The 72,089-nt window shown below is 39.0% G+C and overlaps 1 long non-coding RNA gene across 1 annotated transcript; it reads left to right on the forward strand.

Moving 5' to 3' along the window:
• Positions 1-32,662: 32,662 nt before the first annotated feature.
• On the forward strand, positions 32,663-51,517 carry LOC119083455. The gene is made up of 3 exons (XR_005088867.1): positions 32,663-32,676; positions 35,507-35,511; positions 51,133-51,517. It is a non-coding gene; the product is annotated as an uncharacterized LOC119083455 (long non-coding RNA).
• The last annotated feature ends 20,572 nt before the right edge of the window (positions 51,518-72,089 follow it).

A 72,089-nucleotide genomic window follows, 5' to 3' on the forward strand; every position in this document is an offset into this window, starting at 1 on the left:
CTCTGTGGACCTAGATCCATCAGTACGGGCGTTTTCGGCTCTTCGTTTTTTGATTCCGGTTCTTGATTGGCAGACTCTTGATTGCCGGGTTCACGATTGACGGGTCCTTGATTCCATTGAAATTTCGGTACAGCTGACGTTTTCAAATCCAAATCGAATTCACGTATTCGACTGGTTTCAGGCCAATATATCGGGTCCACTAGTTTAGCGAAATTGGATGTCGAACATTTGATGCAGAACGAAACGAAAGAGTAAGTCGATAAGTCCCTCTCTTTCTTTACCAATTTACGGACCTCTATGTCTGGGGACGTTATTCCAATCGAATTTTTGATGTAATCCGCTATCTCGTCCGAAGTTGTTTCCCGATGAACACGTGACAGCCAAATAGCTTTTTCTGGTTTAGTTTTGAATCGGTTGTCTAGATGTCTTCCAATCACATTTTTCGATTTACCAGGCATAACTGGCTTGTCTGATTTGGGCGTTTGTTTAGACCTCGCCGTTGTCGGCGTTCCCTTGTATGAGACAATACCTTGTTTGGCTGCTTCGGCATAAGATTTTTTGCTATTGACATTCGGCACCTGATCAAGCGTCTTTTTAATCGACGAGATGTTTTCATTATTGACTTTAATTGACTCTCCAACAGCTACTTTTTGCAGCGATACAGTTTCATTCATCGTGTCGACTGATGCTTTCAATCCTTCAATCGTTGATGTTTGAGTTTCGATCTTTTGGACTAAAGTCTCAATAACGGTTTGTAGTTGTTGACTATTTTTGGCGGTATTAGATTTTGACGGTGTCCAAGCTGGTGTAACGGTTACGGTTTTAGATAACGATAATACGGGATTCTGAACATCGATGGTACTTTGAACCAAATTGACGGAAGCGGTGGATTGTTTACGTTTCGGTGATGGCATTTCATTTGGTTCTCCTAGACATTTATTGCAGACCATCACAATGTTGTCGATGAAGAAAATCTCCTCCACTGTCTTATCAACTCCATAGCATGGGTATTTTTCTTTTTAATTCAATAAAAAAGAAAAATCCCAAAAAGAAAAAGATTCGTTCCAAAATTTCAAAAATTTGCGACAAAAAATATTCGAACCGAGTGCTTGACAATTCGAAAACTGTCAGCACTGCTGACGTTTGACAATATCAGCAGAGTTAAACGAAAACAAACGGATTTAATTGAAAACTACGATTATTGCACACTGTAAATCACTGTAATCTTTAACATTCATGAGAAGCAGAAGTTTCACTGATCAAAATGACAACAATTATAACATTTGAATAGCAAAACATCAATTAAAAACTCGAATTTAAAATTCAAACACAAAGAAAAACAACCGTCTTCTTCTTCTTCACTGAACTTGAATTGAGGTAACAACTGAGTTGAGTTAAATCATTTAGAAAAATGTTAGTAGTTTGAGTCCACGAATCTTGATAATAAATTTTCGAACGATTATATACTTTCACAAACATTTTATGACTATGACTGATCCTCGAATTAGTCAACATAAGCTGTCAGAAGTTCAAAGCGAAAATTTCTTACTCCTGAAATATAAGAAATCGCGTGAATAGCTCGTATAATGTAATCACTGAATCTATTACTTCAATTGTTCGATGCATCGATTAATTTTTTATACGAAATCTTTTACTTTATTTCTTATGGCATGCTGTTTGCTATATAAGACCAAATCTATTGAAGGAATTCGCTAATTATTTTTGGTTGAGGTTGTCTATAACAGATGTCTAGTCGATTCTAAAAATATGAAAACTTCTATTACATGCTTTGCGTGGTTGCTGGTCATATCGAATGAATTCCATGTCGAAATTTATTTCAGCTTACTTTCATCCCATCATTTGCACCTTCAGACCAAACAAAATAAGATTCTAGTTATGAATGAATTTTATTTTCACCGCCAAAGGCTGGCTGAATATTAAAATTACAATTAGAATACAAAATACAAAATCAATTTCACATTATCACACATATATCACAGTTCATCATAATTCATGTCAAGTTCCTTCATAATTGCAGGTTTAAAAACCGTCCTGCTAATAGATTCGTTCACTGTTGCTTTGTGTTTATTTATCAGTTTGATTAGTTTAACGATAGGTTGATTCGACAAATACACGCTTGAGTATCTTGGTTCAAGTAACAGCTGTAGCGTAGAATCTCGAAGATTATAGACACTCTCGTTGCGTATGAATTTCGGTGAGATTATATCGTCAATAATGTTGCCCTTGAATATGTCGAAAGCGAACGTGGCATCCGCTACTGTCCGTCGCTTTTCCAAACTTTGCAGTCCAAGTTGTTTACATCGATCTTCGTACGGTGCTAGTCTGTATGTCGTCGCGTTGCTTCGGCTTTCCAAAAAGTGAATCACGAATTGTTTCTGAATGGATTCGATGTCATCAATGTGACCCCGACGAACACAGAAAGTTAAATTAAATTCATTGAGTGAAATTGATATTGAAAAAGTGAAACAAAAGTAATTTTTTGCTGACGCCGACCGGAGACATTTTCTTTGCAATTTGGCCGTTAACTTCAATGAAACGTTAACGTGAACTTTGGCTGATCGAACGCTGCGTTCATCATTTGGCCGTTAGTTTTGGCAGAAAGGATTATCCGTTCTGATTTAAAGCTAACGTGAGCTAAATCCTGGTTGATCGCGAAATAAAATCATCGTTTGGAGCTATCACGGGAGAAAACAACGTGGTCGAGGTCATTCAGAGCAAAGTGGATGTGACAAGACATAGTATTTGGCTGGCCGTCGATTTTAAGCATTGTGGCGTGTGCTAGCGGAACATTATCACGTCCGTAAAACTGGTCTGCAAGAAGGACGAAATTCATTGGTACAAAAAACTTCTACGGTCAAGGTCGTTGGTAGCAGACCATTGGAAATACCAGGCTTTGTTGCTTGGAAATCTCCACAGGTACAAATCCTGTGGGGATAAAAGGTACGTGACTTAGTCATAAATTCATTGCCACACCGAAATTATATCGTTTGCGTTGAATTGTCGATCGAAAAATCTGGATCTTGGCGCGTAATCTACATTGTTCGAGAAAAGACATAATTCCCGTTGGTTTTGGCGCGTCGATTCCTTTGTTCGGTATCCACACTGGTATTCAACAATCAACAGTTACTCAACGTACCCAAGACAATCAACTGATAAAATCATTTCATCAGATTGTTCCCATTTCATTTGCATTATATAGCGAAACCCATCAATTTCTAAACTAGCTCAAGGTTAGGCAGCGTTTCGGAATTTAGCTTTTGTTTGATCATCATTTAACGTAGAACATTTTGCTTTCATTTTCGATATCATTTAATTGATTTTTCTTGGAATTTTAATTTGAGAATATTCCGAAACGACTGAAAGTTTCCAGTCGAGTTTTTCATGTTTGAGTTGATCATTAGTCTTGTTGAACGGACTGGGTGAGTGCGATTTATTTTTTCGATAAAATTTTTCGACACTTCGCGGTGTAATTATTAAATATGGTTGACGAAAAGGAGTTACAAGTTGAAAATGGTCCAGAACCACAGCTTGATCAAGGGTTAAAAACTCCAATCGACATTAACGCTCTTATAGTGAAATTGCCAACGTTTTGGGCAAGTAATCCGCGTACTTGGTTTATACAGGCAGAAGCACAATTTTCGTTAGGTAAAACCACATCTGATGTTAGTAAGTACATACAATTACGTCGTAGCTACGTTGCCTCAAGACATAGCTGAATCGGTATCGGATATTTTAGAGAATCCCCCAGTGAGCGATTTGTATAAGAATTTGAAAGACGAGCTTATTGGTCGTCATTCATTGAGTTTGGAAAGCCGGATAAGGAAGTTAACATCCGATGAAGAGATCGGCGATAAAAAGCCGTCTGAGTTTTTTAGGACCCTTAAGCGTTTAGCAGGCAACTGCGGTACGGTTGGTGATGAGTTGTTGAAAAAACTGTGGATGGGTTGACTTCTTCAGGCGATCAGTGTAGCTCTTATTCCTCAAAAGGACGATGAGATTGGTAACTTGATGAAATTGGCTGACCAAGTGTGGGAAGCAATAAAAACAGCTAACATCTCTGCTGTGAGTAATCATCCGGCCGGTCCATCTTCAATCTATGATGAGCTAAAAAGCGAAATTAATTCTCTAAAAATGATGATCGAAAAGATTTCGTTTGATAGGTCTCGCAATAGGAACAGAAGTCGTTCTCGAAATTGCTCTAATGAAAGCTCGAACAATCACACTCGTTCAAACAGCAATTATCGCAGAAATCGTTCACGAAGTTCACGGTTCAACCCAAATGGTAGATTCTGCTTTGATCATTTTAAGTTCGGAAAGAGAGCAACGAAGTGTACTAAGCCTTGCGCATTCGTGGATAAATCTTAAGACCCGAGTGTTTCGAGAGACCGAGCGAGTAACCCAAACTAAAGAGTCCTGCTGTAGACTCGGGATGTTGTTTAAATCTTGCCGCCTTTTTGTTAGGGATAATAAGAATAAATTGCTGTTTTTAATTGATACCGGAGCTGACGTAAGTGTCATTCCGAAAAGTTTTGTTAAGTTTTTCAAATTAAACAAAGATTTTCAGCTAACGGCTGCGAACGGTTCGGTGATTAATACGTACGGAAGCAAGGTAGTTGAAGTTGAGTTAGGTTTAAGGAGGAATTATCCTCACGAGTTTGCTCCGGGTGATTGCCCTCTTGAAGACGATCAACCAGCTACTTGCGTGAATTGCAACAACAACCACCCAGCCAACTACAAAAAGTGTCCTGTTTACGTCTAATACGCAGAAAAATTAAAAAAATCGCCAGAAAAATCAGGTAAAAATCAATTGAATACAATCAAAAGTAACACTGCTCATTCCAGTAAAAGTACATTCGTCAAAAGCAATGTGTCATACAAAAATGCTACTTCATGTATAAAACTTCATAAGAGCACGGAGAAATTCAGAATTGGCCGAGGTGTAAGGCAGGGTGACACCATTTCACCGAAATTATTCACGGCGATTCTGCAGAGTGTTTTTAGGAAGTTAAACTGGAGTAAAATGGGAATAAATATAAATGGAGAGTACCTGAGCAATCTCCGCTTCGCTGATGACATAGTACCGATAGCAGCGAATCTAGGTCAGGCTCAGCTTATGCTACAACAGTTAAGTGAAGAGGCAAACAAAGTTGGCCTCAAGATGAACTTATCGAAAACAAAAGTCATGACCAACATCGGGGACGATAGAGAAATCAAAATTGGTGACACTGTCATTGAACGAGTCGACAGCTACGTATATCTAGGACATAAGCTGAAGTTAGGTCTGGACAACCAAACTGCAGAAATAAGACGTAGGATTGGTCTTGCATGGGCAGCGTTCGGAAAACTCAGACTAATTTTCAAAAGCAAAATGAATAATAGTCTGAAACGCAAAGTTTTCGACACTTGTGTCCTTCCAGTGCTCACTTATGGAGCGGAAACGTTAACTTTAACGAAAGCATCCGAAGAAAAATTGAGAGTGACACAAAGAGCCATGGAACGGAGTATGCTTGGAATAACACTCAGAGACAGAATGACGAATCAATGGATTCGACAACAAACCAGGGTCGTTGATGTCATGGAAAGAATAGCATCTCTGAAATGGAGCTGGGCGGGACATATTGCAAGAAGGACAGACGAACGTTGGACCAAAAAGATCATGAACTGGCGACCATATAAAAGACGAGCTATAGGTAGACCACCAGAGAGATGGACAAACGGAATTAAGAATATTGCAGGTACAAACTGGCAGCAAATGGCAATTGATCGTACGAAATGGAAAGAAGTTGGAGAGGCCTACATCCAGCAGTGGATAGAAACAGGCTGAAAAAGAAGAAGAAGAATGTGTCATATAGCCAGGTTTTGAAGTCTAACGATGGAACTGGAGAAGAAGGAACAAGTTTTAATTTTATAATTAATGAAATTAACAGCCTTTTTGACTGTTCTTTGACTGTACTCATGCAGAAAATCAAGTCTTTCGTGCCAGAATACAAAAAGGTGAACGATCCAATGATGAAAAAAATAATGATCATAGACTTTCTATCCCAATTCACATAGGTATGTTGCGAGATGTTTTGAAGATAATAGCTTGGAACGTGAACTCCATCAGGAGTAAAGCGAAACAGGAAGAGGTTAGGTACCTTTTGATAGAGCAACAACCTCATTTGTTGTTGTTAAGCGAGACTAAGCTGAATAATAGTAACTTTGTACAATTTCCAAATTATAAGATCTACAGGAACGATCGTCTATCGGATTCTGGTTTGGGGACCGCGATTCTGATTAGAGATAATATCAAACATGAAATACTGAATACGCCACTGCTAGAGGCCTCTGAAGCAACATGCATTAGCCTAGCTCTGAGTAACTCTAAATCTCTGGTTGTCAATTCTTTCTATTGTCCAAAAAATCTTTTGAAAAAGGACCTTTTGAAACTCATGAATTTACACTCCAACGTTTTTATGGGAGGCGATTATAATGCTAAACATTGCTATTGGCATAATTCTGAAAACAATAGCAACGGCAATGCCCTATTCAAATTTCTTGTTGATGAAGACTTAGCTCAATTAATCCATCCTAATGCATACACTTGCTATAGAAGCAAACTCAATCCTAGCACTATAGATCTAGCCCTGGCTAAGGGTGTTCATGTCGATAGTAGTAGTGTTACCGAACTCAACCCAGACCATTGTCCCGTTCAGTACCTCTTGAAGATCAATGACTCAATCTCTTACGATGCCCCTGTTGAACAGTTCATGTTCAAGGGAGCTAACTGGGCGAGATTCAAAGAACTAGTGAATGATGCACTGTATCCTACACCTGTAGTAGATTGCGATGACATAAATTCGAGTGTTAAGCACTTGACCAAGGCAATTAGTTCTGCAATGGATGAATGTATCCCTAAGAAGTGTTTCACGAGCAAGAACCATTTTTCGCAACATCTGATGGACCTAATTGCCAAAAAGAAGAGATTGAGAAGGGCACATTTTCGCCGTAAACTCAACGATCCTGATATAAAGAGGGAAATCAAAAGCCTAGCCATGACAATTAAGAATAGTATTGATGAAAGAAACTCCGAAACTCTGATGAATAAGTTGAAACAGATTAGACCAAATACAAAGATGTACAAGAATATAAGCAAGCTCCTAGGTGATGGTAGAAAAGTAGTGCCTGAGCTGAAGGCAAGTGATGGTTCCCTTATCAGTAATCCATTTGATAAGGCAAATGCTATTGCAAAAGTGTACGACGAGATCCACAAACAAAATAGAGTTATGGAAGATCCAGATTTTGATGCGCTTGTGCTATCTGAAGTAATCTCCTTCTCTCAGAAGTCATCGTTAGAGATGAGCGGGCCGCCCGAAATACATCGGCCCGACCCGACCCGACCCGGCCCGATCGGGTTCGGGTCCGGGTTTTGAAAATTCATTCGGGTCGGGTCGGGTCGGGCTTTGAAAACAAAAATTCGGGCCGGCCCGACTTAGAAATACAAATTTAAATTAAGCCAATAAAAGCCTATAAAGCATGAAACAATAACTTATTTTATTATTTTACTTCGCGTATAAGATTATTGCAAAGCTTTTATGCGTAGAAAATGATTTTTCATTAAATTTCTTATAGTAAAAAAAAGTCGGGTCACGTCGGGCCGATGATTTTTTCGGGTCGGGTTGGGTCGGGCCGCGAAGAGAAAAGTCTCGGGTCGGGTCGGGCTCGGGTTCAAAAAATTGGATCGGGCCGGGTCGGGTTGGGTATTGAAAAAACGTCGGCCCGCTCATCTCTAGTCATCGTCAAATTTGTTTGAGCTACGTTTGACGGATCCTGAGGAAATTAGAATAATTCTTAAAAATTTGAAAAATAAAAAGTCGTATGGACCGGATGCTATCCCAAATATTGTCTTGAAAAAGCTTCCCAGGTCTGCACTCGAATTCCTCGCTAAATTGATTAATTGTATTCTGAGCATAGGATACCACCCTGATTCATGGAAGGAAGCCCATGTTATACCGATACCCAAACCAGGCAAGCCCGCTAACGAGGCAAAAAATTTTAGACCCATTAGTCTATTGAACAGTTTGAGTAAAGTACTCGAAAAAGTCCTGCATGTAAGAATATTACAATACTGCGACACAAATGCCTTATTGCCAAACAGCCAATTCGGCTTTAGGAGCAAGCACTCTACCGTTCATGCTCTCATAAGGTTATTTGAAGAAGCAATAATGGGTTTTAACGATGGGAAGTTTACAATAGCCGCTTTTCTAGACATTGAAAAAGCTTTCGACACTATGTGGGTTGAAGGACTCATATATAAACTGATAAACTTGAAGTTTCCTGATTATCTCATCAGAATTATTTTCTCCTACCTCAAAGGACGTAGTTACAGAGTTAAGTTGGGACACCAGCTCTCCGACCCAATAACAGTGAATGATGGGGTACCGCAAGGATCCATACAAGGACCTTTACTCTTTATCATTTTCATGATTGATTTGCCGACGCATATGAACACTACTCTGACCGTCTTTGCAGATGATACAAGTACTTTTTCTACGAGATTATCCCTGAGCAGAGCTAAGTCAAATGTACAAAGCCACCTTCACAAGTTGCACAGATACTATCAGATTTGGAAAATTAGAGTAAATGTGGAAAAATCTGAAGCTCTTTTCATTCAGAGGTCCAACCGCGGGCGTCCCAAAAATGAAAAAGCTTGTGGCATTGAAATGAATGGCACAAAAATCCCTTTCAAGGATAGCGTTCGTTTCTTGGGTTACTACGTTCAACCAAACCTTAAACACAACGAACATGTGAACAGGATGCTTCTGAAAGCTAACACCGGTTTACATAAACTGTATCCCATCATGAAAGTCAATAATGGCATTTCGCAAGAAGTTAAAGTTAAAACCTATGTAACCATATTGAGGCCGGTTCTAACTTATGCCGTCGCGGTTTGGCATAGTTTGCCAAAGTACTTGATTAGGAGGTTAAAAGTCTTTGAAAATAGATGCCTACGTATGGCAATCAATTTTAGAAGATCGAGACGTACACCTGTACGATTTGGCTTTGAATATGCTTAGCAAGAAGTATTCACATGATAACAACGTTATTAGTGAATTTGGCAGCTTTTCAGCAGAAAGAATTGCTAACTGTACCTATAAACCTCCCCACTCGCTGTTAGGAGGCCATAATTCCAAGCTATTGTCATTATAGACACAACCGCATCCCTATTTGTAATTTCGTATCACCAAAATGACCACTGTATACGAACTGAGTATGAGGATTACGATTTCTTTCAAATTTGATTTGATCACAACAAACTTTGTTGTAACCCTAGGTTAAGTATTTACTCAAAAAATTTAGAATATTGATTGTTTTTCGTGCTGTTGAAGGTGATGAAGGTGATGAACCTATTGCAATTTCATTTATTCCAATTAAATTTCAATTTTTTTTAAATTTTTAAGTCTAGTATTACTTAAAATGATGAAATTTCATATGTGAACGATGTGAACGAACCGATAATAGGACTTGAGGAACAAGAAATTGGTCGATCCAGCAACCTCTTTGGTAATAAACGCGATGAGGGCTGATAATTGCTATGAGCCAACTCCTAGGTTGTATTCAATTGCCACAGAATTCGGCGAAATTCTCAAGAAGTATCCGTCATTAATTTCAATCTGCCAGTCAAGCACAATGTTGTCCACCATATACACACGAAAGGTCCGTTGCCGTATTCCAAGGCACGCAGGCTAAGCCCCGATAAGTTTAAAGTGGCTCAAGTCGAATTCAACTATATGAATGAAGTTGGAATTTGTCGACCTTCGTCGTCACAAGCAGCTTCGGCATTAACTATGCCGCCTAAACCTCGAAGTCCGGACTTCCGTCCATGTGGTGACTATCGAAGGTTAAATGCTATAACGATTCCGGACAGGTATCCTCTGCCACACATTCAAGATTTCAATGCTAAAGTGGCAGGGAGTAAGATTTTTTCCAAAATTGATTTAGTGAGATCTTTTCACAATATTCCAGTGGCACCAGAGGATGTGCATAAGACTGCCATAATCACTCCTTTCGGATTGTTTGAATTCCCTAGGATGCCATTTGGATTGCGTAACGCAGCCCAGACTTTCCAGAGATTTATGAATGAAGTTTGCAAAGGACTAGACTTTGTGTTCGTTTATATTGACGACATTTTGATTTTCAGTAAATCGCCCGAAGAGCATAAAGCTCATTTGGACACACTTTTCGAACGTTTGGCCGAATACGGCTTGTGTATTAAGCCTTCCAAATGTGTACTTGGTGTGAAAGCACTCGAATTTCTTGGTCATTATGTTGACGAAAATGGCATTTTGCCTGCGGCAGAAAGAGTTGAAGCGATTACTAGTTTCCCGGCGCCCGATTCTCTTAAGAAAGCCCAACGTTTCGTTGGAATGATTAATTATTACTTCAGATTTGTGCCAAAATTGGCTGAGATTTTGATTCCACTGCATTCTCATATAGCAGAAATGGAAGGAATGAAGAAAAAGAATCGGAATCGGAAATTAGAGTTCCATTGGCCTGATAGTTGTAATGACGCGTTTAATCAAGCCAAAGAAGCTTTAGCCAATGCGACGATGCTAGTGCACCCGAAGAAGAAAGGGTTAATTATCAGTTTGTTCACAGACGCTTCGGGTAAAGCTGTAGGGTCAGTCTTGCAGCAGTATCACAAAGGTATCTGGCAACCGTTAGGTTTTTTCTCAAAAAAGCTTAGTTCGGCGGAAGTGAAATATAGTACTCTAGACCGTGAGCCTTTGGCGATATATTTATCGGTTAAGTACTTCCGCTATTTTTTAGAAGGGAGAGAGTTTATCGTTTACACCGATCATAAGCCACTGACCACGGCTATGACATCGACGGCTGAACGCAGTCCGCGACAGTGTCTTACTTACTTACTTAGGCGGGCACTACAACCTACTATTGGTTTTGGTCTCTTCCAGCAATCTTCTCCAATCGGACCTATTCCGCGCCAACGTTCTCCAGTCGCTCACTCCTAGTACTTGCATCTTTCCATCTCGCTCTCGGTCTTCCTGGCCTGCGGCTTCCGTCAGGATTTGTATTTAGCAGTTTCAGTGGTACACGTTCCTCGTTCATTCTTTGTACATGACCGAGCCATCTTAATCGATTGATTTTGATGAATTTGACTATATCGGGCTCCTTGTAAAGCTGATACAGCTCATGGTTGTATCTTCTTCTCCAGTTGTCGTTCACATTGACACCTCCAAAAATTGATCGAAGAATTCTCCTTTCAAAAACCAAAAGTGTCTGTTCGTCACTTTGTGTTAGAGATGAGCGGGCCGACGTTTTTTCAATACCCAACCCGACCCGGCCCGATCCAATTTTTTGAACCCGAGCCCGACCCGACCCGAGACTTTTCTCTTCGCGGCCCGACCCAACCCGACCCGAAAAAATCATCGGCCCGACGTGACCCGACTTTTTTTTACTATAAGAAATTTAATGAAAAATCATTTTCTACGCATAAAAGCTTTGCAATAATCTTATACGCGAAGTAAAATAATAAAATAAGTTATTGTTTCATGCTTTATAGGCTTTTATTGGCTTAATTTAAATTTGTATTTCTAAGTCGGGCCGGCCCGAATTTTTGTTTTCAAAGCCCGACCCGACCCGACCCGAATGAATTTTCAAAACCCGGACCCGAACCCGATCGGGCCGGGTCGGGTCGGGTCGGGCCGATGTATTTCGGGCGGCCCGCTCATCTCTACTTTGTGTCATGCACCAAGCTTCCGATCCATATGCTATAACTGGTCGAATCAGCGATCTGTACAGTTCGCACTTAAGGTTGCGGTGGAGTGTTTTTGACCGGATGAGTTTTTGAAGACTGTAGTAACTCCTGTTACCAAGCGTTACCCTTCTACGTATTTCCTCACCGATGCTATTATCACTATTGACCAGCGACCCAAGGTAAATAAAGCTGTCGACAGTCTCGAAGTGTTTTCCATTCACCTCCAGCGTATGATCCGTTGGTCTGCCATCAGACAATGAAGTTGTCATGTACTTGGTTTTTCTCTCACTGACCTTGAGACCGAACTCAGCACCCCTATCTTCAATTTTCGTGAAATTCTCTTTAACGATGTCAATGTTCCGTCCAATTAAGTCGACAGTGTCGCCATTTAGAATTCATTTCTCAGTTCACAACGAATATTCAACACGTCAAAGGAAAGAACAATGTTGTCGCTGATTTTTTGTCACGGATCGATGAACCGGAAGTAGCTTCGTTGAAAACCAGTTTAGAATTGAAAGCACTAATCGAGCTTCAGAAAGGCGACGACGAGATCCAAGAGTTATTAGAAAAGCAAGACGATAAGTCTAAATATTGCTTAAAAGAAGTTGATTTGCCACTTTCCCTAGGCAAGTTATGGTGCGACGTTAGCACGGGCCAAAATCGTCCGTTTGTACCAGAACCGCTTAGGAGAGCTATCTTCGATCAGTTTCATTCACTATCGCACCCTGGAATTCGGGGAACGCGAAAATTTGTTACATCACGGTATTTTTGGCCATGTGTCAACAAGGACGTAAACCACTGGACCAGGTCGTGTATTCCTTGCCAGCGGGCTAAAGTCGTGAGACATGTGAAATCGCCGCTAGGAAAATTCAAGGCTCCTTCTAGTAGGTTTGAGCACATTCATATTGACCTTGTTGGTCCGCTACCCTGTTCTAACGGTTTCACGAGCGTTCTGACTGTCGTAGACAGGTTTACTCGCTGGCCAGAAGCCTATCCTATACATAATCAGACTGCCGAAACGACAGCTAGGTGCCTAGTTAGCCAGTATATTTCGCGGTTTGGCGTGCATTAGAAATCACGACTGACAGAGTAAAGCAGTTCGAGTCGCAGTTGTTTGCCGAATTGTGTAAGTTGTTAGGCTCAGACAGGATCCGTACAACATCGTATCATCCACAAGCCAATGGCATGGTAGAGCGTTTTCATAGAAATTTTAAAGATTCGATAATCGCTAGATGTAATACTGTTCATTGGACCGACGAGTTGCCTCTAGTCTTGCTGGGAATAAGAGCTACAGTGAAAGAAGGCTTAGGATGCTCACCAGCTGAGTTAGTATATGGGCAAACTTTGAAGATTCCGGGAGAATTTTTCGTCGATACACCGCTGACCGATCCGCTCGATCATTCTAATTTTGTTGATAGGTTGCGAAAACATATGCGTACTGTAAAGCCAGTTGAGCCTGCGGTTTCCCGACAAGCTCAAGAGAGCGTTCCCAAGGCGTTAAGTACGTGCAGTCACGTTTTCGTTAGAATTGCCAGGGTAAAGCCTAGTCTGCATCCCCGTTACGACGGACCATTTAAAGTTATTAAACGTTTGAGGAAGGGTTACGTTTTGCACGTTAACGGGAAGAACGATACGGTGTCGATAGATCGTTTAAAGCCAGCGTTTGGGATTCTGTCGGTGGCATCGGATAATAAAGTCCTTAAGAAGAAGTCGGTTAGTTTTCGATAGTTTTGGTCGTTGTGGGCTTGTGTTGATAGCTATAAACTAAGTACACGTTCAGACGGGATTTCCTTTCGTAGTTTGTAATTTTTTTTGTTTTTCTTGTTTTTTTTTTTGTTGAAAAGGGGAATAATGTAGTGGTCGTGAACTGAGTCACTACCCCTACGTAACAAGTGTCGAAATGTCAAATAACATCGCATTCTCTTAGTACGAACTCTCTCGTTATATTCGGTTAACCGACCGTAATATAACTAGAACGTATGAGTTACGACGAAGATCTTTATTCACTCGACCACCATAGCGTCAGCAACATTTAAACGAGCTCAATAAATTGTAATTAGTAAGTCGAACAGTGGTGTTTCATTTTACGTATTAGATAGGAGTCCGAGACTTCTACAAATGTAAATTTGTGCAGTTGGATTCCATATAGTCGATGCAAATTCAAGCCGTGATCGTACATATGCTACGTAAAGTATCCGTTGCGTTTCTTTTGTGAAATTTCCGTTTGAGAAGTGTTTGATGCACCCAACCATCTGCCGAGCTTTCATCGTCATTGGTTCTATGTGATGACCAGGATGGTACCATCTGTTCTTCAACTCTTTCGACGACGTGATTACCCATTGTGTAGTCAGCTTGGATAAACAATGAATCTCTACGATATGCGCTGAAAATGTAGCATTTGTCGTTGTTGAAATGAAGACGATTTCTCTCATTCCATCTGATCACATTGTCGATATCTCGTTGCAATCTCCCAAGTAGCATTCAACGGTTAAAATTCGGTTGTACAACTGTTATTACACCGCGGTTATAAATTATTTGAAGATAACCCAAAATAACTAATTAGTTGTCGCAACGTTGAAACATTCGAAAATTCGATACCGTCTTACTTATTAGTAGTACTACCGTTTCACAACTTTTTCGTTTATCATTATTTTCAGCTTATAGCTACACTTTCACGAACACGTTTTATATGGAAAATTGTATGTGCAATATTCGTAAAGATGTTTTTATGCACAGCAATTCAACTGATTTTTTTTCTTTTAAATTATTTATTATCGTTCATCATTTGGTGCGTAACTAAAGTAAGAGGCACGGTGAACTGTTCTTATTTTATTCACGGTTCGATTTTAATCAACAATTCAGTCAGTCACACGTTTTTCCACTCGTTTTTCTACATCTTTGATAATTAGCACCGTATTGTCTTAATGCCAATTCAACAAAGTTTTATCCATCAATTTCACTTTTATTGTAAGATACTGTTGTCGACCATAACTCCTGAGATCTAACAAGACATAAGAAACCTAACTTCGACAACAGCAACAAATTGATCAATAAAATGTTGATTTACGACTTGGCAATTAGTTATGCTGAAAACAAACGAGACATTGAAAACGTGTTTTGGTCCTAGTTTTCACTGACAAATGCAGCAATCGTAATTTTCAATAGAGAAATTTCTAACTTTATTTGACAGTTGCGACAATTTCGTCATGAAAACAAGGACCAAAACATGTTTTGAATGCCTCGTTTGTTTTCAGCATTAGAAAAATACGACAATTCACAAAGTATTAAGAGCTTCCGAGCGTACGCTGAAATTGTAGCCTACATTTCTGCGTTTCGAAATTTTTGATCGCTGATATCTTTTTACGAGAGCCCTTTTTGAAAAATGTACGACCACATTTTCGAGTAAAAATATATCTTTGAGAAAAGTGTACCTTTGATGCAAATTTGGGGCATAGGTACAGTTTTCAAAAAGGGCTCTCGGAAAAAGATATCAGCGATCAAAAATTTCGAAACGCAGAAATGTAGGCTACAATTTCAGCGTAGGCTCGGAACCTCTTAACAATTTTCAGCACAAACATTCTTCAAATTTTATTTTCACATAGTGACTGAAAACTGAAACACTATTTAGCACATTTTACACATAAAAAGTCTCTCATAGATGGTTATATATTCTGAGCGAACTTTTTAGCATGACATCTTGATTCCAACTGACGCAAAATTGAAAATGCATCAGTTGCTCAACCGTTTTACGACGAATTAGTGAAAGAGATTTCTTCAACTTATTGGTTGCATAACGGTTAATTGACGAATAAGTTTTTGGCAAAAATTGTCGAATCACTTATTCGTTTATTAACGGTTGTACCACTAATTCGTTATAAATTGAATGATAACGAATTAGTTGTGAAACGGTTACATAACGAATAAGTTATTTTGAGCATAACTTATTCGTTACATAACCGTTGGACAACGAAAAAGTTTGCAACGAATAAGTCATTTTCTAACCGCGGTTATGAAATGCTACATGGGGCTTAGCGTATATTCAAAGTCTTGTATTATTGACGCCAGTTTCATGTCATCAGCGAGTAACGATGTATGCGCGAAACGTACCACGTCGACCAAGTCATCGATGAAAACGGTGAACATCAACGGTCCCAATGAGCTCCCAGGTGGTACTCCAGATGGTGACTCATACAACCTGGACTTTGACTTTCCAATTTGAACAAAGTTTGTACGGCCGATCAAGTATTGCCACAACCATCTTGCAGTCTTTTTACCAATTCTGAATCTGGCAAATTTTATAATCAACAGCATGATGACCACTTTGTCGAAAGCAGCCTGGTAATCACCATAGAATGTGTCCAATTGACAATTACGTTCGAATGCCTGGTGTGCGAGCGTAGTTTGGACCAACAGGTTCGTGACAACTGACTTCTTGTTCCTGAACCCATGTTGTGCGCTTTTTAATTGAGGCTGGATTATCTTGCTGATTTCACGTTTGACTGCGATGTAGACTCGATTTTCGTTGGACTTGAGGAGACTGACCGAGAAGTCTCGTTTTGAATATTTTACGAAAATGTAAGAGACTGAACGAGTGGTCTTTCTCGGATTATTTTTCGTTGGACTTTGGGAGACTGACCGTGAAGTCTCGTTTTGAATATTTTACGAGAATGTAAGAGAGCGACCGAGTGGTCTTTCCTGGATTATTTTTCGTTGGACTTTGGGAGACTGACTGAGTGGTCTCGTTTTGATTATTTTACGAGAATGAAAGAGACCGACCGAGTGGTCTTTCTTGGATTATTTTTCGTTGGACTTTGGAGACTGACCGAGAAGTCTCGTTTTGAATATTTACGAGAATATAAGAGACCGAACGAGTAGTCTTTCCTGGATTATTTTTCGTAGGACTTTAGGAGACTGACCGAGTGGTCTCGTTTTGATTATTTTTCGAGAATGAAAGAGACCGACCGAGTGGTCTTTCCTGGATTATTTTTCGTTGGACTTTGGGAGACTGACCGAGAAGTCTCGTTTTGAATATTTTACGAGAATGAAAGAGACCGACCGAGTGGTCTTTCCTGGATTATTTTTCGTTGGACTTTAGGAGACTGACCGAGTGGTCTCGTTTTGAATATTTTACGAGAATGTAAGAGACCGACCGAGTGGTCTTTCTTGGATTATTTTTCGTAGGACTTTAAGAGACTGACCGCGAAGTCTCGTTTTGAATATTTTACGAGAATGTAAGAGAGCGACCGAGTGGTCTTTCCTGGATTATTTTTCGTTGGACTTTGGGAGACTGACCGAGTGCTCTCGTTTTGAATATTTTACGAGAATGTAAGAGACCGACCGAGTGGTCTTTCTTGGATTATTTTTCGTTGGACTTTGGAGACTGACCGAGAAGTCTCGTTTTGAATATTTTACGAGACCGACCGAGTGGTCTTTCTTGGATTATTTTTCGTTGGACTTTGGAGACTGACCGAGTTTTGAATATTTTACGAAAATGTAAGAGACTGAACGAGTGGTCTTTCTCGGATTATTTTTCGTTGGACTTTAAGAGACTGACCGAGAAGTCTCGTTTTGAATATTTTACGAGAATGTAAGAGAGCGACCGAGTGGTCTTTCCTGGATTATTTTTCGTTGGACTTTGAGAGACTGACCGAGAGCTCTCGTTTTGAATATTTTACGAGAATGTAAGAGACCGACCGAGTGGTCTTTCTTGGATTATTTTTCGTTGGACTTTGGAGACTGACCGAGAAGTCTCGTTTTGAATATTTTACGAGAATGTAAGAGACCGACCGAGTGGTCTTTCTTAGATTATTTTTCGTTGGACTTTGGAGACTGACCGAGAAGTCTCGTTTTGAATATTTTACGAAAATGTAAGAGACTGAACGAGTGGTCTTTCTCGGATTATTTTTCGTTGGACTTTGGGAGACTGACCGAGAAGTCTCGTTTTGAATATTTTACGAGAATGTAAGAGAGCGACCGAGTGGTCTTTCCTGGATTATTTTTCGTTGGACTTTGAGAGACTGACCGAGAGCTCTCGTTTTGAATATTTTACGAGAATGTAAGAGACCGACCGAGTGGTCTTTCCTGGATTATTTTTCGTTGGACTTTGGGAGACTGACCGAGTGCTCTCGTTTTGAATATTTTACGAGAATGTAAGAGACCGACCGAGTGGTCTTTCTTGGATTATTTTTCGTTGGACTTTGGAGACTGACCGAGAAGTCTCGTTTTGAATATTTTACGAGACCGACCGAGTGGTCTTTCTTGGATTATTTTTCGTTGGACTTTGGAGACTGACCGAGTTTTGAATATTTTACGAAAATGTAAGAGACTGAACGAGTGGTCTTTCTCGGATTATTTTTCGTTGGACTTTAAGAGACTGACCGAGAAGTCTCGTTTTGAATATTTTACGAGAATGTAAGAGAGCGACCGAGTGGTCTTTCCTGGATTATTTTTCGTTGGACTTTGAGAGACTGACCGAGAGCTCTCGTTTTGAATATTTTACGAGAATGTAAGAGACCGACCGAGTGGTCTTTCTTGGATTATTTTTCGTTGGACTTTGGAGATTGACCGAGAAGTCTCGTTTTGAATATTTTACGAGAATGTAAGAGACCGACCGAGTGGTCTTTCTTAGATTATTTTTCGTTGGACTTTGGAGACTGACCGAGAAGTCTCGTTTTGAATATTTTACGAAAATGTAAGAGACTGAACGAGTGGTCTTTCTCGGATTATTTTTCGTTGGACTTTGGGAGACTGACCGAGAAGTCTCGTTTTGAATATTTTACGAGAATGTAAGAGAGCGACCGAGTGGTCTTTCCTGGATTATTTTTCGCTGGACTTTGGGAGACTGACCGAGTGGTCTCGTTTTGATTATTTTTCGAGAATGAAAGAGACCGACCGAGTGGTCTTTCTTGGATTATTTTTCGTTGGACTTTGGGAGACTGACCGAGAAGTCTCGTTTTGAATATTTTACGAGAATGTAAGAGACCGACCGAGTGGTCTTTCTTGGATTATTTTTCGTTGGACTTTGGGAGACTGACCGAGTGGTCTCGTTTTGAATATTTTACGAGAATGAAAGAGACCGACCGAGTGGTCTTTCCTGGATTATTTTTCGTTGGACTTTAGGAGACTGACCGAGAAGTCTCGATTATGAACATTTTACGAGAATGTAAGAGACTGAACGAGTGGTCTTTCTTGGATTATTTTCGTTGGACTTGAGGAGACTGACTGAGAAGTCTCGGTTTGAATATTTTGCTCCACAAAAATAATTTTAGAAAATTTTCATATTTTGAACGAATTTTGAGCTGAAAAATAATATATCGCCGTTCATGAGTTGATTAAATTGCAATCAAACAATTTCAATTGAATTTTTCGTGCTGATCGCTGATTGATTGTTCACATACACTTACTGTCGTCTATCAAAGGACATTATGGGACAAGCTTTTGTTTTTTTTTTTTAAACCCAATTTATTATCACTTCTTTGTGGGGGTACGTGTGAAGTACAAAAAACATACAACAAGATTGCACATAAAAATAAACTTATAATACGTTAAACTAGATTAGGTTAAAGAGTCATTGTCAAAATTAATAAATAAAATCATCAAAATCATCAAAGCTGAAAACACAGACAAATATTGCTTATGTTTGGTGGATATGAATGACCGCAACATGGAAATGGAAAAATGGATTCTTTGCAAGGGATGTAAAATTTTATTTCATCAAATATGTAATTTTATTTCAGATGAGGAATATGACAGAATAATCGGTGGGGAAGGTGATTGGTATTGTTCAAGTTTAAAGTGTCAGAAATTAGCGAACTTAGTAGCGAGCAATGAGGAAGGTTTAGCTGGACGAGGCCCTAAAAGAAAGTGTAGAGAAGAGAATGTTACACATCCTTCGAGCCTCTTATTTGGAGATAGTATAGATGATAGGGTTTCGTGTGAGAGAAGCTGATGGCTTTTCCATATATCGTTCTTAGTAGTAAGTCTAAGGGGAATGATGGCATAAATGTTATCAGGAAGAATTTAGTTGCTTTTGCAGAGTGTACTGATGTTAACCAGGCTCTGTCTAAAGTTTTAGAAACTAAGGGGATGCCTTTTAGTTTTAAGGTTGTTGACGAGGAGAGTGCGGTGGTTAAGGCTGCGACTAGGAAAGTGAGTGAGGGAGATATTAGGGGTGCATTGAGAGTTTTGTGCTCAAATGAGTCAGTGGCTCCGCAGACTGTTGAGACTGCTGCTAAGCTTCAGACTAAACACCCAGTAGATGAAGGTGGTACTTTCGAAGAGGTGAAAATAGACTTCGAGATATCACCGACTGAGGTAGGAGATGTAGTTAAGGCTACATCGATGTCATCGTTACAGAAGCAATGGTAAGTTTCACATATGTACCATAACAATAATTATCGTTAAACCGCCATTCGGCCGCTCTTTCGAATTTGCCACAAATTCGCTCTCTTTTTTCCGTTTCACTAGCGAAACGTGCTCTCTTTTAAGTCTCAGGACAGTAAACTTATCGCTCCCATTCATTTCGAATCTTGTAGTTGCTCGGTACGCATCACCCGCCTTCAACCGCGAGGAATCTTATTTTAAAATCGGCACGATAAGCAGTTACGAGGCTCGCTTCCTGTTCATCAAACAGCTCATCACATTTTGCTGTAAGTACAAGCGAAAAATGTGCCAGTTATCCATCATCGGCAAGGCGAACAACGCACCTAACCTCAATATTACAATGTGGCCACTAACATCTACGTATAAACTCTTCTACAGATCACTGCGATCACTTCGCTGGCACCTGAGCATGTCATCGGAGTCCTCTAACGCTTCGCCACCCGTAGAACTGGAATACAATTTAGAAAACAACCTATCACCGGAGGAACTAGAAGATCACCTGTTGAACGAAGGATACGAAAACCTAACGGATTATCCCACGCCGGTACTGGACCAATCTATTTACAACATCTCCAACGAACTATATAACTTGTCGGTGACAATAAATCCGACTAATTCGCCCGTCGAACTATCCAGTGTAACCAGCTCGCGGGAATCAACCCCCACACGGGGCAACAATCCGTCGCAACAAAATCTCAGCACAGTCCAACAGATTGCACCCAAACCTAAGCGTAAATTGGAATTATCACAGCAAGAATCGCAGCATCCGCCAAAGAAATTCAAACCAGTCATGAACATGCTCCCTTTCGCCGCTGCAGTAGCAGCTACTGAAGCCTTTGTCGTAGATATACTTCCCGACGTAGAAGGCATGGAAGTGTTCACGGATGCGCAGGGAAAGGCAATCGGCTCCAGCATTACTAGAGCTTTGTTCTCCGATGCTGACATGGCCACAATACCATTTGAGAGTTCCGGCCTTGACCGGGGTAGATATCGTCTGATCTGTGCAGACGCGCGCACCAGAGACTGGGTACTAGCCACTGTTCCAGGATTGGACGGTCTGTGGCAAGGTGCAATTCTGAGAACGGTCGTATCTGGACCACCACCAAATTTAATCAGAGCCACGGTCGTCATGCAGTTGCCTGCACCTGAACCAAACGACTTCTTTAACATCATTGCTACGCAAAATCCATCGTTGGACACCAGCAACTGGAAAATGTTCAGTCGTTCCAAGGCCCAAAATGGCCGTCAACAATGGATCATCGGCGTTGTCAACAGCACAGTCCCAGCGCTCCAGGCTATTGGCTTCCGGCCATACTGCGGTATGACCCGTATCAGAATTATTCTAAACAACAATGCCAACCAAAACCCTTAAAGCAACGCATTATATCAGATCAATTCCGGAAATAAATCGTTCATTTTCACCGCAACACCCTTGGGACTTTGTTCTATCACTCCATTCACCATCCAACCTGCGTAATGAAGTCTACACAAACCCGAAGGGTAAGTCAGCACAGTTCATAAAATGCTTTGAAGGTAAAGTAAGCGATCTACCTATTCAGCAAATAAGAGATCGCACTCGAAGTCCAGTAGCTCTTTCACATCAAGTGTTTTCGCATTTTTCATGACCAGTCTAACTGCGATTAATCTCGTGAAGACCGCTCCGTTCATTAAAACAGATAAATTCTCTGCTTTTGCACAATCAATCGTATCACTACCGCCTTTCTGCATTCTCTTAAATGGCCAGTAACAAGCTGTGTTTCGCACAAGTAAACACCCAGCATTGTAAAGCAGCAACTGCAGAAGTTAACAGTAATATGCTGGACTCAAACAACTTTATAATCATGATACAGGAACCGTACACTAGGAAAAACGTAATAAAAGACTTTGATCCGCGTAGATTTAATATAATAAGCCATATGGGCCCAGACAAAATCCGAACGTGCATTTTAGCTTCGAAAAATTGTGATTTATTGCCGTTAAGGCAACTCTGCAAAGGGGACCTAACAGCAGCGATACTGAAATTCAAAATCAATAGGAAAGAACTCACCTTAATTGTAGCTTCAGTGTATATGCCGTACGGTAGAAACTTGTTACCTCCCAGTCAGGAATTCATAGACTTAGTAAATTACAGCAAATCACGCAACATTCCACTTTTAACCGGTTGTGATGCAAACTCGCATCACATAGTCTGGGGCAGCTCAGACTGTAATTCACAAGGTGAGGCCCTCCTGGACTTTATTTTAACCTCAAACCTAGAAATAGCAAATGTGGGTAACGAACCTACCTTCATGACGTCGTCAAGACAAGAGGTAATTGATATCACTCTATGCTCAATTCATATCAGCCATCTCATTAACAATTGGAAAGTTACTGACAAGGTGCTCACATCTGACCATAGATGCATCACATTCCATATCAAAACAGACCACATAGAATTAGCTAAATTTCGGAACCCTAACAGTACGGATTGGAATAAATTCAGTGAACATCTGTCGAACTCCGTACCCATTATTTCAAATATTAATTCTAAATCGGAACTGGACAATGCTGCCACCACTCTTAGCAAAGCTATTATAAATAGCTTTAAAGCCTCTTGTCCTGAAAAAGTTATCAAGGCAGGCAGATCAGCCAACTTCTTTACAACTGAGTTAAAAAAACTCAGGAAAGAGCTCAGAAAAGCTTTCAACAAAGCCAAGCGTAACAATGAAGCTAAAAAGCTGAAACGTACAGCACAAAGAGTTTACAATAAGGCAATTAGGCAAAATCAAAGATCTGTACTCAAGCAGGCATATTCGTCTATAAACACATCCTCAGCAGCTACTCTCTTAGTCAAATCTCTGGCCAAAGATCCCCACTGCGCAATTGGCACCCTGAAACTACCATCTGGGGAGTATACCGAAGATGAGGCTTCTACCCTCAAACATCTGCTAGAGGTGCATTTCCCAGATTCGTCGCCCACGAACCACCCGGCAGTATCTCTTCCCATTCCCCATAATATCCTTTCAGTCGGTGACAGAGAGATCGCTAAGGAAATCGTTACCAAAGATAGAATCAAGTGGGCAATTGAGTCATTCATCCCTCTCAAAGCGGCAGGTGAAGATGAAATTATACCACTAATGTTACAGAAAAGCTTGCACCTGACACTAGACGTTATATACGAACTGTTTATAGCTAGTATCAGCCTCATTTACATCCCTCAAATCTGGAGGGGAACAAGAGTAGTTTTCATTCCTAAACTTGGCCAGCTAGTCTACACTCTAGCTAAATCGTTCCGACCAATTAGTCTTACTTCATTCATGCTTAAAACTCTAGAAAAACTTATAGATAGATACCTTAGAGATGGAGCCTTGCAAAGATTCACAATCCACCCGAATCAACACGCATACCAACCTCTAAAATCAGCAGAAAGTGCACTACATCAGTTCGTCAGCAGAGCTGAAAATGCAATCAACCACAACCAATTCGCTCTAGGAGGACTCATTGATCTATCAAACGCTTTCAGTAATATGACATACTTATCCATTATCAACTCATGTTACGAGCACGGCGCAGATAGAACCACAACTAGCTGGATTTATGCCATGTTAAGCAGTAGAGTTGTATCAGCGCGTCTAGGCCCAGTCACCATGAGTATCGTTGCCTACAAAGGCTGTCCACAAGGAGGGGTGCTGCCACCACTTCTCTACATTTTAGTAAAAGATAGCTTACTTAAACTACTGAACGATTCAGGTTACTTCTCTCAAAGTTTTGCCGATGATCTATCTATTCTGCTAGTAGGTTTATTCGTAAGCACCTTATGTGACCTAATGCAGTCGGCCTTCAGATTAATTGAAAGTTGGTGTAATCAACAGGGCCAGGAGGTGAATGCTGAGAAAACCCAGCTCATACTATTTACTAAGAAAAGAAAAATTGAAGGTTTTAAAGCTCCAATTATCTTCGGCAAAGCGATTACGCTCTCCCATATGGTTAAAATTCTGGGCATCATACTTGATCCCAAACTAAACTGGATTCCTCACCTTAAATACCGCTTGCACAAAGCATTAGCAACCTTATGGAGATGCCGAAGTGCGATTGGCAAAAATTGGGGACTCAGCCCGAAATCTATGCTATGGATCTATATTGCTATAGTAAGACCCATGATCACTTACGCAGCATTTATTTGGTGGCCTAGATGTCACATAGCTATCGTTCAGAAACAGCTTGCAAAGATTCAAAGACTTGCACTGCTAAGCATCACAGGGGCAATGAAGTCAACTCCCACAATCGCTCTTGAAGCCTTACTTAATATCGCGCCTTTGCACATTCACGTAGAAGCAATAGCCAGAAATACGTGTATTAGACTTAACCAATCCTCACTACTAACAAAAAGTAATATGGGTCACGCTAGCTTGTGGAAAACAATGCTAAATGAAACGCCTAGCTTCACCCTGCCTCATGACAAAATCGTTCCTACTTTTCGATTTGATAATAAATTTAGTATAGAAATCCCATCTCGCGACGATTGGCTAAACTACGAATCATTTACAAATGAAAACTTTGTAACGTGGTTCTCTGACGGCTCTAAATTCAACAACCGTGCAGGTGCGGGAACATTCTGTCATCAAACCCAATTTGAAAAATCCTACTCGCTAGGCTTCTACGATACAGTCTATCAAGCGGAAACATATGGCATCTCACAATGCAGCCGGGAAATGATAACCGAAAACATCAGAGGAAAGTCGGTAATGATCTGTTCTGACAGCCAAAGCGCATTGAAGGCTATAAGCGCATACAAGATTTGCTCGTCTACCGTCCTTAAGTGTAGGGACAAGCTTCAGGAACTCGCCGAACACAATTCGGTCAAACTGGTTTGGGTCCCAGGCCACAGTAATATTCAAGGCAACGAAATCGCCGACACTCTAGCGAAAGCGGGTGCATCAAAACTAATATGCGGACCAGAACCATTCCTAAAAGGACCACCGTCATTCTATACAAATCTAATCTCTAAATGGAAAAGCAATGCCGCCGAAAAACTGTTATGAACTTTATGCAAGTTACACGTTCCAATGTCGACAACCGTCTTGTCGTGATCTTCTTTAAGCTGACTCTGCAAGAGTCTATGAAACGATAAATTCAAATTGGGCCCATCGGTTTTGACTTGTAACAAGAAATTGATATCCCATGGTAGCGAACGTCCAAAATGAAAGAAATGATTCTTCAAATCGATTGCTTTGCAATGGCCGAGAAATAAAGATCCGCAGTACCGATCTACCGATCAACTATGTTGTTAAAACGTTTGGATTCGTACTGAACATACCCGTCGTATTGCTTTTTGACTTGCGACGTTGTGGTTTCATCAAATTTGTAGGAAAATGGTTTTCCTTTGAAATCCATCAACATATCTTCCATGACCCATGGATATATTCCAAATTGAAAAAAATATTTGCATTTGGTTTTCGACATCTTAAAGTTGGCTGCGATGGTGGAGTCTGGGAACATTTTCGAAAATAATTCGTTGTTTCCCTGGTTGCTGGCGAAGGAAAACCCCGAATGAATACATTTTAGTGCCCAAATAATTTCGGCTGAAAGGATTTTCTCTTCATCAGAAAGAAATTGACGACCTAAATTTAGGAAATTTATAGATAGAAAAAGCTTCAGTCGGTAACAGAAATAAAATGTTTACCCTTTGACATTTCCAATTTGCCATTTGTACCAACACGAAACGTGCTTTGAGAATTTTTACCAGCCAGAGTGTTCGAGCATTGTACATGCTTTTTCGATTTTTCGTGAGATTTCACTTGACACAAGCCAGAGTTATGACATTTTCGCGCGGGTCGAAAGCAAATTTCATATAAAAAAGTGCGCGAAACTTTCAAAATCGGGCCAAAAATTTGATTTTCTAGGTCCGGTCCAAGCTCGGCCCGACAGATTTGAAGCCCGCCCGGCCCCGGCCCCGGCGACCCGGCGACATTTTCGGGCGGCCCGCACATCTCTAATGTCAACTCAACGCTCCTTAAAGTCATAACGTGGACAACATTCAGTCAGTGACAGTGACGCAAGACGCACACGATTTTTTTGGCTCTGATAATTATTGTCTTTGTTTTCATTTAAATCAATCTTTTTATTATAAATTCAATATCGGCTGAACAACTGTAATTAGTGCTCACTGATGGCTTGTAAATTTCATGGATTATAGTCCGTGATCTCAACTGTTCTTCAAATTTTGTTTGTGCAGCCCACGACATAACCTGAAAATTTGAGTGTATTTTCGATTTGACCGGCATTTGAATTTGAGGCCACAACGGTAACTCTACTTGGAGCTAAGTCACCTGCTCCAGTAGTGTGTTCTGTATAACGCAGTTAATAAGTCGTTATTACCTCAATTCAACATCGTTTGACTTCACACTCAACGGATTCCCATATACGATGCGTACGGATCAATTGTAAACATTCCTACCTGAATTGCTGTCGGAATTGTTGAACCTGATTGGAGTACTGAGTGCAAGATTTAGTAAATGAATTGCTGAAAGGTCAGGTATTTTGATTATTTTCTGAAGAAAACCTGATTTGCTTATAGGATTTACTCGATAAACCAAACGAAAAACCAAGTTTTGTAATTCACAATCAATTAGTGGCTACATTGTAAGATCAAAACGAAAGACCGAAATATTTATTGCTCACTTTTCTGATTGTGTGAATTTCAAACAGCTTTAACCTTTAACGTAATTTCGAATCTGAAGGTGAACTAAACGAAAGACCAAACGTAAGATCAACCAATAATCCGTTCACCATCTACCAATTGTCAGAATCCACCTGAAAAATCCTGTACATGATGAAGTTGACCGTCTACTATCAGAATGCCCAAGGGCTCAAGACGAAGACGTACTATTTTAAATCCAATGTTCTATCTAGCGATTATGACATTATTATTTTGTGTGAGACGTGGCTGACGATCGATTACAATGATTCAGAGTTGTTCGATGACAGATATACCGTGTATCGTCAGGATCGTGATCGCGTTGCCACAGGCAAGAAGGACGGCGGAGGGTGTCTAATTGCTGTTAAGAGTAATTACTACTCATCAAGGGTAACCGATTGGGAATTGGACAGAGAGGACATATGGATATCGATAGATCAGCTCAACGGCGGTAAAATTTATTTTAACGTTCGATATATCGACTGCAGGAGTACTTTTGATGTGTATGATATGCATCTTGCAAAGATCAATGAGATTGTTAATGTGATTAAGCCGAATGGTACTTTTCTGTTGGTGGGTGACTATAACTTAGCCGACTCTATCACGTGGACTGCTGAACCTGACGGTAGCTGTAGTGCTCGTGACGTAGTCGGTAACATCGCTGAATTGTTTGTCGATGTGCTTTCGTTAACTAATCTCAGTCAATTTAACTCGAAGCGAAATGTCAATGATAGAACGTTGGATTTGGTGTTGTCTAATCTCGATTCTGACAAAATTATTATTGACACCGATAATGATTCTATTTCTCGCATAGATCGTCACCACCCTCCTGTCACGCTTCTGATTGATGTCTCTCCTCTCCGCTTTCTGGAGGAAAACCGACCGCCCAAACTGAACTTTTTTCGAGCTGATTATGATGTGCTTAATGAGCGTGTAAGTATGGTTAATTGGTGTAAAGTATTCGATGGTCGCAGTGTTGACGAATCAGTTCAAGAGTTCTACAGGCTGTTAACGTCACTTTTTGATTCGATTCCGACGGTAAAGAGAGCAGCGAAAAGCTACCCATGTTGGTTCTCGTATGATCTGATAAAGACGCTGAAACGGAAGATAAGAGCGAGAATCAAGTTTATGCATTCTAAGAGTCCGCTGGACTATGCGCTGTTTGCCAGTTTGAGGAAAGAATTCAAAGCGCGAAAAAAGCTTTGTGAGGAGGCTTATATCAACGACATCGAAGACAAGATCACTTCCAATACGAAAGCTTTCTTCTCGTATACTAAGTCGTTGAGGAAGACCAATTCCATTCCGAATCAAGTTAATTTTCGCTCAGAACTAGCTGAAGATCGGGAGTCTGTGTGCAACTTGTTCGCAAAGTATTTCTCTAGCGTTTTCCAACATGCTAGCTACCACGAGTTTGTTGTGAATCAGATAGCTCCGAACTTTTATTTTACCGATGTTACGGTTGAGGAGGTTAAGCTAATACTTGATAAGCTCAATCAGTACAAGGTGTCAAGTCCGGATAATATTCCGTCGATATTCTATAAAAGGTTGTCTCCATCTGTCAGTTTGCCGTTGTCAATAATCTTCAATAAATCGATCCGAGAGGGCTCGTTTCCGTTTGCATGGAAAATTAGTAACGTGACGCCTGTATATAAGACTGGAAAACGGTCAGATGTGTGTAATTACCGGCCGATAAGTATACTGGCAGCTGCGTCAAAGGTTTTCGAGAGAATTGTCTTTAATAAAGTTTACCAACATGTGAAAGAATATCTTACACCTGCGCAGCACGGCTTCGTGACAGGTAAATCGACTCTTACGAATTTGCTAGAGTTCGCTACTCAAATCACTGATTCGATTTTGGACGGTGGACAGTTGGACGTCATATTTACCGATTTCTCGAAAGCCTTTGATCAAGTTTCTCATGGGTTGCTGCTTCTCAAGCTACAGAACTTTGGAATTAAGTCAATTACGTTGCGATGGTTCCGCTCATATCTTCTGGAAAGAACCCAATATGTCGTGATTGGAGGGGGTAAATCGGATTGTATTACTCCGACATCGGGGGTCCCACAAGGATCGATACTGGGTCCTCTCTTGTTTTTGCTATTTATTAATGATTTACCAGACATATTCACTTCGTCTAGCTCGTTGTTCGCCGACGACAACAAAATCTTCCGAAAAATTGAGTGTTTGGCAGACGGTTGTAGCTTACAATCCGACATCGTATCTTTCTCGGAATGGTGTGACGACAATAATTTGAATCTCAACCCAGAAAAGTGCTCGGCGTGGTCGATAACTTGCAAGCCTCAACCGATAAACTATCAATACTCCATAAATGATACGCCAATCGAAAAGAAAACTACAAAAAAGGAACTCGGTGTTACGTTTGATAGTAAAGAGAGCTTCACTGCCCACATCAATGAAACAACGAAAAAATCGTACCAACTTATTGGATTCATCTTTAGAAGTACTCAGAGCTTCAAACGTCCGGCTAGCCTGATCAAGCTTTACAACACGTATGTTCGAAGCAGACTGGAGTATTGCAGTACCATTTGGAACCCCTACTATGTGAAGTATAAAGAACAAGTAGAAAAGGTGCAACGTAAATTTACAAGGATGCTGTACTACCGATTCAACTGGACAAAACCTGACTACCCAACTAGACTGAAATATCTTAAAATGAAATCACTAGAAACCCGCCGTCTCGAATTGGATGAAATGGTTCTGTACAAAATCATCCACGAAAGAATCGTCACCAGTCTATCATCGCGTATCGCAGCTCACGTACCGCAACGTTTTACTCGGCAAAATGACCATCACCTATTCCGCCTTCCTACACCATCGTCGAACATCATCGAATGCAGAACCACCATAATGTTTACTTTCGGCACAGTGACATATTTAATTCCACTTACAACGAATATAAGTCAACGGTGAAAAGTCTGTACCCATTCTAATTGTTTTCTTTTAATCATCTCTTTTCCTCTCTTAACTTTAAATTCGATCACGTAATAAATTTTTTTCTTGTATTATTTTTTCTTAAGTTCAATGTATAATTGGGCCTAGGCCTGTTCCGTTGTAACTATAAATAAATAAATAAATAAATAAATAACATTTTACCTAATAACTCACAAATTTAAAATAGTTTATCGGCAAAAAATTTTTGACACTGCAGTCGGCGTATCGGAATTTGTGGCTATGGGTTGAATCGGCGATGGAGTTGTTGATACAGTAGCTGTATCAGTTTCGATGGATTTCAGTGGTGCTGAAGATTTCTCGCAACACGAATTGTTTGATGAATTAGTTTTGCCTGTATTTTCGTCTTCGCTAGAGTCTGATAGGTAGACAACGGAGACTTTAGGCCTTGGTTTACGGTTAAAATATGCAGTGAGACCAGTTTTCGGAACAGATCTTCGCTTCATTTAGACTAAAATAAATAATAATAATGCGAATAATAATAATAATAATGCGAAATCAAGTCATACAAATTACGTAGTTGAAAAATGCGTTGTTTTAGCACCGTGTGCCAAATTACCCCACGCCGTCTTATCATCTTATCTTAGCAACTTATAATAGAATATTTGCTGAAGAAATTATCGCAATCTATTACTTCAATTGATTTCGAATCTTTTACTTCGTTTTTTTAACATTCTGTTTGCTAAAAACCGATTGTCACAGTGAATGATAGATAACATCTACCCACTCAGTCTCCATTCTATTAAACGTTGCTTTTAAATAATTTCATTTGAAAGACCGTCTTCTTTATGTATAACATGACACCTCTAAATCCTCTAACAATATGAATATGCAACAAGGTCTTCTCAACTTAGTGGGCAAAAATTTCTCATTGAATTAAAGATTTGAATGATGATATGACTGAATCCTTCTTTTCTGTTAATACGTTTCGTTTTAATACTTTGTTCAGGTTCTGAACGCTTTGTCGTCTGAAGAAGGCTACGATTGTTCGAAATTGAGAAATTTGGAAAATATGGTGTTGCGCTCCTAGGTAGTCTATCTCTATGGTTGCGCTTAAGATATCTTTTGTAGAGCGCCCATATATTTACCTAGAGTTTGGCAAAGCGCCTATGTTGTAAGATAAATAGATAATTACGTATATGTTGTGGACGGTAGAATTTCGGGAGTCAGAACGAAGTGAGGGCGACAAGCGAAAATGCCTAAAGTGCCCAACACTAAATAAAATAGGTCTTCATGAGCGTTTCGTGCATTTCGAAATATGTAAATAAGTCGATTTTTCCTACTCGTAGTTGTTAACTGGTCTTTAATACTTTTCATCTAACAATTTTCGATGTGAAATCTCTTACTTCATTTTTTTTTAAATACAGCCAGAAATGGTAGTTCATTTTTGTCATAGATGTCTATATAAAAAATAATGGACTGAAACCGCCAAAATGATTCGGGTTAGACAATTCCACTTTTTTCTATCGCTTATATCGCATTAGTAAAGTCCTAAACGTCCTAAAGCTCACTCAAGCTTCATAATTAAAGCAGTTGCAGCGTTTGGTGGCTACAACGATTTATATATACTGAATGATTCGGTTGACGTAACACGACTAATTTGTGTGCACATTCTAGACGACATTTAAGCGAGACTTCAATCAAGAACCTAACTTTCATCAGAGTTTCCTAGGTAAAAATTGTTATTAAAAAATTGCAAAAAGCCTAGCAATGTAAGGTCGAAGACCAAATAACGCAACTTTTGGTGTTGATTTTTTATAATAAAATATGATCATATTAAAAAGTCGCTCCACTTTCCATGATGGGGAGAATGTCGAGCGATACAGAGGCTAGCTGGAAGAATGTCCTTTATAACACTAAAAAGCTATTAGCGCATAGTATTTCGGACGAGACTAAGAACTTCAATATGATATACGAAGAGGTCATCATAATAGAAGTCACCATGTCTCTCTCGGTCACATACTTATAACACAGATCATTTCTGTATCTTATGTATCCTCAACGCAGTAAAGCAGTAAAATAAATCACGGAAAGCTGTTAGAATATATTTATTTTGAATTCTAAATCGCGGCAAATCATATATGAGAATATCGCATTTGATAAACATCGAGTATTGTCGTAATCATTTCCGTTTTCTCCTTTTCCTTGATGTCCTTTATAATTTAACTATACACTATTGAGTCTACTTTCCAAATAAATTTATCAAATAAATATTTTCATTTTTGGGCAACAACTTCAAAACTTGAGTTGAAAGTGATCAAACGTTTGTCACAAGAAATATTTTGACAAATGAATTAATGACAGTAGTCTACATAATGTGGTGTCGACAAAAAATATCTCCTCGTATTAGTCTACATTTATACCACACTGCATTACCGCAGGGGCGGATCCACCTATGTGCGGTCGAGGCGGTCGCCGGGGGTCAGAAGATGATTTTTACAAAGAAAACAAAAATTTAAACGAAAACCGACCGGGTCACAAACTTTTTGTGTTCTATCCGCCCGTGTCAGAGCAAAAGCTGGATCCGCCCCTGCATTACCGCAATGGTAATTACCTCTCTACAAAATTGTTGCGAAATCGCTTGAGATGGTTTTGTTTTCGTCGCATTGTAAAGTTTCATTCTTATAACCACTCGTTTCATTCTTATTTCAGAATTTCTGCTCTTCAAAAATGCAAAAAATACTTACATGTACAAAGAAGATTTTTTTTTTAAATCATAAAATCGTCAAATTTACAGCAGACTTCCAGCACTCGCGTGAACTTGATGTTTTTATCATTCTATTGCAAATAAAGTTAGCTGTACATATAAACAGCATCGCTGAAAAAACATCTAGCAACACTAATGTCTTTCTTTTTTATGAAATTCGTATTTGTAAGGAGCGAAAATTCAAATCGAACCGTTTACGATTTATTTTATAAATGTTTTTCTTGAATATATTTTAAATCTGCAACTCCATTTTAGGAGTTTTAGGAGATTTTAGGAGGTTTTAGGAGAATTATGAAATTTTAGGTTTTTTAGGAGTTTTAGGAGGAGTGGCAGCCCTGGGTATTGAGGTAGAAGTAGTAAACTATTAAAACAACTTCAAACAATCGTAGTGCGAGTGTTGAGGCGAATGTTATCATGAGCGTATTGCAACAGTTAAGGCGACAGTTGTTTAACCGTATTGCGACTGTTTGGACTACCAAACTACAACTGTTTTAAAAATCGTTGTTCAACTGTGGAAATTAGCTTAGCATAACTGTAGGTCAATAATAAAGCTACCGTAATGTAACTGTTAAAGCAATTATAGTTCAGCTGTTGAAGCGACTGTAGTTCAATTGTTAAAGCGACTGTAATTCAACTGTTAAAGCAACTGTAGTTCAACTGTTAAAGCCTCTGTAGTTCAACTGTTAAAACGACTGTAGTTCAACTGTTAAAGCGACAATAGCTTAACTGTTTAAATACATCTGTTGAAAGTTCTATAAGAATTTATTGCATTGGCGTGAATATATCGACATTAAATGCTGTTTTTCGAGGTATTATACCCAACATTATTCCAAGTAGCACCTAGGATAATAATTTTATTATGACCTCTAGGGTAATAATGAAAATGATCGAATTTTCAAATATAAAAACACGAGATTTGAACCGGGGAATTCTTGCGTGATCCAAACTACGCTACTAACTTCTCCATTCAGTCATAATGAACAAACGTGCTGCAAAGCGTACCTTAAAAAAACCGCTCTTCAATTCTTCCGTTCGGCCTTAAAAAGCTAAGAGTCACTTTATTATTAGAAATTGTTTCTGATCTTTACAAAATCTTCACAACAACCACAAATTTGCTTCTATGTGAATGCTCAGTTCAATCAAAAAAATACCAACTAATGTCCTGTACCCTAAACAAACTTTTTGTGATGATTACAAAAAAAAGTTGCCTGCCATATGCTGAAGGTGAAGACATTCGCAGAACGAACATCTCCAAGCACAGACCACCGTTTTGATCCTGGAAGACTTAGTGCAATGCAAATGCTAACGGAGTACAAAAATTGTCAACATTCGCCACGTCTCACCAGGCAGTGGTAAATGTGCACACAAATCTAAGTGCTATATACGTTCTAGTCAACGGAAAGATTTAGTGAATTATTGAAAATATGTTGTAACACACTAATTTGTAACATAATAAAAAAATTAACACCAGAGAGAAAATGAAATGTTACTTCATGTAACTTTATTTTCTCTCTGAACACCAGAGAGAAAGTGAAATGGAAAATGTTACTTCATGTAAGTTAATTTTTTCTCTGGCGTTCGTTTTTTTATTATGTTACAATTTTATGTGTGACAACATAATTTTAATGGTATTCGGTCAAAATAACCCCACCAAAATAACGAATTGTAGTAATAACTAATGTCAAAAAAATTATTTGAAAAATGACGAGAATCGACAGAATTAGGATATCGACAGAATTCGAGGATATCGACAGAATTCGAGGATATCGACTATATTCGAGTCTATCGACTATATTCGAGGATATCGACTATATTCGAGGATATGACTCTATTCGAGGATATGACTCTATTCCAGTGTATCGACAGAATTCGAGGATAACGACTATATTCGAGGATATCGACTATATTCGAGTCTATCGATAGTATTCGAGTCTATCGACTATATTTGAGGATATGACTCTATTCCAGTGTATCGACAGAATTCTAGGATAACGACTATATTCGAGGATATCGACTATATTCGAGTCTATCGATAGTATTCGAGTCTATCGACTATATTCGAGGATGTCGACTATATTCGAGGATATGACTATTCCAGTGTATCGACAGAATTCGAGGATAACGATAATATTCGAGGATATCGACTATATTCGAGAATATCGACTATATTCGAGGATATCGACTATAGTCGAGGATATTGACTATATTCGAGTATATCGACTATATTCGATGATATCGACTATATTCGAGGATATCGACTATATTCGAGTATATCGACTATATTCGAGTATATCGACTATATTCGAGTATATCGACTATATTCGATAATATCGAAATTCTTTTTTTCCCCGATTGGCATCGTCAAAAGTAAGGTCAAGTTCGAAAATGGGCATGGTAGGGTTGGCCCTTCCAGAGCTAGGGCCCTATAGGTGTTTTTCAGTCTTTCGACGATATCTACCGAAACACGCACGCAATAGCTGCTTGTGATATATCAAATGAAAGGTATTGACGAGTAGAACAAAATTGCTGAAAATCGTTTTTGGGTAAGATTATTTAGCGTATGTTGGGTAAGATGCAACGCGGCCTTGTTGGGAGGGCTCAAAGGTCGTTACTCGGCCCTAAGTGTTTTTTGCACATAAATCGAGTAAATCTCATCCGATTTTGCTAGATTTAGTTTTTTATGGAAGGTAATTGAATACCGAAAAGAATGTGTCGAAAAAAGTTTCAAATTTGGGCCCTTGGACTTAGGCCGGTTCTCGGCCCTCAGAGTTTTTTTTGCACATAAATCGAGTAAATCTCATTCGATTTTGCTAATTTTTGTTTAATTTGAGAGATAATTGAATGCCGAATAGAATGATGTCAAAAAAAGTTTAAAATTTGGGCCCTTGGACTAAGGCCGCTAGTCGGCGCTAAGTGTTTTTTGCACATAAATCGAGTAAATATCATCCGATTTTGCTAGATTTAGTTTTTTATGGAAGGTAATTGAATACCGAAGAGAACGTGTCGAAAAAAGTTTCAAATTTGGGCCCTTGGACTTAGGCCGGTACTCGGCCCTAAGTATTTTTTGCATATAAATCAAATAAATCTCATCCGATTTTGGTAGTTTTTGTTTCATTTGATAGATAATTGAATGCCGAATAGAATGATGGCAAAAAAAGTTTCAAATTTGGGCCCTTGGACTAAGGCCAATACTCGGCCCTAAGTGTCTTTTGCACATAAATCGAGTAAATCTATTCCTTGATCTTGTATTGCTTGTGTGGACAACCAATGAAACGATTTGTTTACGAAAATTTGTTTATTGTTTACCCTTGCATTCGGTCGTTGTTACCGACCATAATCATGGCTTAAACAATAAGTGGTCATAAACGAATCGGCTTTACATGTTGAAGCTGAGCTTCTCTTAAACTTACGTGAATGTCAAAGTACACAGTCCGTCTAAAATGTTTGTCTAAAACTTTTTTAATTTGACGAAGTATAACTGATCTTTTTATCCATAAAAGTGTGCAAAGTACAACAACGAGTTTTACTCTTTCCAAATTGGAAGAAGGACTGAGTCTCACTGTCCAAGATCGAGCAAAATTTGGATGAATCGTCCGTAAAACTCAACATAACCCTACAAATGGATATAAACAAACCGACACCGTGTACGAAAACAACACACTAAGCAGTCAAACGAAATTTAATTGGAAATTGTTGTGGAAAACAATTTCTGAACCAACGCATACCGTTGACTGCACTGACTTGTGATGTGCATTGTCATCGAACTGAACGGAATCACAGTAACGAATGTTTACAAACCACCGAATCAAGTATGGGCTAATGACGTACTAGAACGGCAACCCCATCCAGCGATTTATGTTGGAGATTTTAATAGCCACCACACATTATGGGGCTATGGTACAAACAACGAAAATGGCACCAAGCTACAAGAGTGGGCCGAATTATTGAACCTATTTCTGGTACAAGACCTAAAAGGTTTCACCACTTTCCACTCAGCGAGATGGCAGAGTGGTACAAATCCTGACCTTTGTTTTGTGAGTAAAGACAGGCTTGATAGACCAATGAAAGTTACACGGACAGTCCTAAGAAATTTTCAGCGAAGTCAACATCGACCAGTGCTCATAAAAGTTGGTACACAGATAAACACGGTCAATTCAATGCCAAAACCGCGATGGAATTTCCAAAAAGCGGACTGGCAATCTTTTACTGCTCGTATTGAGTCCACCATCAGATTTATCCCAAGCGACGTCACGCAATATGGACGGTTTCTTGGTGCTGTAAAAGGTGCAGCGAAAAAGTCAATACCACGGGGATTTAGGAAACGTTACATTCCTTGTTGGACAACTGAGATGGAAGAGCTCTACAAGCAATTTGAAGAACAAGACGACAATGAAATTTCGGATCGACTACTGGAATTATTATGTGCAGCCAGAAAAGCGAAGTGGGAAAACACCACACAGGAAATGGACTTCACACACTCTAGTAGAAAGGCTTGGCGGATCCTAAGACATTTAGGAGAAACTTGAAAGCCGGCGAAAATGAATTCGAATATGAACCCAAATGAAATTGCTACGGTTATCGTCAAAAATTCTACGAAAATGTCACCAGACCCGAGTTTCAGAATCTAAATTAAAACAAAGTTGCGGACTTTGAAAAAGTCTCTGACTAAAAACGAATTTGATAAACCGTTTACGCCGGAAGAGCTTGATACAGCAATCAACTCGATCAAATTGGGCAAAGCAGCTGGATATGACGGTTTACACCCCGAGTTCCTAAAATATCTAGGTAAGCGAGCACGAATTTGGATTTTAAAGTTTATAAACAAAATATTTAAGCTATCGAAACTTCCACCGCTGCTGATGAAATCGAAAATCATCGCAATTCTAAAACCCGGAAAATCTGCGGATGATCCTACAAAGTACCGCCCGATTGCTCTACTTAGTGTGATGTACAAATTGATTGAACGTCTGATACTCAATCGTATTGCAGATCCGGCAGAAGCTGTACTTCCAGTTGAGCAAGCTGCATTCAGACCGAATCGTAGCTGCGTCGAACAACTACTCACACTAACCACGTATATTGAACGTGGCTTTGAACTGAAATTGAAAACAGCACTCGCCCTGGTGGATCTCTCCTCGGCTTACGATACAATATGGCGAATCGGTTTTATGTGGAAGTTCTATAACTTAATTCCCAGTAAAAAGCTCGGCTCTCTTGTAAATGCTATGCTAAGTAATCGCATCTTCAGAGTTTTCTTGAACAACAAAAGTAGCCGACCAAGGAAACTTAGCAACGGCTTCGCTCAGGGCAGTGTATGTGCCCCAACCTATTTCAACGTATACACAAGCGACATGCCTAGCACCATTTCCAGAAAGTTTCTCTTTGCGGATGATTTGGGCTTAGCAACTCATGTCAAAACTTTCGAAATGGGTGAAGAAAATTTGAAATACGATTTGGAATCAATGAAAAAGTACTACCGTCAGTGGTGCTTGTGTCTAAATGATGAAAAAACGGAAGTCACAATGTTCCACTTGGACAACCGGTCAGCTTCGAGAGAGCTAAATGTTTTCATCGATGGTGTGAGACTGACTCACAATATGTCTCCCACGTACCTAGGCTTACCATTGGACCGGACACTTAGCTATAAAGTAGCTTTGGAACAACGGGCACAAAAGGTGAAAGTGCGAAACAATTTGGTACAAAAGTTGGCTGGTGCTCACTGGGGAGCAAACGGTGACGTTCTGAGAACTGCCGCTCTCTCATTGGTGTACTCAGTTGCAGAGTATGCATCGCCATTATGGTACAAGAGCTGCCACACGAACAAAATTGACGTTCAACTAAACGTTGCCATGCGACTGATAACTGGTTCAGTTAGCTCCACACCTGTCCCGTGGCTCCATGTGCTGTCAAACATACAGCCACCACACATTAGGCGAAATTTAGCTGCACATAAGTTATGGAAGAAATGCATGGACGAATCCAGACCATATGAGCTTCCAATTAAATCTGACCTGAACAACCCACCTCGGATGCGCCTTATATCACGATCACCCTTTTGGAGCGACACCGAATTACAAGTTTCAGATTTTGATGAAAATGACCAGTGGCAGAAGTACTGGAACGACAGCCCTACTTTCACAAATAAGTTCCTCATCCAGAGCCCACATCAAAAAGTAGAAGGCTTTAATCTGCAGCGAAAGGAGTGGAAAATGTTAAATCGGTTCCGTTCGGGCCACGGCTGCTCGGCTGATCAAATGTATAAATGGAGGTTTCGGAATTCCCCGTACTGCGACTGCGGTCATGACATCGTCCAGACAATGGATCATATTTTAAACGAATGCCCTATTCGTCGATTCAGAGGCGGACTCCAAAGTCTCAATGAAGCAACGAGTGAAGCAATAAATTGGTTAAGTGAATTAGACATTGACGTTTGAAGACAGTGTTTTTAGAGTAGTGATTGCAGCTATCAGCTGTTAATTGATTGAAACTAAAAGTTTCAAAACAACTTGTTAAAGAAATTAATGTGAACCATACGATCAATATATATATATCTTAAACTTACGTTACTTCTAATGTCACAACAATTTTGAATTAAATTCGATTTCTTGGCCGCAGATTATATCTGGGTTCAATATTGTGTTGATTGTTGTTGTTTGTGTTGACATGACCTATGTCAACATTTGTCAGAACATCTGTTGCGGGTGGGTTACTGTACAAAGTTGGTGCCGGAGGGTTTACATTCGGAGTTTTGGAGCTGTTTTTTATGATGTTGAAGAAGACTGGAGAAATGTGCGCTGCATATGATTTGAAGTTGACTGTTTCGTTGTCATGTAGGATAATCTGGTTGGCCTCGTGAATTTTCATGACACCTTTTTTCCGCACTTTTTTCAAAATCTCCTTGCCGTTGAAGTCGAATTGATGGTTGTTCGGACCAGTGTCGAAAACATGTTTGACCAGCGCTGTTTTTCTAGGATTTTCAGGCCCGTAGCTAGGGCGAAATCTCAGGGTGGGCTCAAGCCCGATACATTTTTTTGTGTTTATTAAAAATGTAATGTGAAGTGCGCCGCAGGCGATTTTTTTGGAAAGCAATTGTAAGTTAGTTTCGTAGAACCACCGTAGATGTTAGATGCTACAATTTTTTTAAGACATCTATTTCATCCTCCCAGTGAAAATTATTTTTGAATCTGACATTTTTTTCTGGACGCTTATGGTGCTATCGATAGGGAATATCGAGGTGATCGTTTCACAGAAGAACTTTTTTTTTTAAAAGCGAGAGGACTCGTGAAAAAATTTGGAAATTTCAATACGAAGTGACTATTGGCAGGCGCCTGCCAATAGTGAAAATATTATTAATATGACTATTGGCAGGCGCCTGCCAATAGTCACTTTGATTAAAATGACTATTGGCAGGCGACTGCCAATAGCCAAAATATTATTAAAATGACTATTGGCAGGCGCCTGCCAATAGTGAAAATTTTATTAAAATGACTATTGGCAGGCGCCTATCAATAGTTTTTCTTATAGAATTTTGACTATTGGCACAGACGATAATTTAAAAAGGAAAATGCTATTCGCATTACGTATTCTAGAGCTTTCGAAACCAAATATTATTAACGACTTTATAACAGAATATTAATTAGATCAAATAGTCAGTTATATTAACCTTTTATGAATCATATGGTTCAGGCATGTGTTTTGTTCCTACTTAATCCTTCTACAGATTGTGTGAGGGAGAAGTTTAGTCTGATACAACTAAATTCATTTCTACAATTTGTAGGAGTAAATATTTTGGTTTGTTCCTACAGAATTCATCGTTCTACAAACTTTACAATGAAAGAGTTTTGTTTGTTCCTACCGAATTCATTTCTCTACATACTGAGTAAAGGTGTTGTTCGGTTTGTTCCAACTTCGAACTGAATTCATCCTTCTACAAACTGTGTAAGGAAGGACTTTGGTTTGTTCCTACCGAATTCATCCTTCTACAATTTGTGTGAGGAAGGAGTTTGCTTTGTTCCTACTAAATTCGTCCCTCTACAATTTGTGTGAGGAAGGAGTTCGGTTTGTTCCTACTGAATTCATCCTTCTACAAACAGTGTAAATAAAGAGTTTGGTTTTTTTCATTCTCCTACAAACTGTGTAAGGAACGAGTTTGATTTGTTCCAACTGAATCCATCCTTCTACAATTTGTGTGAGGAAGGAGTTTGGTTTCCTCCTACTGAATTCATCCTTCTACAATTTGTGTGAGGAAGGAGTTTGGCTTGTTTCTACTGAATCCATCCTTCTACACACAGTGTCAATAAAGAGTTTGGTTTTTAATTCTCCTACAAACTGTGTAAGGAAAGAGTTTGATTTGTTTCAACTGAATTCATCCTTCTACTAACTGTAAAAGGTAAGAGTTTGGTTTGTTCCAAATTTACTCATCCGTTTACAAACTGTGTACAGAATGAGTTTGGTACTGAATTCATACTTTTTCAACTTGAATAAGGAAGGTTTCTTGAACAACAAAAGTAGCCGACCAAGGAAACTTAGCAACGGCTTCGCTCAGGGCAGTGTATGTGCCCCAACCTATTTCAACGTATACACAAGCGACATGCCTAGCACCATTTCCAGAAAGTTTCTCTTTGCGGATGATTTGGGCTTAGCAACTCATGTCAAAACTTTCGAAATGGGTGAAGAAAATTTGAAATACGATTTGGAATCAATGAAAAAGTACTACCGTCAGTGGTGCTTGTGTCTAAATGATGAAAAAACGGAAGTCACAATGTTCCACTTGGACAACCGGTCAGCTTCGAGAGAGCTAAATGTTTTCATCGATGGTGTGAGACTGACTCACAATATGTCTCCCACGTACCTAGGCTTACCATTGGACCGGACACTTAGCTATAAAGTAGCTTTGGAACAACGGGCACAAAAGGTGAAAGTGCGAAACAATTTGGTACAAAAGTTGGCTGGTGCTCACTGGGGAGCAAACGGTGACGTTCTGAGAACTGCCGCTCTCTCATTGGTGTACTCAGTTGCAACTGAATTCATCCTTCTACAAATTGAATGATGAAGGTGTTCGTTTTTTTTTACTGAATTTATCCTTTGACGAAATACGCCTCATTTCGTCATTTTGTTGGACCTTGACCAAAGGTCACTTCCTCAGAATGTGCGAATAGCGAAGAAGAGGCTATTCGTAAGTACATACATTGTGCGAATAGTCACTTCATAATATGATGAGATGACGAATAACGCGAAAGCGATACATAGACAAAAAGTACTAGCAGAAAAATTCAAAGTTCCAATGGGTCATCTCTAAACTGATCACAGCATATGCTGTGTCGTCTTCATTAATCTAGTACAAATAGTATATTACATTGGGTGCTGCGAAAGTCATACACTACATGAAGTACCAATTTTGTGTTACGAGACGAACTCACAAGTGTGTATTTAAGCAACAAGGTTAGCTGATTGTCATTATCTGTTTGCTACCTTTTTGTAATGTCCACATCATTTCATAGAATAGGCGATTACATCTGGAGAAAATTTATTTAAAAAACTTTCCTATGCAATTCTCAAAAGCTAATTAACATATAGATTGCTGAGAAATATTAGAAATTATTGAGCTGTAAATTTGAATAGTCCAGAATATTAAAATACACTATTCGCAGGCGCGCGGCGCCAACTAATCTAATATTCTCGACATGCTACACCTCTCCGCCTGCGAATAGTGTATTTTAATATTCTGGCCTCCCCCCCCCCCCCTGCCAATAGTCATTATAATAATATCTCGCTATTGGCGGGCGCCTGCCAATAGTCACTTTAATAATACTTTCACTATTGGCAGGCGCCTGCCAATAGTCATTTTAATAATATTTTGACTATTGGCAGGCGCCTGCCAATAGTCATTATAATAATATCTGGCTATTGGCAGGCGCCTGCCAATAGGACCTACCATTTCAATATCATGACTTTAAAAAAAATTGTACCACGGAATTAATAAAACTATCTTTGGTCGTAACGGTTGTAACTGTGAGTCAGGGTGAGGCATCAGAGTACAAATCTTGTCAATGATCACCCTTACCGATTTTTCTTTTTGTTGGCTTAAAATGAAGGCTTGCGAATACCAATTAATATATCAAAAAATTGCGTTGGAGTTTTTCAATTTTTTCTAAAAATCTTAAAAACGTTTTTTTGGGAGCGCACATTCGATTCCAAAGATTTTTTCAAAGAAAACATATGGAAATGGAAAGTTTGACTAAAATTAAATTAATTGCTATGTACTGGTGGCCTCTGATCTGGCTAACAATTATATGCACCAAGTAGTCAAGAAACAGCAAAAAAAAAATATATTTTTAATCGATGCAGATCATAATTCTAAACGAAAAATTGTTTTACGACATGTCTCAAAAATGCATAGTTTTTTATAAAGCTCATAAAGTGTGTAAATTGCTGCCTCCCCGATGCATTTTTGTGACTATTTCCTGAAATATAATTTTTAATCTGTAGACATGCTCATTCTAAAAAAAAAAATTGTTCTACAGCAGTACTCGAAAACTTAACGATTTTTTTATAAAACAAATTGAAGATGAGGAAGATTAAAGATATTGGACCTTTACATCATTCTCTAAAAAAACGGTACATTTTCAAGACATGACGTAGAACAATTCTTTGCTCAGAATGATAAGTAGCATCGAATAAAAATAGAAAAAAATTTGTTTCTTGACTAATTACTACTTATTTTAACATTTTTATACTTTCATCATTTTCATTTTCATCGATTTTTTCATCATTAGGAAGATTATTGGCCCTGTCTAACTATCATTGGTTATAGTCTCAATTGCTACTATATCTCATAGCCTGAGATCTCACCATTCCGAAAATATCAAATTTGTCCTATTCGATATCTGGTTTATATTTGTTACGATGTTAAATATGTAGGTAAGTCGACCTACTCGAAAGATTTATTCGGCAATTTCTTATTTCCAATTTTAATCGAAATAAATTTATAAAACATCAAAAAAAAATTCACTGTCACGTAAAAGTAATTTCCTAATTTTTCAATAATGATCATATTTGCATCGATCTTCTGAAAAGATCCAAGTTTGTACAGGTTGGGATGAGAGCTTAGCTTGACCACCTTTTCTTGGTTACATGTAAATTTCTTTAATAAAAAGAATCACCATTCTCACCAAACGTTATTGATAAGTCTTACAAAATGCAAAAATACTAGTTTCATACTGACTGTTCCTTAATTGAAATAAATTGAGTTAAATGGAAAGCTAAGATTTTGTAGCTTCGCGTAAAATGCGGTTATACTATGTGACGTCGAAAGATGTGAGCTCACGATTCCAGAATTTCTAATTTGGTATAAAAATACGACACTTCATACTGCATGTTTGACTGTAGCGAAAAGACAAAGTTGGAAACACAATTCTAATTGTTAATCCTATTTGTTCAAAAAAATTAGTACCGGAAACTCGTCGAGGCTAAATTTTCATCATTACTAGTATAGTTTGTGCATTCAGATTAGTTTAGAGTCTTGGAGGTATTTCATGAGTTTAAATTTAAAAGTAGAATACTAAAGGATTTTAGCTGTTGAGGTTACGAAAGAAACAATGATAAAATCTACATTCTGTTCTAAGACTATAGTCTTATAAGACTAAGACTGTCAGCTATAAAACTTTTTCACAACTTTATTATTTTTCTCTTCGCCAGGGTGGGCTCAGACGTAGTCCAGGGTGGGCTCAGCCCACCCCAGCCCACCCGTAGCTACGGGCCTGAGGATTTTCCCCCATGTTTTTTACATCAGAGATATGCGTTGCAAATCTGTCACATAGACACCACGTCGTTTTCCACAACAATTTCCAATTAAATTTCGTTTGACTGCTTAGTGCGTTGTTTTCGTACACGGTGTCGGTTTGTTTATATCCATTTGTAGGGTTATATTGAGTTTTACGGACGATTCATCCAAATTTTGCTCGATCTTGGACAGTGAGACTCAGTCCTTCTTCCAATTTGGAAAGAGTAAAACTCGTTGTTGTACTTTGCACACTTTTATGGATAAAAAGATCAGTTATACTTCGTCAAATTAAAAAAGTTTTAGACAAACATTTTAGACGGACTGTGTACTTTGACATTCACGTAAGTTTAAGAGAAGCTCAGCTTCAACATGTAGAGCCGATTCGTTTATGACCACTTATTGTTTTAGCCATGATTATGGTCGGTAACGACGACCGAATGCAAGGGGAAACAATAAACAAATTTTCGTAAACAAATCGTTTCATTGGTTGTCCACACAAGCAATACAAGATCAAGGAATTGATTGCTTTGAACCAGCTAAACAAACATCCAGTAAAGAGTAAATCTAAACCGATTTTGCTAGTTTTTGTTTCGTTTGAGAGATAATTGAATACCGAAAAGAACGTGGCGAAAAAAGTTTCAAATTTGGTCTCTTGGACTAAGGCCGCTACTCGGCCCTAAGTGTTTTTTGCACATAAATCGAGTAAATCTTATCCAATTTAGCTAGATTTAGTTTTTTATGGAAGGTAAATGAATACCGAAAAGAACGTGACGAAAAAGTTTAAAATTTGGTCCCTTGGACTAAGGCCGCTACTCGGCCCTAAGTGTTTTTTGCACATAAATCGAGTAAATCTCATCCGATTTTGCTAGTTATTGTTTCATTTCAGAGATAATTGAATGCCGAATAGAATGATGGCAAAAAAAGTTTTAAATTTGTGTCCTTGGACTAAGGCCGCTACTCGGCCCTAAGTGTTTTTTGCGAGGGGTAATCACTGATTTACTAGCTCAGTAAATCATGGTAAATCACGGTAGATCACAATAAATCACAGTAAATCAAGTAAATCAAAAATGAAGTTTCTACTAAATTTGAATCTATTTACTTCAATTTGTATTAGTTCATGAAATTTATCCTATATGTTTACGGCCACGATACTTCGAAATGTAATCCAGTGACAATAAAAAATTTTTCAAAAATTTTTCAAAATTTTTTGTGACTTACCGTGATTTACTTGATTTACTGATTTACTAGTGATTACCCCCTTGGTTTTTTGCACAAAAATCGAGTAAATCTCATCCGATTTTGCTAGTTTTTGTTTCATTTGAGAGATAATTGAATGCCGAATAGAATGGTGGCAAAAAAGTTTTAAATTTGGGCCCTTGGACTAAGGCCGCTGCTCGGCCCTAAGTGTTTTTTGCACATAAATCGAGTAAATCTCATCCGATTTTGCTAGTTTTTGTTTCATTTGAGAGATAATTGAATACCCAATAGAAAGTTGGCAAAAAATTTTGGGTTTCTAAAATAATGTCGTAAATTGTTGGTTTTATTTGAGAGGTACTTCGTACGGGCTTTCGTAATTGCGCTATGCGCAATTTTAAAAATGAACACTTTCAGTAAATTTGACCATGCCCAACTTGACTTGCATTTTGGTAACAGTAAATGCAAGAGGGTTGTAGACGTAATAGGGTTCCGGGCGTATTACGGCTACGGACGTATTATGGTTACTGACGAAATAGGATTACGGGTCGTACGGGGCTAAGTCGCAGCAAACGATCCGACTGTTCTAAAGCGTTGTTTTTATTGCGGATTCGTTATCTATGAACGTAGACAAATGATTTGCCCTTACCGTCTGCTTCCAATTCAACATGTTACAAACGGCATATTAATCTTATAAGCCCCCAGTACTTCGTACGGGGCTAATAAGACTAGATGGTCTGGAGCAGAGAAATGATAAGTTGGTACGCCTGTGGCGAGATAGAATGCGTATGAGGATGACAGCTGAATTGTATGGGAGACAATTTGAGAGAATTTCATACAATATTGTGGCCTGCCTCTCCCATAGCGTCCAGCTGTCATCCTCGTGTGCATTCTATCTCGCCACAGGCGTACCAACTTATCATTTCTCGGTCTGGAGGGATGAATTGACAGCTGCCATCTGTTTGCTTTTGATCACTTTCGTTCACTTTTTACTTTTATTTAACTAAAACAAACGAAAGTAATCAAATGCGAACAGATTACAGCTTGGTGTTTTTCGTGATTTCGTGACTCGGTAAACCTCGGTTCATAAACACGCATTCTCATGTTACAATACCCTCTAAGCTGACAGATACACCTCGAATTAAAAAAAAAAAATCGGCCCTCGTCTAGCAGGTACTACAATAAGGATTTCTGTGCAAGTGCGAAACTTTTGCGCATAAACACGAAACACGATGACATGACTTTAATACCATGGAGTTATGGATGGTCCATCTTGTGGGATTTGACTGTAAGGGATAATATATGGCTGTTTCTTATATTAATGATTAAACATGGGAGGCGTTCAAAATTATCGATAATATCAATCGAAAGAAATTATCGATAATCGATTAATCATATCGTTATCGATAATTTAATAATTATCGATAATTATCAAAATATCAATAATTATCGATTATCGATATTTTTTTTGATAATTTTCGATAAAAAAAGTCGATAATTATCGATTATCGATAATTGATAATTATCGATAATCATTTTCATTATCGCCCATGCCTATTCATCAGAGAAAGCTTTGAAGAAAGTTTTGCAACATAATTTTCAAGACAGCAATTTTACCCGCATCTATCATGAAATCTAACATCATCGCTATACTAAAACATGGGAAAGACCCTCAGCTGCCTGAGTCTTACCGGCCAATTGCGCTGCTTAGCGTCGTTTATAAACTGGTAGAAAAACTTATTATTGCGAGAATTAAGCACCTTCTTGACGACTCACTACCACCGGAGTTTGCTGGTTTCCGTGAAAATCGTAGCTGCACAGAACAGAACAGAACAGCCCTAACATCTTTCATTGAGGCTGGTTTTGAAAAGCAACTGAAGACATCGGTGGTGCTAGTAGATCTGTCAACAGCTTATGATACAGTTTGGCGACTGGGATTTATGGTCAAATTTCTTAAGGCAGTCCCTAGCAAGAAAATCGGCACTCTGGTGAACAGCATGCTGAGTAACAGATATTACAGAGTTTTCGTTGGCGAATCAAGCAGCCGATACAGGAAGCTGAGCGATGGTTTCGTTTCAGGTGGGGTTGCTAGCCCAGCTTATTTTAACCTATACATCAGCGACATGCCTGAAACGTTGTCACGGAAATTTCCCTTTGCAGATGATCTGGCCTTAGCCATGCAAACCGGTAATCTCAAAGACGCTGAACAAATTCTAACCAACGACATGGCGACAATGGACAGTTATTATACTGACTGGCATCTGTGCCTGAACACAGAGAAAACGGAAAGTTGTGCTTTTCACTTAAACAACAACATGGCCAACGTTGAACTTGATGTTCGTGTAAGGAACGAAACTGTGAGACACAACAAGAACCCAAAATATTTGGGTACATACTTAGATCGCTCCCTTTCGTACCTGCCGAACACAGAAAAACTCAGTCAAAAGCTGAAGACTCGCAACAATTTACTGAGAAAAGTTGCTGGCTCGGATTGGGGAGCAGATGCGAATACACTGCGGACAACAGCTTTGGCTCTCGTATATTCAACAGCTGAGTAGGCCTCGCGTTACCTGTGTGGTACAAATCTGCCCATACGAACAAAATCGACTGCCAGTTAAACGAAACTATGAGAATCATCACGGGTTGTGTTCAATCGACACCACTACCCTGGCTACCGGTACTGTGCAATATTGCTCCACCGGCACTGAGAAGAGAAAATGCTGCACAGAAAATCTGGCTTCATTGTGTGAATCTATCTCCAACCTTCTGGTACAACACCTATCGTACACGATTTTATGAACCCCCCACCTCATCGATTCATCTCCAGACATCCAATATGGAAAGATTCAGTTATCCACAACGAAAGTTATTCAATTGATGAACGATGGCGACAAGAATGGACGGACAGTCCAGATTTTTCGAACAAGTCAATTATTGATGACCCAACTGCAGCTGTACCTGGTTTCTCTCTGCCAAGGAAATTGTGGAAGACAATAAATCGGCTGAGAACAGGACATGGATGCTGTGCTGAAAAGATGTTTTTGTGTAACTACATTGACTCTCCATTATGCGACTGCGACCTATCCTCGATACAATCAATGAATCACATCATAAGTGAATGCCCTTAAGACGACCTACCTGAGATACATGCTGCTTCTGCAGATGCGGTTGCGTGGATGAATAATTTGGACTTAAACCTATGATGTAATTGTGTGATAGTCCCCGTTAGAGGTGTGCGCCGATCTTAAAATTGTCGGCGGCGGTGCGCCGACTGGTAAGGGATAGGCTGCGCCGCGCCGGGAGAAATTTATAGTCGTCGGCGGCGGTGCGCCGATCGGCGCGCCGATAAATTTACAAGAAATCTAAACTTTCGAAAATAATGCAAAAACATTTGAAAAAGCGTGCGCAATCATTTTTCCGAACACTGAATTCTTACTATCTTGCAATCTGAAGTATCAACCACTTATACAAGGGGAATCAACTGAGACGTATCTCACCTTTTATATTGTGTACAATGTACAATCACCTATTATTTTGAAAACATCTAATTTGATGAATCCAAGAATGATTAGTGAAATTAAAAATTTTTCTTTACCGTGAATTACTCTACGAAAAGAAAACTCTTTCGAGCACTGTGGAACGACAACAAATTCAAAACAAATTTTACGCGCCTTATTGTTCCAACATTAAAATTTTTTATTCGGGAAAAAATTCCCCGAAAACGACAATTTTATAAAACGATTTTAATGACACAATCCAAAAGGTAAAACAAACATTTCCTCCCTCGAACACTCCAGAAAATGTAACCGATCACAATATTACACAATAAACTACAAATTTACGCTGATTTCGTCTTTATAAGACTCATCAGTGCACCTTTGTTGCTTGCAACCATGTGCATATCAGCGTGTTCAAAGTCGAACTAAAAAATAATTTGAATTTGATCACAACACAACACAGTCTGAACAGCATATTGCGAAACAAAGGATCGTGACGTCACATATAGAGGTTTCTCGAAAGAAAAAAAAATGTTTGTTTTTTGTCAGTCTGAGTGTACTGAAAACCTAATTCTTTCTATCCAAGATAGCAAAATAAATTCGGATAAATAGACACTCTACTCAATCTTGCTTGGCAGCTAAATCAAATTTGTACTGAAAACCTAATTCTTTCTATCCAAGATAGCAAAATAAATTCGGATAAATAGACACTCTACTCAATCTTGCTTGGCAGCTAAATCAAATTTGATTTGATTTGATTTAGCTGCCAAGCAAGATTGAGTAGAGTGTCTATTTATCCGAATTTATTTTGCTATCTTGGATAGAAAGAATTAGGTTTTCAGTACACTCAGACTCACAAAAAACAAACATTTTTTTTTTCCTTCGAGAAACCTCTATATGTGACGTCACGATCCTTTGTTTCGCAATATGCTGTTCAGACTGTGTTGTGTTGTGATCAAATTCAAATTATTTTTTAGTTTGAATTTGAACACGCTGATATGCACATGGTTGCAAGCAACAAAGGTGCACTGATGAGTCTTATAAAGACGAAATCAGCGTAAATTTGTAGTTTATTGTGTAATATTGTGATCGGTTACATTTTCTGGAGTGTTCGAGGGAGGAAATGTTTGTTTTACCTTTTGGATTGTGTCATTAAAATCGTTTTATAAAATTGTCGTTTTCGTAAAATTTTTTCCCGAATAAAAAATTTTAATGTTGGAACAATAAGGCGCGTAAAATTTGTTTTGAATTTAATGATTAGTGAGTTTGCGTAAATGACATATAAGCTATAAGTCAACTTATAAGTTGGAAATTTATGTCATTTACGCAAACTCACTACTATTATCTTTCGATTTATGCAGAGGCGCCGACTTCTAGGTGGCAATGGGTGCGCGAGCACCCGACAAACGAGTTTGTTGGGTGCGTAGCACCCAATAAAATATTGATCAAATTAGTTAAAAACGGCATCATTTGTATGTGTGTGAAGTACCTGCGAACTTGAACCTGCGAATTCTACATTATAGTCCGGTCGTTGTGACAATCATTTTACATGACTTTCTACTGATGAAAGTTTCAAGAATTCGCAGGTTCAAACCTGCGAACAAAAAAAATCGCAGTTTCAAACCTGCAGAAAAAATTCGCTTGTTCAAATTCGCAGTTTCAAACCTGCCAAAAAACCAACGCAGGACCAACAGGGAAGTTGGAAGCTCTGGTTAAAAATTCGCAGGTTCCAAATGAAAATTAGGAGGTTTAGCTAGAAAAATCGCAGGTTCAAAACTAAAAATTGCGAGATTGTAGCGCTCCCACAGTGTCCTACTTTCCTACTTTGTCGTTTTATTTCGAAATTTGTCCTACTTGTCCTACTGTCCTAAGTAGGACACTTCGAGGACTTTAATTAAGTATAACATTTATAACAATCAAGCGGATTTTATGCTCTAAAAGTAAATTAAAATAATTTTCAACGAAACTTCATATAATTATTGGCTTAGACTATCAGAAATGAAAGATATTCTTGGTCATTTTAAACATCCAGTTATTTCACGACTGACAAAAGCCACGCAAATGCTGTATTCAGCACAAACTTTCTGCATAATAAAGAGTCGATGCAAAGAACAACAGCTAGTCAAGGATGCTATTGATGCATATAAGCAACGCACCATGCAAATGCACGTCAAAATTACAGATACCACAACCGGACAGTGTCCAAAAAATCTTCATACAATTCACTTAAACTACAAAAAAGTAATTTTCATACAAACTTAGATACTGTCAATGTCACTTTTTTTTTGGTGCATCTGCATGGTGCGTTGATATAAGGGTGTTATAAATATTCCCATAACTGTTTGTCTCCTGTCACTTTGTTTAGATCTTCAAAAATTCTAAGGTGAGAAGAGCTGATCTTGAACATAAGGACAAAAAAACGAAGAAAATATAAGGGAAATCGATAGATCGATTGGTCAGGAAATGGCAACGTTAAATGTGGCGGAAAAATTGTTGATCGACAGTAACAAATATTTGAGCAAAGTTGTAAATTCACGGCAGAATAAATTAAACCAGGCAGGAGCGGCTCATTTTTAAAACGTCAAATAAGCAACAAATAAGGGACCTAATACACTGTATAAAAATGAACTCAAATGAACACTGACATGTAGGTTCAAAACTGGGAATTTTTTATTTCGCAGTTTTAAACCTGCGAATTTCTTATTTCGCAGTTTCACACCTGCGAATTTTTTATAATTCCTGAAATCACTAAAACTTCATGTAAAATGATCGTCACAACGACTGGAATATAATGTAGAATTCGCAGGTTTAAGTTCGCAGGTACTTCACAGACATATCATTTGTGAACCAACTTAGTTCGTCCGTGCCTGGAAAAATTTCGCCTGCGGCGCTTTACATATTATGGACTTAAATCTTGCACCCAACAACCAAAACAAAAGTCGGCGCCCCTGGATTTATGCAATAACCGTTCCCGTTTCCTTTAGTCCATCTTCGATGTAGGAGTGTGATCGTAGTAGAAGGTTTCCGCAAATAAGAGATTTAGATAAACTTAAATTTAAAAGTAATAAGTGTATTGACTACGCCAAAATGATTTTTTCCCAAATTTTTTACATAAAGCAGCTAAAAATTGAAAATAAAGATACCCGTGTCTCGTCTTTTGACGAAAAAACTTGAAACCGGAAAGATTTTCCACTTTATAAATTCCTGAAACATGTAATTTGCGCCATTTTCCACCCAAATTCCAAATAAGGTCTTAAGTTTGCCACTTTACAATTACAGTAGTATTCACGCAGTTTTGACCGATTCACTGAATTTATTCTCTTTCTTCTTCCTCCTGCATCAACAGACAAAAAGAGAAACGTCGTCTGCCGTCTGCCGCGCTCCATTCCATTGCACAGAAAATAGAGTAACGTACCCAAGGGTTCACGTTAAGTGAGGATACAGAAAAGACAAATGCTGTTTCGACCTCGGGTATCGATTACGGTCCCAGGGCAGCGTGATCTGACCATCCTCAGTTGTATCCATCGATACCCTTCCCAAGACAGCAGCAAACTTTTTCTTTGGACTAGTATTTAAAATTTGCATAAAACACTTGCCATCTACTGATGGAAATAGGATACGTTATAGAAAGCTACTTCGAAGATAACCCTATCGTAGCATCAGAAATAAAATCACCGTCGTACAGTGCAAGTATAAGAAAAACCCAAAGTTCCAACAAAAAATTTTTAACAAAAAACTCCTTTCTACGCATATAGAAACATAACAGCATATAGAAACCTGACTTATAAATTAAGAGAGATAAACATTTGCTAAGACCTTGTACTCAGGCATACACTTTTGTATAGATTTTTCAATTTAAGTTTACATTGCCGCCCATTAAAATGGCTGAAAGCACTAAACGTATAAAATTTCGGCGCGACGAAAATACAATCGGCGGCGGCAGCGGCGTGAGCTATTATTTTTCAGCGGCGGCGCGCCGAAAATTTAGCAAAAAATCGGCGGCGCGCCGGCTTAAAATCGGCGGTGCACACCTCTAGTCCCCGTGACTCTAATTGTTTTATGTGATTTGTAATTGAACGCCATACAAATAAATAAATAAATCAAAGAAAGCACTGTGAATTGCAGATATATTATATAAAGCTGAGAGACATAGGCATAACCATTAAACTGGCTGACACCACTTTCTTTCGAGACTCTAGGTTGCATACATCCGAAACGAAGAAATTTATAGAAAAATTGGGATTTTTAATGAAAACATAGCTAATGCCGACCCGTACGAAACACTTACTCGTATTAAAAGCCTTTATTGTGAAACTCTTCATTTCTCTTACTTCATTTTCTTCTCTGCTGAAAAGCTATTCGCGCTTTAAAATCACTTGCATTATCCACTCTTTGCCTTGCTATCATCAACAAATAAATTGCCGGAGGCAATATAGACCAGAGTTGGATCGGTTATCCGAAAAACCGAAAATTTCGGTTCGGATTAAACCGAACCGAGAATTTCGGTTCGGATTGAACCGAACCGAGAATTTCGGTTCGGATTGAACCGAACCGAAAACTTTGGTTTTGTCCAAAACAATATGAAATGAAGGGAGACTCGTCAAAATTGATTGATTTCATTATGAACTAACCAAAAAGAAGTAAATGGAGCAATTGCATGATACTTTTATTGAGAATTGAAAATCTCATAAGTTCTTGTCAAATTCGTTTTCTCACAAAAATCGCATGCAATTGCTCCATTTACTTCTTTTTGTTTAGTTCATAATGAAATCAATCAATTTTGACAAGTCTGCCTTCATTTCATATTGTTTTACGACAAAACCAAAGTATTCGGTTCGGTTCAAACCGAACCGAAAATTTCGGTTCGGTTCAATCCGAACCGAAATTCTCGGTTCGGTTCTATCCGAACCGAAATTTTCGGTTTTTCGGATAACCGATCCAACTCTGATATAGACAGCCCCGTACGAAGTCAAATTTCATAAATTCCTATTTAAACAGCTATATACCGCTATATTTACCTATATTTCACTATAAATAAACATTCCACAAATGAATTTGCTATTATATAGCTCTACGTGCCTGTATATTGCTCAATATAGCTGTATATAGATATATATAGAAGTCCACATATGGGATTCCTAAAACCCCCTCCCCCACATAACCAATTACTTCTCTGTTAACAGAAACTCTCTAAGTACCATTTTTTCCAAGATATTTCAATTTTACTAAAATCCAATATGGCCGCCGGAAGCCATTTTGTTAGGAGACCTGAAATAGTACTGACGATTCAAATTTATTAATACCTTTCAAACAAAAAAAAATCATGAAATTCGGTCAAAATTTACTCGAGATATTGACAAAATACTCCACGTTCACTGTACGGCCGAGTAGCCACATAAGAGCTCACTCCAAGAGACCTAGCTCACGCTCCGGAGAATATAATTTCATAAACTTTTTTTTACCCTGATTGGTACGGTCAATACCTATCTAATAAAGCTAAAACAGACGAAATATGTTCAAATGTGGCCGACCTACAAGCAAAAACTGCTTGCCGCCCTGTGCCTGTTTCACACCAACGGCTCTAACTCACGAGTCGGTCATCCGATTTCCATAAACTTTTTTTTGTCGATCGGTATTGTAAGTACCTTTTATTTGACGTATCACTTACAAGTGTAACGTTTAATTGTCCGGAGATATCGTCGAAAAACACTTAGGCACTTATTGGGCCACAGATCCGGAGAGGTCGATCCGAAATCGTCCATCTTAGATCTTCAAAATCGGATGCGTTTTACTCAAGTTATCGTGTAGACGGACGGACAGACATTTTTTTTGCTGATTTGGCATCTCTGGACAACCACAATAGGTTTCCCCTTACTTAGGGAGTTCAATTCGACGTGTTACAAACGTATGCGTAAACCTATAAGACCCCAGTACTTCGTACGGGTCTAAAAAGCAACTGGTAAGACTAGATCGAAAAATGATCTTTTACAAAGAATTTCAATCGCAATACGAGGAGAAAATGCCGCTTGCATTTTAGGAACATTAGGGAAAAGAAAAAGTGTTGATTTTTATTTTGTTATAATTTCTAACTTTTCGAAAAGATGGTTTTTTACTGACTGCGTCGATTTCGAGTAGTCTTATTTCGAATTTAAAATAAATAAATGCAAATTCATACAAAATAATGTTATGGCTGATTAACTTTGGATACTAATAAACGACCGATAAATTAATTCAAAACTACCGATAAAAAATAATAAATGACCGATAAATACGGTACCGATAGAAAATAATAAATTATCGATAGACAAATTCACAAGTACCGATAAAAATATTCAAAACTACCGATAAAAATATTCAAAACTACCGATAACTTTTTACCGATAAAAAGTGATAAAATACCGATACGTTAATAATTTTACGACTATTCATCGGTCAAATTCCATTTTCTATCGGTAGTTTATTAATTTCTATCGGTAGTTCATTATTTTCTATTGGTAGTTCTTTATTTTCTATCGGTAGTTCTTTATTTTCTATCGGTAGTTCATTATTTTCTATCGGTAGTTCATTGTTTTCTATCTGTAGTTCATCACTGGGGCCTTTCTGTTGATTTTTCTTCGATTTCAAATGGAAATTTTTCTAGTGAGGACATTTCTGTTAATTTTTTTCGATTTCCAATCAAAATTTTCCAACTTAGGCCTTTCTGTTAATTTTTTTGATTTCCAATCAAAATTTTTCTACTGAGGCCTTTCTGTTAATTTTTTCGATTTCTAATCGAAATGTTTTCACTCAGGGCCTTTCTGTTAATTTTTTCCCGATTTCAAATCAGAATTTTCCAATTGAGGCCTTTCTCTTAATTTTTTCGATTTCCAATCAAAATTTTCCAATTGAGGCCTTTCTCTTAATTTTTTCGATTTCCAATCAAAATGTTTTCGATTTCCAATCGTAATTTTTCCACTGAGGCCTTTCTGTTAACTTTTTTCAATTTTAAATCAAAATTTTTCCTCCTGAGGCCTTTCTGTTAATTTTTTTCGATTTCGAATGGAAATTTTTTCACTGTGGCCTTTCTGTTGATTTTTCTATATGGTTGAAATTTAAAAAAGCCCTGCCGGGACTTCGCCCGACTGAGGCAAAAGGCCCTTCGGGAATCGCCCGAACGCCCAGTATGGCCAGTTCGGGCCTGGACGGGGAGCCTCACGACATTTATGACATTTATAAATTGGTTTTTGTTGTGTTTTCATTTCTCTATTATTACTTCCGTTATTTTTTTCTATTTTGGTTTTTATATTTTTCGTATTGTCTAAAAAATCTTGAGCACTAAAGATTTATGTTTGACCAATCGATAACAACAATTGACCATTAACATTAAGTATTATAAACCGCCGATAGAAAAAAATTAAAGTACCGATAGAAAATGATGAACTACCGATACAAAATAATGAACTACCGATAAAAAATAATTAATGATCGATAGAAAGTATTAAACTACCGATAGAAAATAATGAATTACCTATGGAAAAAAATAAACTACCGATAGAAAATGATAAATGATCGATCAAACGACCAGTTTATCGGTACTTTAGTACTTTTTATCGGTAAAAAGTTATCGGTAGTTTTGAATATTTTTATCGGTACTTGGGAATTTCGCTATCGGTACTTTATTATTTTTTATCGGTACCGTGTTTATCGGTCATTTATTATTTTTTATCGGTAGTTTTGAATTAATTTATCGGTAGAATATAATATCCCATTAACTTTGGCGCTTTTTACTTAAAAACTGTATAGCATCTGAAGAACTTCATTATTTATTTAAGTTTTAACGAGAGTTTTAATCTACGCGCTCAGTGCAACATCGCCTTAATCGAATTTTTTAGAAACCTAGTAAGTGTGTTATTACAAGCACGGAATTTTGAAAACCGACACATTTTTTGTTCATGTGTTTTACTCGAGTTTCTGATTTCTTCATATAAGAATACATGTAAAATTCACAAAAAACCAATAAACCACGAAACAGAAAATGTGACGGTTTTCAAAATTCCGCGAGTGTATAAAGCTCCTTCAAAGAGGTTACTTTCGCACTAATTTAGTTTAACGGAAACGTACATGCATTTAAATTAAAGCGTTTCGCTAAAACGATTCTTCATATTACCGCCAAGAGAGTCAAATCTGTCAAAATATAAGTTTCGTCTAAAAATGTTTCTCTTGAATTTTCAAGAAAGACGATAAATCGAATGAAAATTAAATCCAAAAACGTTTGTGAAACAGTAACGATAAGGATGTTTCAACTGGATTGATTGGGGGTTTCGCGTTTCAAAGCTTGCTATCGGAGCAAATCGAATGAAAGTTGAGCAACATAAGTTATTATAACCACGTATTTGGATGTAAACAAATCATCGAGAGGACACATAGAGCAGTTAAACGACATAATTGCCGGAAATTATTGTGGAAGATTATTTCCGTAAAGCTTGAATAACTCAACTGGGTTGACTGACTGGACGATAATAGCCTCGAGCCCGGTCTAAAGTTTGAATTCCGAATTTGAACTGATAATACTATCACTTTGGCGTTGCATATGTTCAGTACTGAACCTCGCAACGATAACGTTATTTGAATCATGTCCGGAGCGATAGCGGAGGACTTGACGCAGTCTAATTTCCAAAAAAAGAACGAAGAATTTTTTTTGAGACGCGGCAACTATATATATCCGAGAATTTAAGATTCTTCCCTTTGGCCTGTATCACCACAAATCCTATTCTATCTTATTCGCGCTTCAAATACGAGCAAAACGAGCTATCACTCGACTATGTAACTTTAAAATTGCTGGAGATACATCGTTTTGAAGTTGGTCATTTTGATAGAAAATGCACCAAATTAACGTTTTCCAAACAATCAAAATCTTTCAACTTACTCTGTATGTTTCTATCTATCTGTCTATCTATCTGTCTATCTATCTGTCTATCTATCTGTCTATCTATCTGTCTATCTATCTGTCTATCTATCTGTCTATCTATCTGTCTATCTATCTGTCTATCTATCTGTCTATCTATCTGTCTATCTATCTGTCTATCTATCTGTCTATCTATCTGTCTATCTATCTGTCTATCTATCTGTCTATCTATCTGTCTATCTATCTGTCTATCTATCTGTCTATCTATCTGTCTATCTATCTGTCTATCTATCTGTCTATCTATCGACGGTCGATCTCGGAAACTAGTCAGCCAATCTCCATGAAATTTTGCAGGAACCTCAGGGTGGGCATAAAAATGAAAATGTGATATGCCATTACCCCAGGAAAAACCAGAATTTTGTTTTATTGACCTAGAAGTGGTTTCTGAGTGTGGTTTTCGAGGGTCGGGAACGCGTTTTCGGGTGTAGCTTCTTCTTTCTTCTTTTTCAGCCTGTTTCGATCCACTGCTGGATGTAGGCCTCTCCAACTTCTTTCCATTTCGTACGATCCATTGCCATTTGCTGCCAGTTTGTACCTGCAATATTCTTAATTCCGTTTGTCCATCTCTCTGGTGGTCTACCTGTAGCTCGTCTTTTATATGGTCGCCAGTTCATGATCTTTTTGGTCCAACGTTCGTCTGTCCTTCTTGCAATATGTCCCGCCCAGCTCCATTTCAGAGATGCTATTCTTTCCATGACATCAACGACCCTGGTTTGTTGTCGAATCCATTGATTCGTCATTCTGTCTCTGAGTGTTATTCCAAGCATACTCCGTTCCATGGCTCTTTGTGTCACTCTCAATTTATCTTCGGATGCTTTTGTTAAAGTTAACGTTTCCGCTCCATAAGTGAGCACTGGAAGGACACAAGTGTCGAAAACTTTGCGTTTCAGACTATTATTCATTTTGCTTTTGAAAATTAGTCTGAGTTTTCCGAACGCTGCCCATGCAAGACCAATCCTACGTCTTATTTCTGCAGTTTGGTTGTCCAGACCTAACTTCAGTTTATATCCTAGATATACATAGCTGTCGACTCGTTCAATGACAGTGTCACCAATTTTGATTTCTCTATCGTCCCCGATGTTGGTCATGACTTTTGTTTTCGATAAGTTCATCTTGAGGCCAACTTTGCTCGCCTCTTCACTTAACTGTTGCAGCATAAGCTGAGCCTGACCTAGATTCGCTGCTATCGGTACAATGTCATCAGCGAAGCGGAGATTGCTCAGGTACTCTCCATTTATCTTTATTCCCATTTTACTCCAGTTTAACTTCCTAAAAATACTCTGCAGAATCGCCGTGAATAATTTCGGTGAAATGGTGTCACCCTGCCTTACACCTCGGCCAATTCTGAATTTCTCCGTGCTCTTATGAAGTTTTATACATGAAGTAGCATTTTTGTACACATATCGAATTGTGTTGGAGTACCTTGAGTCTACTCTACATTCGTCTAATGCGTCCAATATCGACCATGTTTCCACTGAATCGAAAGCTTTTTCGAAGTCTATGAATAGCAAGACTATGTCGATGTTGTATTCACGACACTTCTCAATAAGCGTTCTCATCACCTGCAAATGGTCGTTTGTGCTGAAACCAGATCTGAAAGCAGCTTGTTCAACAGGTTGGTAGAAGTCGAACTTGTTAGTGTTCCTCTGTACAATTCTTTACCCTTCGATGATTTGTATAGATTTGCACGATGGTTTTTTACTTGTCTCTTGAGCTAGGAGACTAAAATAATTCAAGCTCTGAGTTCTTTTCTCATAAAACAACTAATTTATTTTCCCAAATTACACCGTATTTATAACAATCTTTTTCCCATAATCTTATGTCTAGGCTTGATAAATTTGTTATTATTTATTGTTTATGTTTACTGTTTATACTTCTTCGACTCAACAGTCAATTGCATATTATTTTCATTATCAATGTTATGCTTGTACGCACCTTGTTTGTTGACCTGAATTGTCAGTTTCCGTTGTTTATTCTATTTACTAATATTTAACACATTTCTTTATTTATAATATTTCATGGTAATTATGATATTTGGTAATTTATTCTGTTTATCTCAATTCAAACATCAATGTCCAGATTGGACATCCTCCCGCTCTTCAGCCTGTTCACTTTACAGGTTTCTTGGTGCCGCTTTTATGACAGCACTGAAAGTTGGTTTGTCATCACTGCCTTCGTTGAATTGTCGTTCTTCGTTAATTGGCTGACTGACATTTCCAAGTTCCACGTCATTCTCCTTTGGTGTTGGCTTGATGGATTTCTTTGATATCAATTTCCTTATTCGTGCAACCATCTTGAAAATCCAATAAGCTCTGGTGATGTATGCGATGAATAATATCAAAATTACTGCTACAGCTGAAATTCCATATGTGTACTGTTGCTGGTGACTGTGTTTTTCCAAAACCGATTGTGTTTTCAGTTGTTTGATTTCGGATGTGATGTGGTTGAATTGATCTTTGTGATCTGCGTCAATCATTTGTAGATCCAATGAATTCTTTTCTACCACTTCACTTAATTGCATCATTGGTTGGAAATCGATGAATCCATCTGTCGTAACGCTGGATGTCGCGATGATCGTTTTCCCGTTGTAACTGGCTTCACATCCGGCTTCAAGTTCCATTATTCCCGACCCACTCAAGGTACTTGTGCTGACTTCCGTGTCACAAACAATGTTCAATGTGATTTGCTCTTTCAGGTCGTAAATCCAACGATTTTCACCCGTTAATTGTTGCCAGAAATCTTCATCTGTTGATGTTTTTATTTTACATGTTGGACTCAATGTTATACGGCGTGCCAGCAGATCTCGTTCACATTTGCATTCGTTTGATTGTGCCGTGTTCCATGGTTTCGTTATGCCACATATTGTTGTTCCAGTTGATGGTTTCATGCATTTTTCCAATTCTTTCTTACTCAATTTGTAAAATACATCCTTTTGTAGGGTCATTAGCAAATATTCCGACTCTACCTGAATGAATATTCGTTCGTCCTGGTATTTTGTTGGTACCGGAATCAGATGAAACATTTGGAATTCCATTGTTGATATAAGTGGAATTTGCATCTCTATCAGGATGAATCTATCGGTCACTCGGATGCTTCCTCGGATCAATTCATAAAATGACTTCATGTCATGCTGGGGGTCTACCGGAAGTTTGCTGCCCATTGGTATGTAATCATTAATTACTGCTAATTGCTCTCTCAATTGTCGTGGGGTGAACAAATAGCTGCTTATGTGACCTTGCTGCAAATCTGTGAGTAGATGAATCATGTCCCGTTGTACACGTTCCACTCGTTCCAACCACAACGTTATGTACATTGTCCATGACAATATCTGATTGTGATTGCGATTCTGATCTGTCATGTTCTGCAAAGTTTCCATTGCCGTTGTTATTTTTTGATGATTTTTCATTCCTTCCATTTGTACGGTTTTCATCAGATTGACAGTGAGCTCAACCGTGTTTGTCTGTTTTTTCATCAGTTCCATCACATGATTGACGTCGGTTTTGCAATCCAAAATGTCCTTTTCCATGACCATTGCGTGTTCCGCATCCATTATTCCGAATAGTCGATTTCCGAGCCATCCAACACCGTCAATGACACCTCGTTTCTGACGTGATCCATGTAATTTGTTTTCTTGTATCAATTCGTTCATCGTGATGAGTGTTTTAAGTCGGTCGTTCAACATATTGATCCAATCGATACATGGAACCTCTTGATCCTTTGGAAAGGATGCCGTGCACTTTGTTTCCACACTCTTGATTGAATCTTTCAGATATTTTATTTCCTTGTAATACCTTGACAGATCGAAATATGTTATCAATTTCCAATTTGTTCGAGCTAAATTTGCTCTCCCCAGATTTTCGAAATAGATGCCAGCTTTGTGTTGGAACGGGCTTACTTTCATTGGCTCTGCTCCGCACATCAACATCAATCCAAATAAAGCTACCATCACAGTCATCGTATTTCGCCCTGGTCTTGGTCGCAATGAGTACGTCCTTGTTGGTGTTGGGGTTTTTTTGGTTTTTCCTGCTGAGATTGGACTATCTTGTGTCACGACGTTCGCTTGGGGAATATCCTCTGTTTCACTTAACAGTGGACACAATTTTACCACCGGTCTCGTCATTGTTGTTGCCTTTGGCGGATTTCCGGTCATTACCCTCAACGTTGCGACTCGTACTTTGCTGTCTGCCCCAGTATGTGTTTCAATCACTCGTCCCAGCAACCATTTCTGAGGAGGTAGTTTCTCGTCTTTCACTGCCACCATATCTCCCATTTTCACGTTTGGTGTGCCATTTTGCCATTTATGTCGTTGTTGGAGAGTCGTCAAATACTCATTATTCCATTTATTCCAAATTTGTCTGTTCAAATGTTGTACATATTCCCAACGTTTGTTTCTTGTGATCATTCCGTCCAGTTTTTGTGGCTCTGGTGGTGCCATCAACGCATTTCCGATAATAAAATGTCCTGGAGTTAGAACGTCTAGTGAGTCAATGTCCGGACTCATTGCACAAATTGGTCTGGAGTTCAAACATGCTTCTATTTTGCTCAATAATGTTCCGTACTCTTCGAACGTCAGTGATGATGTACCCAATTCCTTCTTCAGATGTTCTTTCATTGATCGGACTCCTCGTTCCCAGAGTCCTCCAAAATGTGGGGTGGCCGGTGGAATGAATTTCCAATCAACTCCCTTACATGCCACCTTTTCTGCCAATTGTTCGTTTATCACCTTGATCCAGTCTCGTTTCAACTTATTGACTGCCCCAACGAAATTAGTCCCATTGTCGCTATACATTGTGTCAGGTAGCCCGCGACGGCTAATGAAACGATCAAACGCGGCCAGAAATGCTGTTGTTGTAGCGCTGCTTACCAATTCCAGGTGAATTGCCTTTGTTGCCATACATACGAACAGTGCAATGTATCCTTCTCCCATTCTTGCAGATCGAATACTTGACATTTTCACTTGTATTGGCCCTGCGTAATCCACTCCCGTATGTAAGAAACTTCTTCCTGGAGTCACTCTGGCAGCCGGCAAATTACCCATTTTTTGATGATGACTTTGCCCAGCAAATCTTCGACATGTCACACATTGATTGTAGGCTTCCTTTGCCATTCGTTTTCCTTGAATTGTCCAGTATTGTTTCCTCATCAGATTCATTACCAACTGTGGTCCGCCATGGGCCGTCATTCTATGCATTTGTCTATGGATCAATTTTGTTATTGCATGACCGTTTGGCAAGATGATTGGATGTTTTTCTCCAAACGTCAGTGTCGTATTTTCCAAACGTCCACCAACTCGTAGAATTCCCGTTTCGTCGATAAATGGATCCAATGACCGTAATTTGCTTTGCTTAGGTATGTCCTTATTTTTCCTCAACTGGTCCAGTTCTGTTGCAAATGCTTCTTCTTGGCAGTTCTTGGTAATGATTTCTTTCATTTCTCTCAATTCTGACGCTGTCAGTCTTCCGGTTTTACGATGTTTAAATCGTCGACAGTACGCCATTACTCGAACCAGCCGGTCCCATGACGAGAATCTGTGCCAACTGTTCTCATTGATCGTGGCCACGTTGATTGCCACCGTACGTTGATATTCTTCCGGTGTTGGTATGATCACATCATCTCCCTCCCATCTTGAGGGACTATCTTTCAACCATTTCGGGCCTGTGAACCAAATGTGATCCATTTGTAATTCGGAAGGCATAATACCTCGTGACGCGCAGTCTGCTGGGTTGTCCTCTGATTTGACATATCCCCACGAGGTGAGTCCATTGTTCAGTATCTCGGCCACTCGATTGGCGACGAATGTTTTCCAACGCTCTAGTCCTGCTCGTGTCCAGCCCAACGTAATCATTGAATCCGTCCATGCGAATGTTGGAACTTCTGCCAAGTTCAGTGCTTTCTTTGTTCTGATCATCAAGTTGCTCAGTAAAACTGCTCCGCATAACTCCAACTGCGGAATTGTCAGCTTTGATTTAATGGGCGCTACTCGTGTTTTTGAAGCTACCATTGTCACTGTAACTGCCTCGTTGTTCTTGATTCGGGTGTATACGACGGCAGAATATCCCTTTTCTGATGCATCACAAAATCCCACCAGAGCGCTTTCCATCGTCTCATTGTTCAACTGTATCCATCTCGGGATTCTCAATTTTGTAACGGATGGTAACTCCCTTTTGAATTGACTCCATTGCTCCACTATCGACTCTGGGAGTGGATCATCCCACCCAATTTCCTTCGTATATGTCTGTTGCATGATCAACTTTGCCTTAATCATGATTGGTGCCAACCACCCCAATGGATCGTACAGCTTTGATGCTTCTGACAACAATTCACGTTTTGATGTCACTCGTTTGTCTGATGCCCATTGTACTTCAAAACCAAAATGGTCCGTTCGTGGATTCCATCGTATTCCCAGTGCTTTTGTGTCATCGGTTCCGATCAATTGAAGCACCTTTTCTGTTTGTTCATCTGGAATCGTCCTGAGAAATGCTTGATCATTCGATGTCCATTTTCGTAATGTCATTCCTCCCGATTGCAATGCTTTGATCACCTCATCCTTTTCTTTGATTGCGTTTTCCAAACTGTTGCTTCCTGATATAAAATCATCGACATAGAAATCGTTTTTGATCAAATTTTCCGCCAATGGATATTCTGTCTTTGCATCGTCCGCAATCTGTCTCAACGTTCTTGTGGCCATAAATGGTGCTGCTGCTGTTCCAAATGTCGCTGTTGTCAATTGGTATTCTTTTATCGGCGTAGCCGGCTGCTCTCTCCAAAATATGGTATGGTAACGTTGATCTTCTGTATCCAATTTTATTTGCCGATACATTTTCTCGATGTCGGCCTTGAATGCAATTTTGTGTCGTCTCCAACGTATCAATATCTCGAATAGATCACTTTGTTGGCGAGCTCCAATGTGCATGCATTGATTGAGGGATCTTCCAGTGCTCGTTTTGGCCGATGCATCAAACACTACTCTCAATTTGGTTGTTAGACTATCTGGTTTTACAACGGCATGATGCGGTATGAAATACAATTTTTTCTCTGGGCTGAGCTTTGTCACTTCTTTCATGTGGCCCAAGGATAAATATTCCCTAATTACCTTTGTGTACTCTTCTTTCAATGTTGGATCCTGAGCGAATCGTTTTTCCAACTGCAGGAATCTAGCCATGCACTGTCCTCTGGAATTCCCCAACGTTTCTGGACCCATGTCTGCTTTGAATGGAATTTTTGCTATATATTTCCCATCTGTATCCTTTTTGATGGTGCTGGTGTAGAAATTTTCACATTCTTGTTCTGCGGCCGTCATTTCTCGTTCTGGATGCAATTCCTCGATTTCCCAGAATTTCGTCAGATCAATTTTTTCTTCACATTCTTCCCTTTTATCCAATGTACTGACCAAACATTTCACGGCCTGCGACTGCCACTGTCGATCAATTTTTCCGGACATTATCCATCCAATTTTTGTTTCCTGTGCGATTGGTTGCCCTTCTTGTCCCTTCACGAACCCTGACTTCATAATTTCGACAATTACGTCCATTCCCAATAGAATGTCCACATTACCCCTTGCGTAGAACTTAGGGTCTGCCCAGGTCAGTCCTTTCAAATGATTCCATTGGCTGGGGTTGTAGTCTTGATCTGGCAACATTTTAGTCAAATTTTTCAAAATGTATACATCTACCTCTAAACTCCAACTGCTTTTGAATCTCGGTGAAATTTTGATTGATGCTCTCTTTGTTTGACCAGTGGCTGCCCCGCCCACACCAGTCACTTCTATTTCTGAATTTGTCAATGGTAGTTGCAAAATGTCAGCAGCTCTTCTCGTCATCATTGATCCTTGGGATCCTGAATCGACCAGAGCTCGTACTTTCCATTTTTTCCCATCCTCAGTTGTGACTTCAATCACTGCTGTGGCTAACAATATTTCCCTTGGTGTCAAGCTGGAATGTAGGACCACTACTTCTCCTGCTTGATTACCGTTATGCTTCCTTGCTTCGTGTAGCCAAGTGCTGTGTTTCTTGTCGCATTTCTTACACGGCTTCTTCTTGTCGCAACTCAATTTTTCTTCATGCTGGCGAAGACAGTTGAAGCACAATTTATTCCTTTTCGCCAAAGTCCAGCGATCTTTAACCTCCATTTTTTTCCATTTTTCACAGGAAAATAGCTGATGTTCCTCCTTGCATGCTGCACAGTTTGCCGAGTTGATCGAGGTCTGGTACGATTTCAATTGACCAGATTTCTGTTGCTCTGGTCGGCGATTGCTGCTTTCAATGCGTTCCATGATTCGGTATTGTTCCTCCATGAACGTTTTCAGTTGTGTCCACGTGGGTAAAGCAACCAATGTTCCGACATGCTTTTCCCATTCTCGTTGAACGTTTTCAGGGAACTTGTGTGAGATGCATAGCACAATCCAATCATCCCAATGTCCCGTTGGTCGTCCCAAATTGCTCAAAGCCAAAATGGCTTGATCCGTTGTATCCAACATCTTTTTCAGAGATTTGGCCTCATTTCTTGGTGTTGGTTGATTCATCAGTTTGTCCAACAATTTATAAACAACCACCTTGTTGTTTTCATACCGGTTCGTCAAGCGATCCCAGGCACAACTCATGTTGACTTCAGAGATCGTTAAGTCTCCGATAAGGTCCTCTGCTTCTCCGGTCAGATTTGTTTTCAATATCTGCATTTTTTGGCTTTGTGACAGTTGCTTATTCTTCAACACCATCGTTGAGAACAGATCTCTGAAGGTGACCCACTTGAAATAATCACCTCCAAATTTCGGAATCGTCACCCGACCCAATTTGACTCCATCCTTTGCACCCTGATCTTGCTGGAGTTGTCCTTGTAGAGTTACCAAAGCAGTCTCTACCTCTTTCTCCAGTTCATCGAATCTTTGGTTGTAAATCGCATTCACATTTCCAATCAATCCTTCGTGTTCCAACTCGATCCGATTCCAAATGTCGCCAATTTTCTTCGCCTTGATTGTCGCGTATTGAGGTGATATGGCGTTCAACCCTTCAGTTGCGATTTTCATGTTCAGGTCTGCCACTTGCCTTGCTATGGCGTCCAATCTTCCATATTGCGTTCGCATGTCCACATCCGTTTCGTATTGATCCTCTTCTTCATCATCGTTGCATACGATGTTTGTCAAGGCCGTATAATAAGCATTATAATTGTCAGTGACCATTTGTTTCATTTTGGCATAAGTGTCGTCGATGGTTATCTTGCTTTCCACTTCCTTAGCGGCGTTGTTGAAATCTAACCAAAGTTTAGCCAATTCTTGTAGACGTTTACGTTTATATTCTGCATGTTGTGATTGCTTGTTGCGTTTTTTGTGTTTTTCGAAAGCCTCACTTATTTCAGCGGCCAATTCTTTTAGTTCTTCGACTTCTCTTGCCGACATTTTTGAACCTCTGCACTTCTTCGTCGATTTTCTTTTGTATTATCACTGACACCAGTTGATGTGGATGTGCTGCGTACTCACTCTCTTTGGCTACCTGGAGTCTTTCGTTATATGCTTTGGTATTTTTCTTACCAACAACCTTGTTTATTTGTTCCAACTGCTGTCCAAACGATCCTTTTGACTGCTCGCGTCCTACCGGTTTAGGATGGGGCCTTGTCTCTTCGTTAACCACCAGTTTTTTCGTTGTGAAGTGCGACACTCTCGCCTTCATTGATTCTCTGCACCACTGCTTCGACCTTGCCGACCGTGATGTGTGGACTGTATTCCGTTTTTTTTCGAGCACCCAATGGCTCGAAGGACCAATGTACAATTCTTTACCCTTCGATGATTTGTATAGATTTGCACGATGGTTTTTTACTTGTCTCTTGAGCTAGGAGACTAAAATAATTCAAGCTCTGAGTTCTTTTCTCATAAAACAACTAATTTATTTTCCCAAATTACACCGTATTTATAACAATCTTTTTCCCATAATCTTATGTCTAGGCTTGATAAATTTGTTATTATTTATTGTTTATGTTTACTGTTTATACTTCTTCGACTCAACAGTCAATTGCATATTATTTTCATTATCAATGTTATGCTTGTACGCACCTTGTTTGTTGACCTGAATTGTCAGTTTCCGTTGTTTATTCTATTTACTAATATTTAACACATTTCTTTATTTATAATATTTCATGGTAATTATGATATTTGGTAATTTATTCTGTTTATCTCAATTCAAACATCAATGTCCAGATTGGACATCCTCTTCGTAATGATTTTCATAAACAACTTGTAGAGTGTTGACAATAGGCTTATGGGTCGGTAATTTTCCAGCTTTGTTATGTCTCCTTTTTTATGCAGCAATGTAATTACCGCATTTTCCCAGGCTTCTGGTACTTCTTCCCATTGGAGACATTGATTAAACAAAGCCGTGATTGCCTTTAATAATGAGTCTCCACCCAGTTTAATGGCTTCCACTGGAACACCATCTTCTCCGGGAGACTTTTTGTTTTTCATCTCGGCTACTGCGGCCTTGACTTCATCAACAGTTATGTCGGGCATATCCTCCGATCCCACGTTTCTTATTATTGGTCTATCTTCGGTTTCTTCCGTTGGGCTCTGTCTTGCTGAAGAAAACAAATTCTCATAAAATTCTGTTGCAATGTTTAATATCGCATTTCGATCCGTTTGGATCGTTCCTGTTTTGTCTCTTAATTTGAAGATTTCTTTTTTGGCGTTTGTCATTTTTCTCCGTAGGACTTTCATATTGCAGTTAGCTTCAATTATGTTTTGAGCCAATTGGACATTATATTTTCTTTCATCTGATCTCCTTGCTTTGTTGATACTTTTAGACAGGTTCCGGTATTCCACCGAATCTCGTCCTCCGTTTTTTACCAACTCTGCTCTGCTTGCGATCAGGTCTAATGTTTCTCTGCTGAGTTTTGATTCTTTTTCTTGGACGGATTTGCATTTGGATTTCATGAAACCCATTATTGTATCGACGATTTTGGTATTCAATTCGTCCAATGTTTCACATTGATTGTTGACGTTATCTAATTCGGCAGTCATTTTCGTGGCAAATTCTTCATTTTGTGTGTAAAGCCGTTGTACGTCAATCCTTTCACTTTTTTGAACTAGTTGTGATCTTTGAAATCTGGTATTTAACGTGACTCTTGCACGAACCATTCGGTGATCACTACCGGTTGAAAAATTGTTTAGGACCGTAACGTTCTTAACGGTTGACTTACAGCCAGTTATGATGTAATCGATCTCATTTTTCGTTACACCATCTGCACTAGCCCAAGTCCATTTCCGTTGAGGCTTTCCTGCAAAAAATGAATTCATTGCGTACAAATTGTGTTGCTGTAAGAAGTTGAGTAAAGTATTTCCACGCTCATTTCTTTGGTCGTTGCTAAAACTACCAACAGAAACTTCGGAGTCTTCTTCTCGTTTTCCCAGCTTCGCATTGAAATCACCGATTAGATATTGGTAATGTGAAGGGTTTTCGTCCAGAGCTTTCTCGACATCTTCATAGAATCTTTCTACTTCTTCGTCATCATGGGTGGACGTGGGTGCGTAAACCTGAATTAATTTGACACTGTATCTGTTATTTATCTTCAGGCTTACGTATATCACTCGATCGGATATGCTTTTCGTGTGAATTATGCGATCCGACCACCGCTTGTTTATGAACAATCCGACACCGTGCATCAGCATCTGACTGTCACTTCCTCGGTAGAAGAATGTATGCCCTGATTGTAATTTCAGGCATTCCTCTCCAGGTTTTCTCACTTCGCTCACTCCCACAACATCCCATTTTATCTTTTCTAGCTCTTCTTCCATTTCTTGCATTTTTTGTCTTGACGACAATGTTCTGGCATTATATGTGGCAATGTATAATTCGTTATGGCTTCGTTTTAAGGTTTTTAGCATTAAAACACCACGCTTGCTACTGCGGGTTGGTGAGTATGAAAGCTTTACTTTGCTCGCCCCCGGTAATCCTCGAGCTCTGACCCGCACATTTCTGCACGTTCCGGGACCACCGTGCCTATCAAAGTGCACAGTGCCCGACGGGGTAGTGTCACTCTTTTTGAACATTCTTTTCCATAAAGCTTTGCCCATTCTTTTGAACCTATCTGAGCAAAAGGTTATTCGTCCTTCTAAAGCTTAACCTAGTAGCTAATAAGAATTCTGGGATCGTTCTATTCTTTGGCTTTCTGATCGTGTTGTTTCACCTCAACGTTGGTCCCTTAACCCCAATTCTTTCGGCTTCCAGCTCACGATTCATTCAACCTTAAGATTGATCTATCTAATCCTATCTTATCTACTGCTACGTCCTCGTTAAACTTCATTCCCTCCACTCTTTTTCAAACTGGCTTGGGACAGTCTTTGGCGGTGTAGCTTAGCTGTATTGAAACCTACAGAGGCGTGCGACCCATCAAATGAAAGGTATTCGTAACACGATTCGAACAAAAAAATAATTAAAATCGGGGCAGATTCGTTTGAGCTAGAGTGATTAGAGTGACCAAATTTTGAGCTACTCGAGCGTAGGATGAAAGGACTAATATTTTTTTGGGTTATGAGAGATAGAGAATTACTTTCTTCGGCAAAGTCTCAGAGTTTTACGAGTAGAACAGAGGGGCATATGTGAAAAATGTCGAAAGTTGGAAATGGGTGGGTCAATTGGGGTTTTGAAGATATTTCTTGAATGGTGGCAGATAGAGAATTACTTTCGTCAAATTTTCGAATTTCGTCAAATTTTCAAATTTCGTCAAATTTTTCGAATTTCGTCAAATTTTTTCGAATTTCGTCAAATTTTCGAATTTCGTCAAATTTCGTCAAATTTTCGAATTTCGTCAAATTTTCGAACTTCGTCAAATTTCGTCAAATTTTTGAATTTCGTCAAATTTTCGAAATTCGTCAAATTTTTGAATTTCGTCAAATTTTCGATTTTCGTAAAATTTTTGAATTAAAACTGTAAACTGTTATAAAAAGCAGTGTTGACTACACTTCTAAAACGACTGATATCCAACAAAAATCTCTTAGAGAAAAGTGTGACGCAGTCTTTGAAATACAATTTCTAAAATGAATGATATCGCTAGAGTTGACGCTTTCAGCTTCGTTACGCAAAAATTAAATTTTACACCCAATTTTAGTTCAAACAAGCTGGCTTAGTTTTTCTTATCATCTGCCAAATAATTTTTACAAAAAAAAAATTTGACGGGAAACAACCAAAATTTCACCAAAAAAATCTGCGTCGCATGCGGCAGATAAATTTTCTTGCTGATCTGTTCCTGAACATTTGCCACTTTGTTGAATTTGAAGTTGAAATTTGAAGTTGAAACGAAATTACGAAAGTTGAAGAAATCTATGACTGTGACAGCATTCGATAATCCATTTTCGCCAGAAGAGCTTGACGAAGCAATTGGACCAATCAAACTGGGGAAAGCGGCTGGATTGGATGGACTCTATCCGGAGTTTTTGAAATATTTGGGTAAGCGTGCACGAATTTGGGTTTAAAAACTATTCAATAAAATGCTAAAATTGTCGAAACTTCCATCGTTGCTGATGAAAACAATAATCATTGCCATCCTGAAACGAAATATCGTCCAATTGTGCTGCTGAGCGTAATGCATAAGTTGCTGGAACGACTCATTTATAATCGTATCAAAGGACCATCTGATGATGTACTCCCAGCTGAGCAGGCCGCATACAGCTTTTGACATTAACCACATACATTGAGGCTGGCTTCGAAATGCAACTAAAAACTGCACTCGCTTTGGTCTTTGATCTTTCCGCAGCTTATGATACTATTTGGAGAAGTGGATTCATGTGGAAGTTTTACAATGTGATATGCAGCAAGAAACTTGGCTGCTTGGTGAATGTTATGTTGTGCAATCGAATTTTTCGCGTTTTCATCAACAACAAAAGCAGTCGTCCGAGAAAACTGAATAACGGATTCCCTCAGGGAAGTGTATGTGCTCCAGCATATTACAACATTTACAATAGCGACATGCCTGTGACCCGGTCAATGAAATTTTTATTTGCTGACGATCTGGGACTGGCTACTCAAGTCAAAACGTTTTAACGAGGTGAAGAAAATCTGGAGCATGACTTGAGAATCATGAAAGTTTAAATTCGCCGGTGGTGTTTGTGTCTGAATGATGAGAAGACAGAAGTGGCATTGTTTCATCTGGACAATCGATCTGCCACCAGGCAGTTGAATGT

This window comes from Bradysia coprophila, unplaced genomic scaffold (genome assembly GCF_014529535.1).
Source record: "Bradysia coprophila strain Holo2 unplaced genomic scaffold, BU_Bcop_v1 contig_667, whole genome shotgun sequence".
In the NCBI taxonomy this organism is placed as follows: Eukaryota; Metazoa; Arthropoda; class Insecta; order Diptera; family Sciaridae; genus Bradysia; species Bradysia coprophila.